Raw genomic sequence first — 72,089 nt, 5'->3', positions numbered from 1 at the left:
GCTCCCCTCCCCTGGTGCTCGCGCTTGCCTTAACCAGCATAAACAAAGTTCACACAGCTAATATAACCCTCAAAATGGATCTTTACAAAGTGTTCGTCATGCAACATGTCTAATCGCGTAAGTATGGTATTTATTTGGATGTTTACATTTGATCCTGAATGAGTTTGATAGTGCTTCATGGCTAAAGCTAACATTACACACTGTTGGAGAGATTTATAAAGAATGAAGTTGTGTTTATGAATTATACAGTCTGCAAGTGTTTAAAAAATGAAAATAACGACAGTCTTGTCTCCGTGAATACAGTAATAAACGATGGTAACTTTAACCACATTTAACAGTACATTAGCAACATGCTAACGAAACATTTAGAAAGACAATTTACAAATATCACTAAAAATATCATATCATGGATCATGTCAGTGATTATTGCTCCATCTGCCATTTTTCGCTATTGTTCTTGCTTGCTTACCTAGTCTGATGATTCAGCTGTGCACAGATACAGACGTTAATACTGGCTGCCCTTGTGTAATTCCTTGAACATGAGCTGGCATATGCAAATATTGGGGGCGTACATATTAATGATCCCGACTGTTACGTAACAGTCGGTGTTATGTTGAGATTCGCCTGTTCTTCGGAGGTCTTTTAAACAAATGAGATTTATATAAGAAGGAGGAAACAATGGAGTTTGAGACTCACTGTATGTCATTTCCATGTACTGAACTCTTGTTATTTAACTATGTCAAGATAAATTCAATTTTTAATTCTAGGGCACCTTTAAAAATCCGTTGTAGTGCATTCAGTAAGTTGTTTGCTATTCGAATCAACAATGGAGTTTAAAAAAATACGATGATGGTCCAACGACTAAGTTTCTGGGACAAATTGTCCTGGGTAATTTCGGTGGAAACGCAGCTTAAGATGGTCATTCTCAACCACTGGGTTATGACTCAAAATTGCCTTTCAGATCACTGACAGAACTGTTAGTAATTCTTGAGTGCAATCAGCTAAAGTTTATGTCACACAGCTCAAATGTCTTGTGAAAGGAAGAAATGAGGATAAACATGTTTGTGCCAACAATGTAATATAAACCTGAGTTCACCTACATTGTGGGACCAGCCAGCGGTCCCCAAATGTAAATGGATGTATAAAAACTAAATGATGTTTTTGTGAGAAAGTAAAAGTGTGCACAGTTTCCTGTGATGGTTAGGTTTAGGGGTAGGGGTAGTGTAGGGGGATAGAAAATACAGTTTGTACAGTATAAAATGCAATGTCCCCACAATTAACAAAAACCTACGTGTGTGTGTGTGTGTGTGTGTGTGTGTGTGTGTGTGTGTGTGTGTGTGTGTGTGTGTGTGTGTGTGTGTTTGTGTGTGAATTATTGGCCTCTAAAAGCACTTAGAAATTCAACATTTAGAAAAAAAAATTAGATTTAGAAAATTTTGAAATAATTTGCTTATTAATTACCATTAGAAAATGTTATACAATTTCTATAAATAAATATATAATCATTAAAAAAAAAAAATAATAAAAAAAATACTCTCAATAAACAATTTTGGTTCTGTATTGGGTCTCCACCAGGGTTATCATCATTAACTAAAGCTATTAAAAGCATTTTTGTTAATTTTTGTAAACTGAAGTTAAGTTGAAAGTTGAAACACTAAAATTGCTAACTAGATAAAAACTAAAACTGAAATGAAAACAAATTAAACCTAAATAGTAATAATTAAAATAAAATTGACTAAATAACATAATACATTTACCACAAATTAAGATAACAATTTTAAGATTAAAATTCAAACTTAAAATTCAAACTGAAAATATAAAAATAAAAGTTATTTAAATATTAATAAAACTATATATAAATAAATAAATTAAAAAAAGCACTGATCTCCACTTGAAGCAAAAACCAGCCGAGAACCACTACACTATAATGTTTAAATTTAAGAAATGCATTTAGCATTTGCCAGATTTATTAAGCGCCACTGACAAGGCAGGAAATTGCTCTTCCTGCTATGCTGACATCAGCTGTAAACACGACACTACAGAAACACAACCCTCCAAACTGGATTTTCAGCTGCCAATTCATGATTTCAAATTGTGTTTATGATTCCATGAAAATGAAGCATGCCCACATCCAAACTCACTGTCATCTCAATTTTAAACACCTATCTCACGACACAAAGTTCAGCGAACAGCAGGGCAAGACCATGAATCACAGGAGTCCTAATGAGCTTTCGTTAGGATGTCAACAGCGTGAGCTCAGGGGGGAGATCAGACTTCCAGCTCTTTGTTCTTATTTTACAGAGGTTATGCTGCTCCCTTGCTCATAGATTTAGAAAGTACTCATATATGTGTGCAGTGCTGACCAAGCAGGAATTTTTACTTCTCAGCAAAAGGTTTTTTTTTTTTTTCTTTTTTTTTTTCAGCTGTTGGAAATATTAGTTACAAATTCGACAAAAGTTCTAGCTTTTATTCTCGTGCACTGTGCACTATTGTAGTGGCATGCCTACAATATTTCAATTTGCCTAGCAGGTGACCAAGGCTTTATGGATTTCATAAAGTAAACACAATTGTGCCTTGTAAATGATATTTCATTGCCAATAGTATAATTTACAAGACCTTATTAGACTTTGTAATTGATCATTAGCATATATTTGCTTCTGTGCACATTAAAATTCAAGCACTGCTTTGAGTGCATGCTAAGGATGACAGCAGTTTTCTATTTAATTCTGTTTTATTGTATTTTCGATCAACTAAATGCAGCCTTGGTGAGCTTCTTTTAAAAACATTTAACCGAACCAATCTCAAACTGTTGAGCAGTAGTGTATTATTATATTTTTGACTGGGGAAAATTTGTCAAGTGACAATGCACAAAAGCTTCTTAATTTTTTTTTTATTATTATTCTGGGGTGAATCATGACCCAGACATTCTTCATTGATTCATTTTGCAGCCAGACGTGATTATTATCACAACTCTAGTGTTACCAAGTCCATATCATGTAATTTAAGAAAGCTGAGTTCATTCTAACACAAAAGAAACCCAAGCTTGTTGAGTTGATTTCTGGTGCTGGGAAAATCCTTTTTGCCTTTTAATCTGTTTTGCACTTGGCATCATGCTGAGTGCGAGTGTGTCTGTGTGAGAGTTTGAGAGCCTGTGGAGATTGATTATCTCAGAGGACCAGATAAATACAGTGTATTGGAGATACAAGAAAAAGGCCAGCGGTTTGGATGTACAATAGCAACACCGGAACTCTTGTGCCAATCACATGAAAACATTGTGCAATTAGACCGCATAACAAATTACAGTTTTACATTTTCTGAACAAAATGTGAGCTGTTGCTAGGATTTTCTCAGTGGTTGCTCACTAGCAAAGTCAAAGGACAGCGAGTCTCTCAAAACAATATGAATAGCTCCATCAGAAATAATAACTACCCTCTCCTTTCTCTTAGTTGTCACAAACATATTGTAATCCAGCACATTTTTTTAGTGCCTCACACTGAATATCTTGATATTTGTGAAAAAAAAAAAAAAAAAAAAAAAACGTCAACGTGACTAAAGTAAACAGAAGCTGAGAGTTTCAATAGCCTATATGACATCGCCAGCATGAATAAATAAATAATATATGAGATAAAGTAAATGTCACAAAATCACTTTGTTCCAATACAGCGGAACATTGTACTTTTACCAAGTATTGTGCGCATTCTCTAGAGTTGTAGGCTATTATCAAAATGATTTTTTTAGCTATGGGAACAGTTCGCTGTTGATGATCGATATATATTGAATACGCACATATTTGTGCCTTCATTTGAATCTGATAGATTTCTTGGCAACATATAAAGTACCAGTGTATTGTTTTTTATGTATTATTTATGTACTGCAGACATGCACATTTCAATGTATGATTCTGCAGGTGTCTTTTGGCATCTTGTCACTGAAATGCTAACATCACTGAAACCTTCTTATCTTTTAGTCATTTGGTTAGCAAGAAAAAAATATTTTAGTGTTTTTAGGTTTAGGGTCGGTTGACACAGAACATGTTTTTGCTGTTAAAAATGTGAGACACAAGTCAGTAGAACAAGGCCACTACAAAAACAGTAGAAAGTTTTTTTTTGTTTGTTTGTTTGTTTTTTTTAAGACTAATTTATTTTAACTTAAAGGATTAGTCCACTTTTAACCCTTTCGAGCGTGAGTTTAAAATATTCTAACTGTCCTCCCAGAGTGAGTTTTTTTTAAGGCGACCGTTATTTTAGAACGTTTGCCTTTAATGTTTCCATAGCGACGCGTCTTGCTTGTCACGAGCGCTGAATGCAGCCACAATAACACTGTATGACAGGTGGATCGCTATTATTTTGTTTTTCCTTGTTTATTTAAAATATTCACAAACTTGCTTACCATGTCATCAACTATCTGATATTCCGATCCTCAAATATGTGTAAGTGCGTGTGTTTTGTCGTTTAAAAGCCTTTATAAATGATCTTTATCTTGATCTATAATGCGAGATGAGCGCCGCCATCTTAGTTTGCCCCGCAGTTCACAGAGTCCTGTCAGTCGGATTTACAGCAGGTGAATTCATCCGTTTCTCCCGAAATATAAGCAAGTAAGTGGCTGGTGAACTGGAAGAATAATAGAGTAAACTTTATAGTTACTTAGGCCCATTATGTGTGTCTGATATGAATAAATGTCGGCAAATTGTATTTGAATGGATTGTTATTGTTCCTTCCACTGATGTCTGACATCAGTGTGTATTATATAAACTCTAAATATATTGTTTTAATGGTGCTTATGCGTATTTAAATGTCTGAAACCTTAAAAGAAACATTATGTGGCTGAAAACAATGCAGTGTTTGTGATATATGACAAGAGCTGCGCGCGTCCGTCTCGCAGCCAGGGCGCAAAAGCACAGTTTGAATCTGGCAGTTATGTGATGTCACTGAACGTTCGAAATCCCATATGTGGGACCGTACACCCAGGGGCACTGAAATAAAAATCCCATATGTGGGACCGTACCGCTCAAAGGGTTAAATACACATTTCCTGATAAATTTACTCACCCCCATGTCATCCAAGATGTTCATGTCTTTCTTTCGTCAGTCGAAAAGAAATGAAGGTTTTTGAGGAAAACATTCCAGGATTTTTCTCCTTACAGTGGATTTCAATGGCTACCAACAGGTTGAAGGTCAAAATGACAGTTTCAGTGAAGCTTCAAGGGCTTTAAACGATACCAGATGAGTAATAAGGGTCTTATCTAGCGAATCGATTAGTCATTTTCGAAAAAAATACAACCGTTTATGCTTTATAAACAAAATATCGCCTTGAACGTACTTTCCGCTTCCGCATTCTTCATAACGCTTACGCTGAATGTCCTACGCCTTCCCTATTCAAGTTACGGAAAAAAACGAAACTGGCGCCGCGTTCGTTCCGTAAGTAGAATAGGGAAGTCGTAGAACATTCAGCGTAAGCGTTATGAAGAATGCGGAAGCGGAAAGTACATTCAAGGTGATATTTTGTTTATAAAGCATAAACGGTTGTATTTTTTCGAAAATGACCGATCGATTCGCTAGATAAGACCATTATTACTCATCTGGTATCGTTTAAAGCCCTTGAAGCTTCACTGAAACTAATTTTGACCTACAATCTGTTGGTAGCCATTGAAATCCACTGTAAGGAGAAAAATCCTGGAATGTTTTCCTCAAAAACCTTCATTTCTTTTCAACTGACGAAAGAAAGACATGAACATCTTGAATGACACGGGGGTGAGTAAATTTGTCAGGAAAATTGTATTTAAAAGTGGACTAATCCTTTAAGCACCGCAATTTTAGAATGCCGAGTCATGCACGAGATACTGCAAAAGACATGAGACTTAAGCGCAATGGTTAAAGAAATTAATCTAGTTGAAGAACAGCTCTCTTTCAAACCAAGCAGCTTTCTGTTGGTCAACTAGGCTAATTTGTGTGTGCAATTAGAAAGCAAGCTAAATTTGCATACAAAACTCCCAGTCGTGAGGATTCTATTGATATTTTTTGATTTCTCCTGCAAAATTTCACAGAGCAATGGTAAATGTGACAGCACCCTTAGACCCTTTTATTTTCTTAAAATTGGCTTCAATTGGAAAATGTCTCAAATAAGAATAAATAGGTAACTGTGTTAACTATATCTAATAATATATAAACAATAATATAAAATAACGACAATGAAATAAAGCTTCTGCCATAATGTTTGAAATTCCTGCTATCATTTCTCTCCTTCATGTCATTCCAAAACCAAATGACTCTCTCTCTCTCTCTCTCTCTCTCTCTCTTTTTTCCTGTAGTGTTTAAAATGTGACTTTTTAAACAATATCCTGACTGTTCTTTTCCACATATTGAAAGTAAATGGGAACTGAGTCTGCGGTGCTCCAAAAAAATGACAACAAAACACTATAAAAAGAATCATAAATGTTGTCCAAGTATTCACTTTCTATAATTGGACACCTCGTGATTTGAAGTATAATTTGATACTGGTTTGTTCCAGTCCCTCATGAGGAGTAGAAACAGTGACATCTGCAGTCAAAAGTCTCAATATGAACTCAAACATTTCTCATCAAATTCTTCCAAGGCCAAATGATCAGAGCTATTATCCACCTTGAACAGATACATTTACTAGTGATTCATCCCAGTAGCTTGGCTTCTATTGAATCCTTTTATTCATCTGAATCCCTTTTTGTTTGATCCATTCAAATTGTTTGATTAAAAATATCATCACATACAGCACATTTTGGTGTTAACAAACGGCAATTACATCACTGCAAACCACTAGATTCCACCCTGAACCTCGTCCTCTCTTCCTGAGCGAGCCAGCTACTAAGCATGAATGCATCAGTCTTTGCAAATTTTGTATGCACTGCAAAATGAAGCACTTCAACAGACTTCGGACTTCCTTCCATTCTCGAGTCAAATTAAATTGATCTTCAGTAGGCTTTTTAAAAGTCATTATCCAGTGGGTGACACGCAAGACCCCCTTCTCTCTCTGTCAAGCGGTCTGTGCTGACAGAGGATGAGAAATACCTGCCCTGTGGCTGAGTGCATTATCAGTAGACTTGAAGACTTCCTTAAGCAGCACACAGCACATTCCCACCCACATTACTTATTTAAACGTCTTCCAACCTCATTATGTGTTGAATAGATCGGGGATTTGGCAACAATGAATCCAAAAGCACAGGATCAAGGTGATGTTCTATATATATATATATATATATATATATATATATATTATACACACACACATCAAACAAGTTAATTAGGTGCCAGTGCAGTAAGTCTATTGTCCTTTAGACCTCTTCTGTATTTGATTAATGCATGCCTAAACAAACTTTTGTTTCAAAGTTTAAAAAAAGGCAGAATAAAAGCATTAGCACAAGAATGCACTGCTGAGTCTCAGGATCTAATCAACGGCGTTCTTGGGATCCAAGTGCAAGAAATATTGTTGAGTGTGTGTTTTGCTCTGAATTTCTTTAATAAAGACATTTAAGTGGACCCAAATGAGCACATATAGAGCCTCCTCTGAGTAATTGTTACTATATATGAGCAGGCTTTCCATATTTTAGACCAATTCTTCTTACAAATTAAAAATGTGCATCTAATTTATACTCTGACTCAGCTTGGTTCTGTAAGGGAGGCCTATTTTGCATCATTCACTGCGTTTCGTTACCTTTGAAAGTCTAACTTCTCAGATATTATTTGATGCCAAGAATAAAATTATGTTTAGTAGCCTACTTTGTGTTTCAGCTAGCTTCTTAAAAATAATAACTTGACCGTGGTTGACTTGTAGACTTGGTCAAGCTAGTTTCTCCAATACGGATGCTAAGCTAACAGACAGAACTGTAAGTAAGCTATAGTGTCTGTTGTTGTCCCAAATGGGTTGATGGTGCAAATCAGACATCATGTCATATCCACTTTGAAATGCTTTGTTTCCTTTGTTTCCATGGCAGAATAATCCTCTGCAGCAGCGAGCTGTCATAAAACAGCAAAACTCTGTTAGACAACACACTTTCATATGCATATCAAGGGAACATGTGAGTTTTTTCTTTAAGCTACAAAATTATTGAGTAGTTGAAGTTTCTTTGTTCAGAACTCCCTATTTGCTGACGTGCCGTAATCTTTGCAAAATCACTGAAGTTTTGTTCTGTTGCGGTGAATGATGTGTGTTGTTCTGTCAATGCTTGGCATTGTAACCAGATAAAATTCATGACAACTCTCTCATCCTTAGTTTATCCCTAAGGCCCTGTAAAACAAAATATAAATAGGCCATTATAAGATAATAAGAATGACAATGATCCAGCATATGAGGAATATTTATCTATTTTTGACGCCTTCTCAGCATAGAAAACAGAGCTAGAATGCAAATGAGAATCTGATGATTAAATAAAACAACATCAACCACAGGATGTTTTTTTGTTCCCCTAAGCCACAGGTGAAATAAGGTTGAAGGCAAACAGTCATTATATGCTGCTCTGACAGTGGAACAGATGTGAAATATCTCCAGCGAACACAAAAAGAGAAATGTTGGGGGATGGCAAGCTAACAAAGCTAGGCATAGTGGGGGACTCGTCAGCAATGACAGCCTGAATAAATAATGAAAGGAGGGACATTAGCTCACACACAAGACCATAAGACAGCTGTATGTTTCAGAGCAACCAGAAAGCATGTGAACTATTTTTCATGATCTTATTATAAATCATTTGTATAATAATTTGAGCACATTAGGTTCCGCCATAAAAACAAACAAATAAATAAATAAATAAATAACACAGGTAATTGTGACTTTTTATTCTGAGGGGAAAAAAAAAGTAAAAAATAGCGAATTATGTGATTTGTTTTGTTGCTACACACACACACACACACACACACACACACACACACACACACACACACACACATGTATTTGATATGTAAGCAAGCTTTATGGATTTCATCTAATCATTGCATATCTCAGACTTCTGTAAATATGGTGGCATAGAGAATTTAATCATAGATGTTTGTGGATACACACATGAATACACATACACACGGCAGGACCAAAAAATATACAGCCACATAAGCCACAGTTAAAATGTATGAATGTCATCGCATTAAGACAACGATTCCCAAAGTTTTTTTGTCAGGCATCATACATGATTTTTTTTTTCTCTGATATTGATAAATGATCACATGATATGCAGGTAAACAAATAAAATATTTAATCTTTAAAGTTTGTATTTTTATTTTATTTATTTATTTATTGAAATGATGTATTTTAATTTTACATTTTATAATTTAGTAATTATTAGCTGATCCTGTGTTTAAAAAAAATGCAAATGTATTCATATTTAATAGTTATATTTATATAGACTTTAATTACATATTATAGTACATTTTTAAGTTTGATCATTTGGTTACACTTTATTTTAGTGTTTGTGTTACAGTGTAATTATACATTTAAGTACCAAGTAATAGTAATTAACTACATGTACTTACTATAGGGATGAGGGTTTGGTTTGTGGTTAGTTGCATGCAATTATGTATACTTTATAGTTATTACTACAGTAACTACATGTAACAAGTGGAATAATGACACTGATAATATTTCTATGTTACTGTATTAGTCAACTTTCAACTCTCCAGTCTATTACACTGGCAACTTTTTAGCTTATTCCATTATTGAACATGAGTATTAGGGAGGGCTGCTTTGTTGCTGTGTGACATGTCAATGACTTCCTACATGATTTGCTAGAGATTTGCCGGAGGACTTGCTGACTGTCTGGAATTCATCCGGCTCTCTCACCACCACCACCACTAAACGTTCCTAATAACCAGAGTTGTGATCACTGGCACCTTTCATCAATCAGCTCACCTCTTCAACCACCACATAAAAGCACACACCTCGGTTCAGTCATTTGTCTGAACAAGAACCCATTAACATGATCTCCAGTCAAATTCTTGTTCCTGTGAATGATCTCCAGTGTACTCACCTGTTATATCCCTCGTATTTCTCAAAGTGTGTTTATACACTCCAGCAATACTTACCTGTGCTCTATTATCTGCCAAACTGCTGTGCCCCATCGGTCAAACTGGCATTCCATCCATCCACAAACTGTAAGAGAGAGACTTTGATTAATATTTATGCCAGCATTCCTATCTTGCACTAATTTGCATTTACTCACCTGTTTGCTCCTGCACTTGCTGTGTGACGAAGTTTGTTTGGATTAACTCAGTATTTATATCCTGACACTGACTGGGTATTTTGTAGTGGCCTCGTTTAATTATAATAATTAATTTTAATATTTTGATGAGCATGTAAGTCTATTTTTAAGACGATTTGGAAGATAATTTCAGGGTCAGGTATCATTGTTCTGACCAGACAACCTGTAGCCTTCATTCAATCTGGACTAGCAGCAATTTCACCCTGCATTAAGAAAACCTGCATGTGGCAAGCAAGAAGAGGCTGGTGGCATAATTGATAATGAGCTCCACCTGCGCGCCACAACCGGTCTCGTATCTCGCGGAGGAGCTTGGAAGCATAAAAGGAGGACAGTGAAGGACAAGAGGACCAGGCCTGGACTTTACTTTCTTTTTTGTTTATGACTGTGCTGCAGTTGTCCGCAATTTAATATATGATTAAAGTACATTGAATGTTTGCCGGTTTCCGCCTCCTTCTTCCCTGACCTAACCTTGCTACTTTGGTGCCGAAACCCGGAAGGAAGGTGGAACGCACTGTCATAGAGTCCTTGTGGTGCCATCGAGTATGGCTGTGCAGAGTTTGCCACCATGGACGCTCGAGGCAGTGGGCTGGAGTGAGTTGCCGGGGTCGGACGAACCGTCCATGAGGGAGCGGTGGATTCATTGCCGTTTCCCGTGGGCCAGAGCCTGCTGCTGTCCGCCATGATAGGGAGGAGCAGGAAACGGGGGACTCCTGCCGACTGCCCGACTTGCTCAAGCTATCCACCGAGGGCTATCCAGGCATCACAGGCTAGTTCAACCATTTTGGGAACCAGAACAATTTTTTTCCCCCTTTCATCTCTGTCTTTCCTGATGCTTCAATCTCCTTTTCTCTTTCTCTTGCCTTGTCTGTCCTTACCCTCAGGTGCTGTGGCCAGGTCCGGAAAGGGGGGGAGTAGAGCGCAGTCACGTGGGTACCCCCCGGCCTGCAAGGGTCAATGGGGGTATGTGGCAAGCAGGACAAGGCTGAGGGGCAAGAATGGCGTGAGGCCGGTGGTTTGATTGATAATGAGCGCCACCTGCATGCCTCACTGGTCTTGTATTTCACAGAGGAGCTTGGAAGCATAAAAGGAGGAGCGATGACAGTGAAGGACGAGAGAGGACCAGGCCTGGACTTTTTAAGTCTTGTTTATGTGTGTGTGGCAGGCATCCATGAGGGGGTGCCGCTTTTACTTTCATATTGTTGTTTGTTTATTATATGATTAAAGTACGTTAATAGTTTGCCAGTTCCTGCCTCTTTCTTCCCTGATCTACCAACCTCACTACATTGGTGCCGAAACCCGGGAGGAATACGTTGTCATAGAGCCCTTGCCGCTGTGGGGAATCCGCGGTGCCATCGAGAATGGCTGTGCAGAGTTTGCTGCCGTGGAGGGACGGCTACCATCCATGAGGGAGTGGAGGAGTCATCGCCATTCGCCATGGGCAGGAGCCTGCTGCCGTCCACCATGATGGGGAGCAGGGAACGGGGGACTCCTGCCAGCTGCCCAAACCCGAAGGAGCCGTTTGAGCCGAGTGTCAAGCCATTTACTGAGGGCTATCAAGCACCGCCGCCATGCATTGCAGACTAGTTCACCCATCTGTTGGAGGACCGGATGGCAGTGCATTTTGGGAATCAGACAAATACTTTTTTTCCTCCTCCCCCTCTGTTGTCTCTGTCACTCCTGATGCTTTCTTTTCCTTTTCTCTTGCCTTGTCTGTCCTTACCCCAGGTGCTGTGGCTGTCATGACAGGTCCCCCCAGAGGTAGGGAGAAGAGCGCAGTCTCATGGTTACCCCCCGGCCTGCAAGGGGCGATGGGGGTATGTGGCAAGAAGGACGAGGGTGAGGGCCATGAGAACGGCCACATCGACCTGGCCGTACCGGTCTCGTATCTCACAGAGGAGCTTTGAAGAATAAAACGACAGTGAAGGACCAGGGGGGATGTAGCTAGCCTCTGTTTTGTTTGACAACACTTCGAACATCAACAGGAAGTTACTCCACCCAGGATCACTTAGAGCACCTTTAATATATGATAAGTACATTGAACGTTTGCTGGTTCCCACCTCCTTTTTCCCTTTTCTACTGACTTTGCTACACTGCACATAAAGGTTTTTTTTTGGGTTGAAAAACCTGTCACGCTGATTCATAATGCCACAAATCTTCCTGAAGCAGTGTTTTGAAATCGGCCATCACTATATAGTCGTTATTTTGTTTTTTGGCGCACCAAAAATATTCTCGTAGCTTTATAATATTAATTTTGAGCCACTGTACTCACATGAACTGATTTAAATATGTTTTTAGTACATTAATGGATCTTGAGAGAGGAAATGGCATTGCTGGCATCGGATTTCAACAAAAAATATCTTAATTTGTGTTCCGAAGACAAGGTCTTAACAAGGTCTTAACAAGGTCTTACGGGTGTGGAACGACATGAGGGTAAGTCATACGACTTTACCAATCATATGAACGGGGTGTTTTGGTGGTGCATGCAAACATGTGCTATAAACCACCACACACAAACTCAAAAAGGAGATATCAATCCGAAATCTCGCTCTCCGTTTGTTAAAGCAAAAAAAAAAAAAAAAAAGTTTGTTAACTGGTAGATTGATTGAACTGGTCAGAATTCCCAAGATTGAGCAATGTATTGCGCTTTCAGTGTTTTATTAAATAAATTATACGTTGCGACATTATACTTCACCTGAAAGGGTTCAGACGAGGACCGTGATGTCAGGAGCTCTGATTGGCTGAAGGCAGTGAGCAACAAAATCTGATTGGTCACAGACCAAGTTGAAGAGACATTTGAATTCCGATAAGTCTCAAGTTCAACCACTCAACATATTTTTTCGCATGTAACGTTACTTGTGCTGCTGGTGTGTTGTTTAATATAGATTTGTGTGTACGATTGTAAAATGATTCTGCCAGTGTAAACTTATTAAACATATTTACACATATTTGGAAATTGTAGGCTACACTGCATATATAAAAAAATGGGCTTTTAATGAGTTAGTCATACTGAAATAAATAAGCACAAGTAATAAAACAAATAAATAAATAAAAATAAAAAAAATTCATATGAATTCCAAGGAACTTTAAATACACTATAACTTCAGGATATTAAATAATGTATTTTTTAAATATGCTTTGTGCATTGTTACAATGATCATTTTCAGCACACAGTTAAAATATACATCAAATATATTTTTATCAAGTGCAAATAAATACCCTTTTAAAAAATGAACTGAACTTTCACTTCAAGTATATTTTTCTAACATATATTTTTAGAAAATATACTAAAGTACAATTATTTTAAAGTGTGTTAAAAGTTGTATTGTGAAAATATGATGCTAATATACTTTTTATATATTTAAAAAAAATCGTTAGTATATTTGCAATGTACTATAGAAAAAGGGAATATATTTAAAATACAATAAAGGTTTTTTTTTTTTTTTTTTTCACTAGGGTTGGCCAAAAGTTACTTTGAAATCTGACCCAAGGCTTACTTGAAGCCTATGAGAAATAATCTTTCTCAAAACCTCATATTGTCAGGCATTAATGTAAGCTATAGCCACAGTTTGAACAAGCAGCAAATGCAGTTTCGATTTGAGGCTCAAAGCCTTTAACCCCTGACATTTCATGAATTCTGTTTGCAAAACTGTCCCTGTCTTTGTCAGTAAGAGAATATCACTAGTCAATATCAGAAACCTTGTAATTACTTCTTATATATCCATCAAAACAAAAGTATCAAGCCTCATAAAAGCTCTTCTTTGTTTTGTCCCATTATTTTGATCAATTTCAAATCAGTAAGCCAGCGCACCATTCAGAAATGCATTTAGTGGGGTCATTTCAGTTACTGGCAACAATGAGGAGCATTAAAAGCAATCTGCTTTTCTTTCAATGCCTTTATATCTGTAAATGTGGCAACAAACTTTATTAAAGCACAGTGGCTTTTTCTTTCCAACACAAGACACTATTGTAGCAAAATCTCTTTCTATCATATTTTCATTTGACAGAAGTGCATTTGGAAAGACTAATTGAGAAATTTAGACAGATCATGTTATTATGTTGGTCCATCTTGAAATAATGAAGCCAAGGTGAAATGGCAGCTCTGCAATTCAGTCCTTGTGTCCATGGATTTACTGTAGTAACAGTTCATGTGTCAAGCAGGGAAAATGATTATCAGGTAGTTATACGGTAATCCCCACCATCAGACAAGGATTTAATAGTAACATTTTACTGGGGCACAGCGGTACTTAATTGTGGCTCATGCCATAGTAAAAAGGGTTTAGTGATTCTATTGTTGTGAAACCTAAGGTAATGTTAACAAAGTAAACCCAGCTTACAAGAATATGTTAACATCTAACATCTTTGCAACTACAAGTCAGCTAACTCTCATTAAAGTATTAGTAGAGTGTCTGCTTAATATCTGCTAACACTTTATTGTGATGGTCCTCCAACAGACATTATACTGACTATAAGTGACTTTGCAACTACATGTCAACTTATTCTAACCCTAACCGTACCAGCCTACCAATACTCTACTAACTCTCTAGTAGACATATAGGTGCAGCGTTACTTATTGTCTACAGAATGTGTTAAAGAGATCATCAAAATAAAGTGAAACCAATATTATGTCTGAATCTCTGAACATTCAAAACGTCTAGGTTTTCATAATGTTTTAAAGAAATTGGTCTTGGTTAATTTTGCAAACATTATGGGAATGTTCTCTGAACATTATAAAACCAGTAGTAACTTGAAAAAAAAAAAAAAAAAAATGCTCTACATGTTTTTGATTCATACATCATCATTAGTTAGGGAACTACAGTGCCCAATTGTGTTTATGATACTGTATTACAATTTGACTTATAGGAAACAAAATAACCTTAATTCATCATGAACAACACTGAATGACATCATTGAATTCATCAGAATTTATCAGTGTATGTTATAAAAATGTAATGTTTTAAAGTATTATCCCTTAAATGCATGTTTTGCCAATCGTTATTACATATTTGGGTCTTTAGCGACCCGGATCTATATCTAACATGGTTTAATTTCTAACTGTAAGTACAAAATAGTAGGTATAATAGTAGGTATAAATAGTAGGCTCTACTCATATTTTAATAACAGAATAAACAGAATAGGAGTACAAACTAACATTCAGAAATGATCCCATTCTGGTATGAAATGCATTCTTCCCAATCTAATAAATTCCCAACAGCTTGAATAAATAAAATATGCTAAAAAATGTGTCATATATTCAAAGTTAAATGGCTTGTTTATGCTCATTCATGCATGTTGATGTTAAACTAACAATGAGGAACTATCTATAGTTTTACCTGTGGTTACTGTGCAAATATAGCAATTGATAACTGTGGTTATTGTACAAAAACTAGTACATTTTTAGAAGAGAGAGTGTTGATAGTGATGGGAGTATGGTTACTGTGGTTTGGGTAAATACAGTAGTTGGTCTTATTTTACTTTACCCAAATTTGCATTTGTGGTTCCTGATGTAGGTCGGTTTCCTCACAGTCTTCACATCTTCTCATTTTCCGCACAGCCAGCCAGTATCACGCCAAGTTTTATTCATACTGATGACAGAAAGTTTCAAATCCCTATTGTGCTCTTTCATTGGCTTTGAGACAGAATTTGTAATAAGTGCTAGGTATACGTACCTTTCATCTGCTTCTGCTGTACATGCCACCTTTCCCTCTGATTTTCCAGGTCATACAAAAGCTTTGCAGTAAAGGGAATCTGAAATAAGCTATATGTGGAGCATTTGCACAAAACTGTAGATAAGAACCTCAAATAACAGTATTTTTTTATTACATTCATTTTTTTTCATTTACGATACCACCTCATTTTATTTATTTATTATTTATTTATTTTTTTCATTACTTATTTTTTTCACTCTTTATGTAAAGAGATTTGAACTGAGATTATTTTAGTGTAGCTTATATGAAACCTGGAATATGGTGGTGGTGATAATAGATACTTAAAGTTTAAAACAGTTAATCTTGAATGTTTTGTCTTTAGGAACAAAATCTTGTATTGGACATCAAATGAGTAACTGTCAAATGAGTAATTGTATTTTTCACAGAGATTTTTTTCCTTGCTGTCCGAACAGATCTGCGACCCGCCACTTGAGAACGAGAACTATGCCACATTCAGCACTAGAAATAAGATGTGTGGACCATGAGGTGTCTGAAAGGCAAAGTGTGAATTACTTTCAGACCATAACATCAACTCCAGCTGTTTAATGGAGCAGTTCAGTTTAAATGTCTTGACTTGGAGCCATATTGCATTTCTTGAGTGCTGCCACAATGATTGCACACACATGCACATCAGTATCAACACACATGAGAATCAAAGCCCTGTCTCTCAGCAGGAAGTTCTTTTTACACTTGAAACATGCGAGAAATAGTAGAAATGGCGTAGTTTAGTGCTAAGTACAGAGCAAAAGCAGGGCTTCAGAACATTTACATTCATGGATTTAGCAGATGTTTTTATCCAAGACAGCTTACAGCACATTCAAGATATACATTTTTATCAGTTCATGCATTCCCTGAGAACCAAACCCACAATCTTGGTATCACTAATGTTCAATTATTACTCAATACTATTTGAGCTACAGGAACAATCCCATTCACTTTCGCCGTAGAGATATGTTTTTAATCATATAAACCTGTAGGGTAATCTTAAATTATATTATGCTTCTGTAGAAGCAACTAATATTTACTAATTTTCAGCATCATTGCTCCAGTCATCAGTGTCACGTGATCCTTTAGAATGGTAATGTATTTCAGAGAGTTCAATTATTTTATGTATTTATTTATTCATAATTCTTTACAGGGATAAAAATGTGTTTAATAGCTAAATTCCTAATTCAGAACTACACTACCCATACTCCTGAAGAGCTGTGGGTCAAAATCATAGACCCATTTACTAGAACCCTGTTCCAGGTGTCAATATCACTAAAAGATGCCAAAGGTACAAACTTGTACCTTTTTATGTTTTTTTTTTTTTTTTTTTTTTTTTTCGTTCAGATTTTCAAATACTTTGTTGCTTCATATCAAAGTTTGTAATGTTGTGATTCATTCAGAGCTGGTTGGTTTGATTCACAGCTCTTTATTGAAGACTTTTTAGAAATCCCTATAGAGAAATAAATGGGAAAAAGACTTCCAGAACCAAGGCCGTTGGAAAAAAAACAGATGGTCGCTGTATAGTACGGCTATATTTCTAGCATTTTACAGTGTGCCCAAGCTTATCTGTCTTGCAACACTGTTGCAACTCACATGCATTAGCTCTGTTTCACTTTAATGGCTTGACACAGAGGCACAAACAGGCTGAATGAGAAAATATGGCTCTTAGTAATAGGGTCATAACTGAGCACAGCTTTCTTATTCTCTATGCTCAAATTAGGTACACTCTGATAGCAGGTTAAAAAAAGACAGGAGGAGAGCGAGAGCATCCCAGACGTCCCTCATGAAATAAAGTGTGCGTGTAATGAGGATGTTGCATATTCATCTCACAGGTTTGTCAATGTAAGCCAGCAGATAAGTTGGCGTTATCACCGTGCAGCAATAGCAACCTGTGTCAAGGTCTTTTTGAGAAGTCATTTATAACCTGCCAAACACCGCCTCCGCCTGCAGTGTTTGCAAGTGGACCAGGTCATGAAACAGGGTAGCCAGCCTGCCCGGTGTTCCCTGCTAATTTGGTTTTCACCCACAGGGGATGTGTGTGCCCCTGTAGTATTAATATTTGGACAAGTGGCATTACAACTTTATATAACAATCTCACAGACGGAGGGTATGACGCAAACTAAAGCAATGATTCGTAAACCAAGCCTTTCTCTATTAGGGCACCAATTGGTTGGTTTAATACAGCACTGACAGATTGATAAGATTATCAAGACTTAATTAAACTGGGCCTGGGGGGACAGTGCTATAGCATTAGCCAAACAAACAAAATTGACAACCCACAACTTACTGAAAGAAAACGCGACATTGAGTTCTTACCAAACCGCATTAAACAACAAAGATAAATCTATTTCATCTTCTTGCAGGCATTTAATCTAGATTTAATCAAGGGTGGATTACGGACTGGGCCAATGAGGCCCGTACCCCGGGGCCTCTGAGTGTTGGGCCTTTAAAATGAGGGAAGCTCACACTTTATTTCGATGCTCCTCTTTAGACATTCTCTTGACTATAAGTAATATTGCACCTACATATCAATTAACAGTCATTAGAGTGTTCGTAGAGTATTAGTAGTCTGTCTGCTTAATACCTGATAACAGACATTCAACTGACTATGAATAACTTTGCAACTACATGTCAACTTACTCTTCTAACCCTAACCCTAGCAGTCTACTAATGCTCAACTAATACTGACTTTTCTTAACTAATACTTACTAATAGGTTCTTTATAACTGCATATCCATTGTTGTTGTTTACACTTTTTCTGTTTTGTTGTTGTTGTTGTTGTTTGTTTGTTTTATCAGCGTTTTTTCAAGGAGATCACTCTTTAAAAAGTTTTCGGATTGATTCCACAGAAGAACCATTTTGGGTTCCTCAAAATATTTTAATAATCTGAAGATCCTTTTCTTTTTTTCTTTTTCTTTTTTTTACCATAAAAAAGCTGGTTGCTAGTTTGCTGGATCCCAGCATGGGATTCTGGTGTACTGGTGGACCAGCATAAGGCATGTTTTGCATGCTGGGACCAGCTTGGGATGCTGGTATGATCTCAGCAAAGACCACAACAACTTTCGTATGTGTTACATATCACGGTTCTTAGTGTGTATTCATAGTTAAATAAAGACCAAGACAATTTTCCAAATTAATTTTAATAAATTATTTAATAAAGAAAAATGCATGTTGCTGGTTACATGTTTACTGGTACACAGTAAAATCAGTTTTAAACAAACACTGCTCAATTTTCATTTGGGTCCCAATATATAGAGAGTAAAAGTAACACTGGTGCAATGTTGCAGTTAGTGAATTAAAGTAGATTCACTCTACAAGTGATTATTGAACAAGCAGAATCACTAAAGATAGGAGAAACAACAAGAACACACACACAAAAAAAAGAGAAGAGATAAGCAGAAACACAACAACTACAACTGACTACACACAGCCTTAGATGAAATCAACTGCAAATAAAATCAATATCACACAAGAGGATGGTTAAACAACTCTGAAAACAGCATTATCATATTCACTTATTACAAACCTTTTTGGCTTTATTTCTTTGTACAGGTTGAAGTCTGTTTGAAGTCACCAGTGATTAGTGTTCCCTTTAGTCGGGAACTTGACTTTTGAAATTGTTCCTTTGAAATCTTCAGAAATTGTTGAAAGTGCATGTTATCGCTATTGTTAAAGGTGCCCTAGAATTAAAAATTGAATTTATCTTGGCATAGTTAAATAACAAGAGTTCAATACATGGAAATGACATACAGTGAGTCTCAAACACCATTGTTTCCTCCTTCTTATATAAATCTCATTTGTTTAAAAGACCTCCGAAGAACAGGCGATTCTCAACATAACACCGTCTGTTACGTAACAGTCGGGATCATTAATATGTACGCCCCCAATATTTGCATATGCCAGCTCATGTTCAAGGCATTACACAAGGGCAGGCAGTATTAAAATCTGGATCTGTGCACAGCTGAATCATCAGACTAGGTAAGCAAGCAAGAACAATAGCGAAAAATGGCAGATGGAGCAATAATAACTGACATGATCCATGATATCATGATATTTTTAGTGATATTTGTAAATTGTCTTTCTAAATGTTTCGTTAGCATGTTGCTAATGCACTGTTAAATGTGGTTAAAGTTACCATCGTTTATTACTATATTCACGGAACTTCATTCTTTATAAATCTCTCCAACAGTGGGTATTGTTAGCTTTAGCCACGGAGCACTATCAAACTCATTCAGAATCAAATGTAAACATCCAAATAAATACCATACTGACACGATTAGACATGCTGCATGATGAACAGTTTGTAAAGATCCATTTTGAGGGTTATATTAGCTGTGTGAACTTTGTTTATGCTGGTTAAGGCAAGCGCGAGCTCCAGGGGCAGGGAGCACGAGATTTAAAGGGGCCGCGCAGCCTGAATCGGCACATATTTAATGATGCCCCAAAATAGGCAATTAGAAAAATGAATTAAAAAAAATCTATGGGGTATTTTGAGCTGAAACTTCACAGACACATTCAGGGGACACCTTAGACTTATATTACATCTTTTAAAAAGATGTTCTACGGCACTTTTAACAATATTTCATGCTCCTGACTCCAATGACATACCTTTTACTACACTTTGGAATCAGTGACTGATAGCTGGACACTTGTGAGTTCCCAAATTAGTATGAAAGTCTTTAAAAACAGCAACTTTCAGTTTTGAACTTTAATTATCAAGTTGTTATTAACTGTCCCATTAAATGAGCTCTTCTCACAACTCCTGTAAATGAACAAACTGCTAATGATTATGCTTTTATTAGGCATTTTTCTTGGTTTTTATCTCTCTAAATGTTTTTGTTTTGCAATGTACACAAGCACTTTTTAAACCAGCACTATAGGAACTATCAGTGACGTAAGTATACGTTGATTGGTCAAACGCATGTCAAACACTGACACCCGGCATTTTTAAAAAGCCATGTAAACATATTTACTTCACAAACATGGAAAACAGCAATAACAGCATATACCTGTTGTCTGCAGGGTTGTGTTTTTTTCATTGCCTCGATGACATGTAATAATAAAAGAAATCCCATAGGAGATTTTGTCTTTTAGCCCCACTTTTTGCTCTTTCAGGTGCATAAATTATGTGTTTACTTTCCATCTCTGTTATCACAAAACCCACGACACACAAAAATCACAGTGTGATCATGGCATCCTCCTTCCACCAGTTTTTAGTGTTTGTAAATGCCATACTTAACCCTCAGGGGTCTGAGGTTTTTTGGGGCCCTGGAGAAGGTTTGACATGCCCTGACATTTGTGCTTTTTTCAGTTGTTCATAAACATATTAATGGAAAAAGTGTCACTGTATTCAGCAGAAAATAGGCTACAATAATATGTGAGGAACATGTATGTACATGTTTGTATTTTTGAAGGAATAACGTTTATGCATGGTTATTGAAAAAACAAAAAACTTAAGTCACTGAAATAAAGCCAATATATATATATTAAATTTGTGTTCACAAGACTTCTGGGTATTGGAGGTTGTAGACTAGAGTTTTTGCTTCAAAATGAGGTAAAAATGAGTGCTGCCTGCTTGTTCATATAAAACAATATAGAGATTTAAATTTTCTAAAACATCTTTGGTCAAGAAACACATTATGCGTGGAGGCGTGAATCATCATGAATAATGGGTGATTCTCACCTGAGAAGACAAAAGAATTGCATAATGAGCTCTAATGACCTGCATAAATAATGAGCTCTTTCAGTCAGGTAGGCTGTGAAAAAATCATGTCTCAGCTCATCATGGTGTAAATCAAACATACAGAAAAAACTGCAATACTGTGAAATATTATTACAATTTAAAATAATGGTATTCTATTATATTCTTTAAAATGTAATGCATTTCTGTGATGCAAAGTGTCTGAACAGTTAAGTTACCTTTATGGCATTTCAAAAAAGCATGCTCATTTGGAGAAATATTGATGGATTCTCATATGTTTGTCAATTTTCTATACAGAGGAGTAATATTTATTCAATATTTATTGTCTTCACTATGAACGCTCGATACTGTGTTTTCAATTCATACTTGCAGCCGGAGGGCGCTCTGTGCACATTTAGTCCACAAATCCATATAAAGAAGAAGAAGAACCAGGAACTAACTGCATGTCTTCTAGAGCTCGCTAACCATGGCTTTAACATCCAGATAAACACGTTTCAAGACAATAAATACACGATTGAGATGATGAATGCATGTATTGACTCAGAATTTGCGTCTGAATAGCGCTGGCTCCGTGGGCGTGGCCGCATTAGTGGATAATGAGCTGAATCACAGACTTCTGACATGGCTCTCTTTTCATACAGATTACATAAACACAGAATTTTTGTTTTCGATTTGACTTACACGATATAAAACCTGACATTTCAACGTTTTTTTAGACAGAAGTCTCATTTTTCTGTGATTAGAATTCACTAAGTTACAGTTCATTTTCTGAGAACTATCAGATTGGACTTCGTTCAGAGGGAAACGAGAGATCACGCATCATGTTAGTTTTCTTTATTTTGCAAAAAGCACAACATTTTGTTTTTACTCTGAGTGTACACAAATAAAAGAAGATATTCCACAGATTAAAATGGTGTATAGCTCTTAACTGTATGTGCAACATTGATGGAGTATTTTGAGTCTCTTTCACACTGGTTAGAAAAAAAACGCGAGAGTGTTAAAGACGCCACTGTCCGCTGCTTCAGAGTTCATATTCCCGGTGTGAATGCAACCAGGAACATGGCCTGGGGGAGAAATTAGTTCTTGGGGAACTATCCTAGTGGCTAGTTCCTATAACTGAGTTCCTAGAACTATTCGGTGCTAGCCCCTTTTATTTTTAGAGAAGCTCTTAAAAGTGTTCGCAGTTAGTGCAGTCATATGTAGGCAGATGGCAAAAATAAAGAAACTAAGAAATGTTATGTATGGTATGTTAATTTCCATAATAGTAAGTTTTTTATATCTCTTTATTTTGTATATATGTGAGCATAGCATTTTGTAATTGTGGCAAGAGCAGTCACTTAGGATGGTACTCTGGGGCTTCACAGGATCACAACCGTAGTTTTAATTTGGACAAATGTGCATAAAACATATCAAGAATGTTTTGTTTTTTGTTGCTGACTTGTGTTGGGTTAGCTAGAGGTGCCATTGTGTCCTCAGGGCCACCAAACACTGCCTTTGAAAATCAAGTTACCCTATCATCAAAATCACACCTTTTTCATAATTTTTTTTTTTTTTTTTTTTTACATTTTTCCTCATTAAACCATGCAGAAAGGAAATGCTAATTATAAACCAAACCTCTTAAGGCATCATAGACAGGGAAATATTCCGAAATTGCAGTTCACATAAATATGAGCGAGCCTAGAATAAAAAGCTGAAGGACTTTGAAAACAAGCCTGAAGGAACGCATCTCAATAACTTCTTTTCTCTTTCTTTTAGGAATTTACTGTCATGTTTGCCTGCCAAAGTTGCAGGCAGAATAACAATTGCAGGAGGGCAATTACTGTCAGCAAAGGGATAGATGCTTCTCCGATAAGTTCGACTGTCACATTTAAAGTGACAGCCATTCAGCTTCTCCTGATAAGTGGCAAACGATATTGTCATCATTAAGTTTTAATGGATATGAGGTTATGCGCTTCCAGCCACATGAACAAGAATAATGCTGAGAGGGGGGAAAAAAACACGGCTGGCGCACAACACTGCCAAGTCCAAAATTGTTAAATGGACCCTGTGTGCCATATAGCCTTGGCTGAATTTCATCAAAGATGTCCCTGTACAGTTTGTGTGTAGGCATCACTTGAGTTACGGCCAGACATGCATTTTTAATACCAACGGTTTATGCGCTGTACTCTTCATCATTCTTTCATATCAAAGTACCAGAGAATGGAGAAAAACAGAGTTAGCGTGTTTTTCTGAGCGGTGCTTATAAGTTCTGAAAGAGAACAGGGCTGAAGTTAGTTCTCTGTGATGTGTGTGTATGAAAATTGCATGTTGTAGAGATCGGGCTGGCTTCTACTCATTATAGTTTATCTCAGCAGGAGCTGAGTTTGTTCCTTGCCTTGTCTAGTGACAAGTACCACAGCTCACAACATTCTCAACACCCTCCTTCAATAGATAAGATGAGCCATTTCGATGCATATACTATCTCATAATCAATGCCTCAGGCACACTTCATTTCCATGCTTTTCCATCTAGAAACCTGCCTCTCTATCATGCAGCATGGTACATGAAAAATGTCATTTACAAGGCAAATGACATAGACAGAAAAAGCAAGGCATCCATCTTGAAATTTATGACATTATAAACTTCCAATTAGATTCCAGTTGAATGATGCACATAAATGTGATTCATTTTTTTTTCATTTTTTTTTTAGATCTGAAATCATTATCCCTTATGTCATTAAATGTCTTAAGTGAACTATTTTAAAGTTTGAACAACTTTTGTGATACAAAGATCAATACAAATTGATTGGCATGGGTATGTTCAGAATAGCATAGGCTACTACTCTGCTACCCTTACTACATTTGTCAAAATGTGCAGGACAGTACATTATGTACAATAGTGTGTCCCACAATTCGATGCTCTCAACTTGACCTTCTTGTTCTAGTGTGATGAATTAACCTTAAAGGTAAGGTAGGAAATTTCAGAGAGGCTAGCAATAGCAAGCTAGCTTTGAAAGAATAAGATCCCAAACTTCCCTTCACAGCTCTCCCTAAAGCCACGCCTTCTCCAAAACACATGAACTCGCTCAGCCAAAGCAGAGTCTGGAAACCATCACTATAGAGTGTGTTAAATTACCTCATGCACATAACATTACAATAATAATGAACGTAAACAGCTTACTTGTACTCTGACTTGTATCACCTGACTGCTGCAGATTTATTTTGCCATTGAATGTGTACCATATATATGCTTAAATCCAAGTCTGAGAACGGCTTCAGCTCCAGGTAGAACATAACAGGTTGACATCTTGTAATTACGGTTATGACATGGCATGAACGCAGCATAAGCTCATTGTTTTGGTTAACCCTCTGGAGTCTGAGGCTGATTTGGGGCCTGGAGAAGTTTTGACATGCCCTGACATTTGTGCTTTTTTCAGTTGTTCATGAACATATTAATGACACAAGTGTCATTACACTGTATTCAGCACAAACTAGGCTACCATAATATGTGAGGAACATGTATGTACATGTTTGTGTTTTTGAAGGAATAACGTTTATGAATGGATATTGAAAAAAAAAAAAAAAAAAACTTAAGTCACTGAAATAAGGCCAAAAAAAGTATATTAAATCTGTGTTCACAAGACTTCTGGGTATTGGAGTTTGTAGACTAGCGTTTTTGCTTCAAAATTATGTAAAATATTATCCTGCCTACTCCTTCATATAAAACAATATATTGATTTAGTTTTTGTAAGACACTTTTTGTCAAGAAATACAGAATGCGTGGAGGCATGAATCATCATGAATAATGGGTGATTCTCACCTGAGAAGACAAAAGAATCGCATAATAATGACCTGAAATGACTTGCATATTAATGAGGCCTTTCAGTCAGGTAGGCTGTGAAAAAAACCCTCTGTAATAATGTCTCAGCTCATCATGGTGTATACAGAAAAAAAAAAAAAAAAAAAACATACAGAAAAACATACAGAAAAAACAGCAATACTGTGAAATATTATTACAATTTAAAATAATGGTATTCCATTACATACTTTAAAATATAATGTATTTCTGTGATGCAAAGTGTCTGAACAGTTATGTTACCTCTATGGCATTTCATATAGGCTTTTAGCTTAAAAGCATGCACATTTGGAGAAATATTGATGGATTCTCATATGTTTATGTCAATTTTCTATACAGAGGAGTAATATTTATTCAATATTTATTGTCATCACTGTGAGCGCTGGATACTGTGTTTTCAATTCATACTTGCAGCCGAAGGGCGCTCTGTGCATTTTTAGTCCACAAATTCATCTAAAGAAGAACAGGAACCAGGAACTAGCGGCATGTCTTCTTGAGGTCGCTAACCATGGCTTTAACATCCAGATAAACACTTTTCAAGACAATAAATACACGATTGAGATGATGCATACAAGTATTGCCTCAGAATTTGCCTCAGAATAGCGCTAGCTCCGTGGGCGTGGCCGCATTAGCGGATAATGAGCTGAATCACGGACTTCTGACATGGCTCTCTTTCATACAGATTACATAAACACAGAATGTTTGTTTTCAATTTGACTGACACGATTTAAAACCTGACATTTCAACGTTTCTTTAGACATAGGCTAAGTCTAATTTTTTGGTGTTTAGTATTCACTAAGTTACAGTTCATTTTCTGAGAACTATCAGATTGGAGGGAGGCGAGAGATCACGCATCATGTTAGTTTTCTTTATTTTACAAAAAGCACAACATTTTGTTTTCACTCTGAGTGTACACAAATAAAAGAAGACATTCTATAGTTTCAGTTTAACAAAAGTTGGCTGAAGTTCAGACATTCTATTATTGCAATCGGAACATACTTTTTTTTTTTATTATTTATTTATTTATTTTATTTAGACTACTTCTATTACTGATTGCTATCTGGATGTGAAGAGAGTTTCAACCAGTATAACAAAAAGTTTTTATGAAAAACATTGCCTACCCTACCTTTAAATAATGTCCAGCACAGTTTTAACTTCTTTGTTTTCCTATTTGATAGGATTGGTTTAAAAATGTAAGACATTTTTTTGTTATTATTATTATTATTATTGCATTATTATTATTATTATTATTATTATTATTATTATTATTAAATCACTTAAATTAATCATTTTATCTTTAAATAATGTCAATTAAATTAGTTTACTTCAAAATGTAAAAAAAAAAAATATATATATATATATATATATATATATATATATATATATATATATATATATATATATATATATATATATAATATATATATATATATCTGCTTTTAAAACTGATTTGACAACAATGAAGCATTTTAATCTTTTTAAGACACATGACTTTTATGGCTCATCTGCCATATTTATGACCATCAGCATGGCAAAGTAATAGCAATGAATACAAAAACGAGAGTACCTGACTGGAGGGAGTGCGAAGCCTTGAGTGCACCAAGGCGAGGATGGGAGAACAGGGTGACAATGTAGGAAGTGAGAACCAAGGCAGAACCGGAGGGAAGGAAGAGCCCTGTGGAGCTGAAGGTGTGGAGGGCTGAGGTGCAGACGGAGGCCCAGAAATCCACAACAAAACCAGGGTGACGAGAGACCAAGGTGGAGCCAGAGGGACAAGGAAGCCCGGTGGAGCCTTAGTGATGGCGGATCAAGGTGGAGCTGAAGGGGTGTAGAGCCATGGCAGAGCCAAAGGGCTGACAAGTCAATGTGGAGCAATGGGCCTGGAGGCCTGAGGTGAAGCCAGGGGAGCTGCGAGGCACCAGTGGGCCAGGTAAGTCCAGAGAATTTCACGGAACCAGTGGTAAGGCTCTTGACAAAGGTATAGGCAGGACTTTGGGTGTGACCGGGTCATCCATGTTGTGTTGTGGGGTTTGGGGAGGGAAATGACGGGAGCTGACTCTGTGGGGAAATTGATGAGCCAACACTCTATGGTGGACTGTCTCACCAGAACTAAATCCTCTATGAGCCTCGCAATCGGCTTCATCCTCAGGAAGGATACAGTGACCGGCTCTGGGTCTGGGGTGGACACTGTGGTTGGCTCTCTCTCCAGGGAAGGAGGGGGCTCAAGCTTGTGGTCCACAGCAGGCACTGGCTCGGACTCTAGTTCCATGGGGGTCATGGGTGTTATCTCTGGATCTGTTGTGAGAGATCTCTCAGTGTTGCCGGGACACTCCGGACTAGGACGATGTGTTCTTTCTGGAGTGGGCAGAGAGATGGCTGCTGGAGATATTGAGAGTTCTAGGGAGTGAAAGCTGATGGTGGCATCTTCCTCAGCGACTCCCACGGTGAGAGAGGATCCACACACCCACAAGTCATAATCAATAAACTCAATGAAAGGAAGGTGATCCTCCCTCAACAATCTGTTGAATAATGTCGTCCATCTCGCTCCAGAAGAGCTGCTTCAAAGTCTCATCATCCCAGCATGCCTTGTGATAGTGTTCCAGGAACTCCTCTACATACTCCTCAAGCAAGTGGCCATTCTGCGAGTAATGGTGCGTTTCAGGGTTACTTATTTTGAAGGATGGTTCTTCTGTCACATGTATGGTGGTAGACAAGAGATGCATGGTGCAGAATTTCAAACAAAAATAATTTAAAGGGGAACTATTATGCAAAATTCACTTTTATGAGGAGTTTAAACACAGATGTGTGTCCACAGTGTGTGTAAACAACCAGCCCATAATGGTAAAAATCCACCCACTCTTTTTTTATAATCCCCATAAATCATAAACATTCTCTCCAAATGCACTGTTCCAGATTTCCCCCTACTCTTACATAAGAGTAGAGAAGCCCCACACATGACTTGTGATGATTTGCCCTGTTAGCATAGATACCGCCCTGAGTGAGCCGCAGCATTTCTGTTTACTTGCTGTAGCAGCTGGAGATATACAATGCCTGCACCAAAAAACATTACAAAAGTTATGTTATTGGATGTACCAACAAACACACGAGTCTCCATAGACTCTGCATCTGAGTCACTGAGGAAACTGTGTTTGAGTTTCATTTATGAAGGAAATGTGCCGAAGAAAGTCACTAAAGTGTTCTATTTTTCATTTTATATTTTAATAACTGCTTCACAAATGAGGGTCAGCTCAATGCTGGATTTGCACAAAAGATTAACATGACGGCACATGCTAGTCGATGAGTTGAATCAACTCCACAGCAACTACATACATTCATCCACTAACCATTCATAAACATCCAGTTGCATTCTAAAAGTTGTAACGTCTTCCTGAGTCTCTCCATCAGTGTCGCCTCCGGTTTGAACAATGTAAGGCTGAACACTGTTACCGACAATCGTCATTTTGGCTGTGTGAGATTCTCCAGCTTTGTTGCTGTTGAGTATCTGAAACGCAAGCTGTTAAACCTCTGTCCTTTTCTGGAAAGGGGGCCAGGAGCAGCAGCTCATTTGCATTTAAAGGGACACAGACAAAAAATTTCCATCACACCCAAATTTGAGCTATAATACATAATCTATGGGGTGTTTTGAGCTGAAATTCACAGACACATTCTGGGGACACCAGAGACTTACATTGCATCTTATGGAAAGGGGCATAATAGGTCACCTTTAATAAACAAGGAGAGTATAACCAGAATAATAACACTAACCACACTAAATCACAACAAGAACTGACAGGATTGAACAAAACAGGGAGAACTTATACACAGAACTAAACTAGATACAAGGTGGGATTATTCCGTAACGTAGGTGGGTCATTCCGTGTCAACTCAACAAGCTAAAAATTTTTGATTTTGATCTTTTTTTTTTTTTTTTTCCTGGTGAAAGAAATACATACATGAAGAAGAAAGCCAAAAAATTAAATGCCATGAATGTATATTTAATGAGTAATTCACTGTTTTGTAGACGGGAGTCAAAATGACAAATTTCACCAGAGATTTGGAGTCAAATCTGGAGCCAAAGTTAAAAATGACTTTAGAAAGATGGCAGCATCATTATATTGTAAATAACATATATATATATATATATATATATATATATATATATATATATATATTTCTTTTTTTTTTTTTTTTTTTTTTTTTTTTTTTTAATAGATACATTTTTTACTTATAGTTAGTAGAATGTCTCAAATGGACTATCGAAATTAAGTTTAACACAAATATATACTAAATAAATAAACTCATGCTGTACTGTACTGTAAATGAGACTGGGGGAAGAAAAATAAGGTGTATACTACAAATGTTTTAATACCCGACATTTTTCTGCAGAGGATTGTGAGCTCTGGTCTTGAGTGACGTGCAGTATTAGAAAATGATCTGAAGACCCAGGGGAAAAATGCAGCTACCAGGACGTGACCGTAGATTCAGTCAGCTGATTCAAAATCATGACGATTCATTTAAGAACACACAGAGGAGAGGTTTCCAGCAGCACAGAGGGATGCAGTCATTAATGGGCGCCCTGCAAGCCCTCCAGCTATGGAAATAGTGCTGATTTTCTAGAAGGTGTCTGTTTTTATTTATTTATTTGTTTGCTTATTTATGTTTAGCAAAGCAAGAAACATTATACTGAATAATACTTCTCTTTTCAGATGGAACAATATGCCAAATATGAGAATAACATTCTAGGAAATGCAGACATTGGGTAATGAAATATTTAAAAAGCATTTGGAAGCTCATGGACACTGTGAAAATGTTGTGTCATGATCTCCCAAAGGAACAACCTGCATGCTTCCTCCCACTTCTTTTTATCTAAAGAGGAAAATCTTATACCGTTTTCTGCAAGACAGGTTGAGGATACCCACCCATTAGAGAATACATTGCTTTTGAAGTGCTGTATCGCGGACTAGACCAGACACTGGAGCGTATCAAAGAGAAGTGCACAGTTGTCAGAGTATGGGTTAAATTAAGGACTGCTGTGTCCATTTGAATGTGCTCCCCTTTTGCAGCTGTTGTCTGTGTTTATGACATGAATCTTTTTTTTTTTCTTCTTTTGTTGTTTTCTTTTCTTTTTCCCATGGGTGGTACTGGCTCAACATTTCACTGAACAATATATGGCCAAATGTCTTGTGTAATAATGTCTGTGGAGTTCTTTAGTGTCGTGTGATTCTCTTCAAGCTATTTAGATGGAAATAACTTGTATTTCTCTAAAGAAATAATAATAAAAAAAACACCCAGAACTGTCAGCACAGCGCAGGGTTATTAGAGTTTACAAAAACTAAAATGAAAACATAAACAAGTTACATGAAATATCATAAACTTTAACTGAAATAAAATAAAAATAAAAAAACTTACCTATTTTATTCAGCTAGGTGCCCAAGCAACATTTCTTATTTTCATTTAGTTTAACTTGATGCACTAAAATAACTAAAAGTAAAAATGAAATAAAAATGAGTAAAAATATATAGATATTTAAAAAAACAAAAAAAACAAAACAGTAACACTTTATTTTACAGTGTCAGCTACATATGTTACATGTAGTTACGATAGTAATAACTATAAATTATGCATAATTACATGTAACTAAACATAACCCTATAGCAAGTACATGTAGTTACTCAGTACTTAAATGTATAATTGCAGTGTAACAAAGACAACTTAAAATAAAGTGTAACCAAAAAAAAAACAATTAAAATGACAAAAACAAACAATTACATTAAAGGGTTACTTCAGGATTTAGCATTAAGCTTTGTATTAGTAGAATACCACTAGTATTTTTGAATTACCGTGCTTTCCCCCTTCATATCAGCCCGAGATGAGAGATTTATGCATTTTTATTCTGTAAAAAAGCCTCCGATGACGCAAAAATCGTCATTTTTTCACCACGCCCATACATATGCGCATTTGAGGTTACTCACGGACATAGATCAAAGATTTTATCAAAAGTGGGTGTCAGTTATATTTTTAAGCTTACAGTAATTAACTTTATTTTGTCTGCACTACATCAGTGGTTCATCTCGTAAATTTAGCGGTCCCTGCAGTCATCTCAACCAATACAGCAACAGGCTTTTGTGGTAACGTTAGCATAAATAGATAAATAGACTAACTCAGTTTTACAGAACAGTGGCTTTACTTTGATAACAGTCAACTTATATGCAACTTATATGTAATTGTCTATCTAATGTTACTTTGCTAAGTTTGCAGTTTTACTGCTACCTACAACACTACATACAGGCTACTGTGTTATCAGTCTAGTATCAGCGAGTCTTACCTCTAGGCGAATACGCTTAGTACCAGATGCCCAGGCTGTTCGTCCTCTGGGAAAGTGAATATCGATGGTATCGCGGTGTCCTTCAGAATGGTTCTCTTCATTGCAAGGATATTTGGTTCGTAGTCCTCGTGCTTGAAATGGAGACTACATATTCTGCGGTTTTTTAGGTTTTCTATAACGGTTTCATCTCCAAACTTCGGGTGTTTGATGGCCCGCAGCCACTGTTTACATCGCTCCAAATCTTTAACTTAATCGGAAAATGATGGAAACTTACTTGTCCTTTCCTGGTTTTGGGTGTACATCCAGGTACAAAGCAATTTAGCACCATTTCGCTGTAAATGTATGAACTAACTCACGATTTATAGAATTAATATGTAACAAAGCAAGCCTAGTTGTTTGAATTTTCCTGGTAATGCCGCCTGTAACCGATAGGCGTGGTTTGGGCGTGGCCTCGCAAGGGCAGCAAAACAAGTGCATTCTGGGAGTTGTTGTCTTTCATCCACATTCGTCAAAAATACATTTTCTGCCTTTTCTCAGTCTAGAAAGCTCCAAATTCAAAAATAATTTCACATTTCTACTACATAAATGACCAATTTTAAATACACATTCATCTTTCCAGGGGTGAAGTACCCCTTTAACTAAATTACTAAATAACATGAACTAAAATTAAAATGAAAACAAACATGTAAAAATTAAAAAGAAGGGGTTAAACTAATTCAAAATATAAATAAAAACTACAGTAGTACCTCAATTATACTAAACTATAACGGTAACCCCCAAAACTCCAATATGACAAAAACTTTTCTAAATGGCAACTTTTTAGAACATTAAACAATAATAACAAGCCTTCTACATGAAGATAAATAAATTCAACATTTTCTCTTCCAATTAAATCCCGTTCAAAGCATTCTGGGAACTAGATCTGACTAATATCCTTACCCCCAGTTAGGTAGATCGTACACAATAAAATTAAGTTGTCAACTTGACAAAATATTCATTTAAATATAATATTGAACAAGCAGCAAACATTCTTGTTTTGAGTGAGTGCTTCCATTTCAGCCTCAAAACTAAAAAAATCCATGACTTTCCAAACAAGGAAATAAAGACAAGAATACAGCAAGATGCGAGCAGCACATCGCAATGCGTCAAAAGCAAGAAAGCATTACAATCAGTGATTCTACTGGATGCGGTGCAGCGCAACGAGACAGTAAATGGATGCCCTGTAGTGTACATGAGGTAATCCACATGGTTGAGAAGCTTCCAACAGTAGAACTAATGGATTTGGAAAGTTCATCATAGGGAGAACATGCAAACTTCACACAGAAAGGCTTCCTGGCTCCATCAGGACTCGAACCGGGAAACGTGTTGTCACCCAATCTCATGAGCTACTGTAAAGATGTGACAGTTCATCTTACCCATGACGCCAGTGAGCTTAGCCAGCCTATCCTCAAATCACAGGCTAATAAAGTCTGAATCACTTTTAGCTCCACAGCCCCAAGCGACAGGCTTGGCAAATGTCTATTAAAATCAAATTAATGGTTTACGTGGAAGTGCTTTATCTAAAGCATTTCCATAGCAAAGCAATACTGCAACAAAAAGCTCTCTTCCAACTGATAAAACATCCAACTTTGCTTTTGAAAGATCTGCCGGTGTGTCCTGTCACCGCGGCTTTAAAGCAGCCCCCACTTTTTAATGAGAAACTGCGATTCTATCGCAGGTAATTAAAAATCGGCCAATCTGATTCATCCCAGACAATGCCATTGACTAAATTAAAAACTAAAAGGAGAACTGTGCTAATATTGTGCACAGACTGGCAGGACTAAAAGAAGTGCATAAGCTCAAATAAACAAACCCTTTGGCAAATGAAACTCAGTAAAGCACTTCATTTAAAAGGAGCTGACGATGGAGTCATGCTTGAGAAGGGAAATGTTAGCAGGTTGGTAAAAACCCACACTTAATCATTGTCCGTTCCAAATTGTTACCCAATTACCTTGTTGCAGCTGGAAGGAGTGAAATGCTCTGCCCAAACGAGCACATCAAAACACGATACCCTGTCTAATGTCTCATTTTATGGACTAATTATAGTTTTGTTTTAATAACACTCTCGTCCGGCTTCTCTCAATCTCTCTGCATCAGAGCATTTTAATAATAGAGAATAGCCTGATTAAAATGTCCCGATTTCCCCATGACATTTTCATGCATTAAGATGGCTTCGGTGTTTAATTTGAAGGGAGTGCCAGTACTGCAGTCGACTCACAGCACTGTTAAATTAAATGCTCGCGGGCGAAGCTAAAGCATTGTTCACATTTCCTGTGAGTTCAACAGGTAAATGACAAAGTGGAAGCCTTTCTTTCTCGCGCACAAACTCACACACACTTTGTTCTGCTCAATGAAAATCAAACATCAATCTTGTGAGGTCACCAGCAACCTTGTAGGATTCTGGCTTTTGATTCAGTGAAGGCTTCAGCTTAAATGCTCCTGAAGGGCGATGTTAATGGAGTAAGGGAGACTCTTTATGTTTTGTCATTTACTGTAAATGCTCTTGGCAATCTGGTCGCTCATCAGTTAAAGTAACATATTTGATATTGTACATTTAGCCTGACTTCAGCCTGCTTTGTTGCAGGGTCACTGTGCAGGGGATATGTGTTAAAGTGCATGCCATTTGGCAAAATTCATTCATTTGAGTTGAGCAAATAAGGGATTTCTGGTATGAAGACAACAAAAGTGATATAGATATGAAGTGATATATCAATGTGCAGTTGCTACCTTAGCAAATGTCCCCTTCTGATATGAAATTTGATATGTAGTTCCCCCTAAAAAAATTCATTTTAGGGTGAACTGTTTCTTTAAGGTGTCCTACCTCCTCTGAGATGAGATGATGTCTGCCTCGTGAACACGTTGATTCTTTCCAATGAACCTGCTTAATTTGTTCACAAATAACACTGAATTATTCATTCGCAAGTCAGACCAATCGATCCAATTGCAGCTGTTCTTGAGTCAACAACTCACTGATTCAAGGATCCAGTCAAAAAGGAGCCTAGAACAGGGATATTGGCTGCCTTTAAGTCCATTTCTGTCAGGACCACTATTGTCAAATATGACTGATAATTGCATAGAGTTTGTATTGGCGGTATGGTTCTGTTCTGGGCAAGAACTCCCTGCGCATCCATGCAGCCTAGCATGGATAAGAGCAGGGAGAGCAGCAATAACCCCCCTAGGGTAAACAGAACAGAACCAATATATTCAGATAAAATTGATTTCAATAATTTAACATGTACACATATTTCAAGAATTAGTTTGATTCAGGGGAATCATAAGGCCAATCCTGACTGAAGAGAGGAGGAGCTGGGGATGGAGGAGGGTAATTAGCTCCTGAGAATGCAATAGCTATAACAGTCAGTTTAAGGTAGCCTAGCTACAAGTATTATGCAGGTAAATGTCAAAATAACTCCAATATCATACACTAGAGTTGTGGGATGGGGGTAAATTAAGCGGGATCTGCTGTGCCGTCCCAATCAACTTTACGAAGATGAACGCACTTCAAAATGGCAGTGCGGATTCCCACAAGGGAAAGTGCTTAGGGAAGTTTGCTAGTGTATGTCTAAAAGTGAAGTTAAACGCAACCCTTATCTGAGCTTGAATGTGCATGCAACTGTTGCCCCAAAGCATTATTACTAATGAATTTTAGTATTGATTATTGTAAATTAAATCGTATTTAGTTTTTTGTGAACTAAATCTGCTGTAAAAGGGCGAGCTGTTTAAGTCCATTTAAATGCTTAATGGACATCTGCATTTGTGTGTCACCATATGGGTAGGTGATTTTAGATAAAATAATTAAATAATGTCCATGCATCCTCCCCACTGCTGTAGCAGTTCCAAATGATATAAACTAGTATGTCTGCATGCGGTTCCTTTTAAGAAGTTAATGCATTTTGCCCCATGTGACGTCTGTACATCAATTTTTAGTATTTGTCGCCACATGTTTGCACAAATTTTGTTTATCACCTACTTTTAAAATACTGTATATGGTATATTATTTCACTACTTTGCACAATTGAATTACCAGTAATTAACTTAAATTGATATTTTAGTATAGTAGAATTTAATGTTTTGATAGTGTATCATAAGTGTTTGTAATAAAAAATAAAACATTTGCTTATTTGCAATAAATATTAAATGTATGCGCTACTTATTAGTGCTGACTGCTGACTAGTACTGGCTACAATAAATATGGTTAATCGATCAGTACTTTTCACATTTAATCAAATACTTGTGTACATTAAAAATCAAGTAATAAATTAACCCTAAAAATGAGTATTTATACTTTTACTGTAATAATATTTTAATAGGGTATCTGTGCTTTTACTCAAGTATTTGATTTGTGTACTTGGATTATCCACATTGTGTGCATGAAATAGATGCTGACACAGTCGAAACACGCCATTGTTGCCGAAATTTTGGCGCATCTCTAAATGGGACTCTCGGAAAACAACTATAATATATGTTTCATATCTCTGCTTACCTTTCATATTCATGTTTCCTATTGTTACTAAGTTGTTTTCAAATGAGCTCTGGTATTGCCTTATCTTAAACTCTTACAAGATATTGTATTTATATTCTTATCTTGCAGGCAGATGAAGGCTTCCTCCTACAAATCATCAAGTCTTTTAAATCCATAAGGACATGTAAATCATTCAAATAGGATGCAAGCAGGTTGTTATTGATTATATTGATAGCAGTTCTACAGTATAAAATAACCCTAAGAGTAATATTTAATGACATTGCGAATACTTTGAGAATTTGATGAAGTACCTTTCCTTTAACTCTTTTGTTTGAATTTATTGAGCAGACAGCCTTTCTGCCAAAACCAACTTTTAGCTGAAATGTTACTTTAAACATTTGACAAGGCTTTTGCAGAAGACTCAAAGGGTTTGGCTCTTACATCGACATCCTGTCGGTTTGAAATCTCTGCTTTGTTTTAGTCGGCTTCTTCTTCTTTTAGAGAGGCAGAGGAACACTGAAAAAGATCTCTGATCACATCGCATGGCATTATAAGCTGCCATGAGAATAGAGAAGCAGAGGTTATGATTATTGTTAAATGGATGCAGTTAAAAGCCACTTAGTCCTTCAAGTGTGTGTGTGTGTGTGTGTGTGTGTGTGTGTGTGTGTGAGTGAGAGAGAGTGAGAGAGAGAGAGAGAGAGAAATGTAAAATGTTCATTGTATAGAAAAGAGCAGCAGGGACATTTTGCTTAACATCTTTCGCAGTGTGCCAAAAAAAGAATATGTTTGGCATGACATGAGACTCCGTAAATGATGACAGATTTTCATTTTGCACTGAACTGTCCTATTTATTCAATCAGTCCTTCTACATTCTCCATCTCAAACTTAAATTCTCCTTGTCTCTCTTCTTTTCCTTGCAGCTGTCTGTCAAAATACTCTCTCATCAACCCCATTTCCACCCACACAGCTCTCTCTCTCTCACACAAAGGCCATTATGTTAAAAGATGTGGTCCATTAGATGGCAGACAATGCAATCAGTTGATTAAAAGCTGTTTCGACCACCAGCATCAATCAGTCTCAGCATGGAGAGCCCCGGAGGCTCTTGTGTGATTTGGTAGAGTCCTATGACCCTCGCAGTGACCCATGTCATGTGACATGGACAGGTGTCTCTCTATCAGATTATTGAAGGGCTGCCTTGAACCATGCTATGAATTCCTGCATTTCACATGATCAGCACCTTGTGCTTTCTGCTGCCATCATACCTATACATAATTATGTTTGATGTTTTAATTTTAATATCTTCATAAAAAGGACAGTTAAACTTTTACCTGAAAATAAGCCAAAGATGTAAAATAGACAAATCAATTTGGCATTATGAGTGTTGCCTTGGAAAGAAATTGCTATGGCTAGTACAATGTCTGAGTAGTTACAGTTACTGTATTTCCTGATGTGAACGTAAAATAAGCCCTCCATGGAATGTATGACCACAGAAAGCTGTTTTCCCCATCTCACATGTGTTCATTTACTAATATTTGGCTAATTTGCTAATTGCTAATTTGATGGTGCTTTACCAAGTTACCAATTTTACCACACATAAATACAGTACACAGAATTCTGCAATTCTGTTTAACTAACTTTCTTTACCATACATCGTGGAAAACTGTAACATCATATTATTTGTAATTTTACTATAAAATACAGTCAAATTTGGTTTTTGGAAGTAAAATCTCTGCATTACCATATAATTTATTATAATTCACTATGAAAGGACATTGTCAATCACATATGATTTTATTTTATGTAAATAATTTTGTTTATTCTTATTTTTTTCTGATAGCGGTAATACACATTGGGGTGTTTTGTCTTACATTTTCTGTTATTTAGTTAATGTTTATTGCATTATTTTAGTGTTGTGTGTTAACCTGATGGTGATTTATGTTTGTGTGTATGATCCTGTGCATTGTCTATATATAATTATTGGCCATGTTTTATGGAAAGGCCACTTATCTTAAACTGATTCATCATGTGGCTTTCTATTGTACCACCTGTATTATTGTCATCGTGTTTATCTGGACATTTTACGGTAAAAAGCAGATTTTGAGTGTGTATATATATATATATATACAAACCCGATTCCAAAAAAGTTGGGACACGGTACAAATTGTGAATAAAAAAGGAATGCAATAATTTACAAATCTCATAAACTTATATTTTATTCACAATAGAATATAGATAACATATCAAATGTTGAAAGAGAGACATTTTGAAATGTCATGTCAAATATTGGCTCATTTTGGATTTCATGAGAGCTACACATTCCAAAAAAGTTGGGACAGGTAGCAATAAGAGGCCGGAAAAGTTAAATGTACATATAAGGAACAGCTGGAGGACCAATTTGCAACTTATTAGGTCAATTGGCAACATGATTGGGTATAAAAAGAGCCTCTCAGAGTGGCAGTGTCTCTCAGAAGTCAAGATGGGCAGAGGATCACCAATTCCCCCCAATGCTGCAACGAAAAATAGTGGAGCAATATCAGAAAGGAGTTTCTCAGAGAAAAATTGTAAAGAGTTTGAAGTTATCATCATCTACAGTGCATAATATCATCCAAAGATTCAGAGAATCTGGAACAATCTCTGTGCATAAGGGTCAAGGCTGGAAAACCATACTGGATGCCCGTGATCTTCGGGCCCTTAGACGGCACTGCATCACATACAGGAATGCTACTGTAATGGAAATCACAACATGGGCTCAGGAATACTTCCAGAAAACATTGTCGGTGAACACAATCCACCGTGCCATTCGCCGTTGCCGGCTAAAACTCTATAGGTCAAAAAAGAAGCCATATCTAAACATGATCCAGAAGCGCAGGCGTTTTCTCTGGCCAAGGCTCATTTAAAATGGACTGTGGCAAAGTGGAAAACTGTTCTGTGGTCAGACAAATCAAAATTTGAAGTTCTTTTTGGAAAACTGGGACACCATGTCATCCGGACTAAAGAGGACAAGGACAACCCAAATTGTTATCAGCGCTCCGTTCAGAAGCCTGCATCTCTGATGGTATGGGGTTGCATGAGTGCGTGTGGCATGGGCAGCTTACACATCTGGAAAGGCACCATCAATGCTGAAAGATATATCCAAGTTCTAGAACAACATATGCTCCCATCCAGACGTCGTCTCTTTCAGGGAAGACCTTGCATTTTCCAACATGACAATGCCAGACCACATACTGCATCAATTACAACATCATGGCTGCGTAGAAGAAGGATCCGGGTACTGAAATGGCCAGCCTGCAGTCCAGATCTTTCACCCATAGAAAACATTTGGCGTCGTCTGGTATTGTTTAATGCCCTATGAAACTGCACTAAAACTATAATTTTGACCTTCAACTGTTTGAGGTCAGTTGAAGTCCACTATATGGAGAAAAATCCTGGAATGTTTTCATCAAAAACCTTAATTTCTTTTTGACTGAAGAAAGAAATACATAAACATCTTGGATGACATGGGGGTGAGTAAATTATCAGGAAAATGAAGAATGTTGATAACCAAACATTTTTGGGTTGCTCTTTATTTTACAGTACATTTACAGTGTACATACACTAAAAAAAAGGAATGGTGCTTGTCACTGGGGCAGTACCCTAAGGTGCAAAGGTAAAAAGGTACTATGTACTTTTAAAGTACTGATATGTACTTTTAAGGTACAAATATGCACTTTTAAAGTAAAAATATGTGCCTTTAAGGTACTAATATGGACCATTTAGGTACAAAGATGTACTTTTCACTTTTGTACCTTAGGGTACTGCCCAAGTGACAAGCACTGTACCTTTTTTTCTGACAGTGTACCTAAGAATGTACTGGTATGGTAACTACATGGGTTAAAGTTAGGTTTAGTGGTAGGTTCAGGGTTAGAACCTAGTTATTACCCAGTTATTGTAATTATTATAATAAGCACATAGTATGTATATGCAGAACAGGACTGTAAAATAAATTGCTACCCAGTTTTGGTTACAACTGACTTCCATTATATGGAACGAACACTTTTATGTTCCACAGAAGAAATGGGTTTGGAATGACATAAGTGTGTGAGTAAACGATGACAGAATTTCCATTTTTAGGTGAACTATCCCTTTAAGTGCTCAATATATCACAACCTCAGATTTGTAATGTTTCATGTAAACATAAAGATCTACAGAAGCCAAATATCAAATCATACCACAAACCACATACCAAATCTCCCTCCACTCAGTAAGTCCCACTCAGAGTCAACTACTCAATGCCTCGAGTACACATGAATATCCAGAGAGGCTCGTGATCAGCCTGAAGTCAAGCTCAGTTCTAAAGGGATGTAGGCATGCTATGTGATGATAGATATGAATGCAGCATAAGCCACAAATCTGCATTTTCATGCCAAAGGCACACATGTTTTGTTAGATATACACTCAGTAGCTATATCAGTTGGCCTGTAGTTTATTTATCTGCATGTAAGCATGGCTGCATGCATAATATATTAAATGAACTGAGAAGCATTTATAATTTGTGTTTACTGAAGTTTCTGAAGAGTGAAGGATCACATCAGTGTGCGTCTCCCCCGCCCTCAGAGTTTACATACAAAGGAATGATTGATTTCTTTACAAGTAAATGAGACATCAGTGATTTAAATGAGGCTGGTTTTATCCTTCTCACGTTATGGAGTAATTAGCAATTACATTATATGTGTGTGGGGTAAGGTTTACTCTGTTGAGTAGAACGAATCAAATGTTAAAGGTCACCTGTAGGGGAGAAAAAAATGACAAATGAGATTTCCAAGACACCAGTAAGATGGATGGAGAGCAAATGGAGACATTTCCTTAAGCATCCTATATCTTAGAGTTATAGTAAGAGTTTAAGAAGAGATCTAAACAATGTCTCCAAAGTCTGTAATCAAATGTTGGAGATTTCCAAATGAATATTTCTCATTAAATTCGTCCAATGCTATGCCTCTATATTTGTATTTTATGTCAGGAATTGTTTATTTCTCCTTGAAACATCTTAGGAGAAACATCTGAAACAAAGATATGACACATAACTTAGCAGTCTCTTGAGCTATGAAAGAGCAACCTCTGAGCAATAAAATTTTCTTCTAGTCTTTGGCAAACTAAACAGTATTTCAAAGGAAGCATTTGTATTGGATTTATTATAAATGTGAATATATTGATATTCAAAACATGCTGTAAGCTTTTAAAGGTATTCCTTGGGGCTAAGACTGTGGCAGCTTTCTCTGTTTCCCAACACTTGTTTTGAGACATAATGAAAACATTGCTCTATTTGCTTGAGAGGTCAAATGTGTCAATTTTGGGACGGGACAACCAATAATTCAATAGAGCACTGCGTTGATGGTGTATTTTTGTAGACCAACTCATAAGTTAGCATCACCCTGTTTCCCTCGATAAAAACCCAATATGATTTTTCTCCTGGCTTTTGGAGTATTGCACAAAATAAGCTCTGAGACCAACAAAAGTTTGATTCTTACATTGTGCTTATCAGGATAATCTTCACAAATGGTTTTGAAGCCTAAATCCAATCGGCCGAAGTAAAAAGTAGGCTATAAACGAACTACACTGCAGTCGCATGACTTCAACGCCACCACTCACTTCTGAAAACTCTTTCAATCTTCATATAAAATCTACAAGTTGGAAAGTTTGGGTTAGAATAGCTTGAAAGAGCTTGATTATAGACACAACAAGGCTATGAATGTGACTAGATGAGTTTACCTGATTGGTGGTGTTTAATGTCCCAAACAACCTCTGTATTCCCATTTAGCCACTTGTTAGCAACAGCTATATTCAAGACGAGTAAAATCTTTAAAAATCATGTGTATGTATTTTATGTCTTAGGATAAAACGTGAAATACTTGTTAACCACATACCTTATTTTAGGTTTTTAAACAAAACCCATTCAAAACAACCGTTGACTAAAGGACAGTGGAACCAGAAGAGCAAAAATGCTAACTAGCTTCCGGGTTTTAGGATTCATTATTGCAGCACTTTAGTGGGGAACTGACTGAGCTATGGCAGATGGATAGCAGATGGAGTGGTGCCAAAATCATACACAGCAGCATTAAGCATTGCCTCAGAGTTTGCCAAAGAGCCCTTACAAAGTGACTTTATATTGTTATATTGTATATTGGTTGTGCAATACTATTCTACTGTATCATTTAGTATTAGTATTTAGTCTCTAGTATTTAGTATCTAGTATTTAGCTAGTTCCTTAAACTTGTTTGAACACTTTCTTGGAAGTGTGCAAGTCTTCAATAAACTCTTTGGATTCATTTCAAACACAGACTGTGAGTTTTCATTGGATTCTATTGGACTGGAGTTTAATTTGGATATACAGCTAGATCCAATGTTTAGACAGACCTCACCGCATCAATAAAGCACATGAATAGGACAGTCTGTTACTGCCGTTCAGTGTCTTCTCTCCCTATATGAAAACTCTATTGCTCAGTGTCAAAGGTTGCTCTTTCATAGCTCAAGGAGACTGGGAGTGCTCAGTTAATTTTCAAGTTTCATTCATAACTTTATCTCAGATGTTTCTTTTAAATTCTTTAGGGGAAATAGAAATACACAGATGAGACAATTACTGACCTATAGTCATCCTAAAGAGATATAAAATGAATGTGTATAGAATAGCCAAGATAATTTGGTGTTGCAAGAATGTTGAAATAACTGAGTAAATAAAAGATTAATTCAATCTGTTCATCATATAAAGCGATCAAGTATCTTCAGAAATGCTTTACTAAACCGCTCTATTCATATGGATTAGTTTCACAATCTCTTTATAAACCTTTTGAAGTGTCAGTTGCGTCAAGTTGTGTAGCTGTCTATGGAGGGACAGAAAGCTCTCAGATTTCATTAAATCTGTGTTCCGAAGATGAATGAAAGTCTTACAGGTTTGCAACGACATGAGGGTTGAATAATTAATGACAGAATTTTCGTTTTTGTGTGAACTATCCCTTTAATGCTCTATTACATTTAAAATTAACTTACCACCTAGACTAAACCTAACCTGTTAACAAAAGCAAATGCAATTAAAAATGTTTCACATCACAAGCGCAATGTTATACTAGCTGAGCTACAGAGCAAGTTTACTAAGTCAGAAAAAAGCCACACATGTAGCTGGTTATGTGATGCAAACATCGAAAAATAATTGTATTATGTATATAAAGTAATTCATGCACTATGATAAAACACAGTATTGTGCAAGGAACCATGCAAAAAATAAGTCTTTATTAATCAATAATCTCCCCCATAATCATAATTTGTGTGATTAATAAAATTAATAAAAGTTGTGTTTTAGCTACTGCCAGTGTTCATTTCAGCTGGAAACTGCAGTTTTTTGCCGTTTTCAAAGGTAGGTAGTGGCATTTTTTTCTGTGAACCTGTTGGAATAGCAATAAGAGTTGTCTGCTTTGAGTCTTAAAAAAAAAAAAAAATGCACTCACCTCAAAACCTGTCTCGCACAGCCACACTCACACATGCATATGGCTCTCAAGCGTCCCCTCATTTCACACTAACTTAGGAGAAAGAATAAGGGAAAGACAGAGAGAATGAGGGTGAGATATGGAATATGAGGAGGAGGACAGTGCCGCTCTTTTTACGGTTATGACTGTTGTCATGTTATTGGATGCAGTCCAGGTGATCTAGGCTTTTGTTGGGGACATGGAAGGGCCAGAACTTTAGTTTGCCAACACCAGTAACGATCCATCTGTAACTCTCGACGAACTGCAGCCGCTCTGCCATTATCGTATTGTTCTCTACTCATCCTAATAAACAGCACAATTCTTCCCTAGAGGGTTATTGAAATTGAAACCAGCAACTGGTGTTACTGTAAAACATAAATCAATATTGTGAGCACTGTGGTTGTTTCAATGTGTTTTATATTTGTTTAATGGTTGCATTAAACATTAAAAAAAATATTTAAATTATTACTATATTCACAATGTTGATTAATTGGTCTGTGTCTGGTCTGCCATAATTTTACTCCACCTTTCTCATCAACAGCGTAATTCTTTCCCCGAGGGTCATTTAAATGAAACCAGTTCGGAATGTCCTTGTTTAATCTCTCTTCCTCATACCAACTGGCATATTATTAGGACTGAATGACATATTAAATATTCTCAAAGTGTCTGTGATGAAATTAAGAAATTTTGTGATCACAATAATTTTAATTCTTTATTTTATTTTTAAGTTTCCTGAGGACTCGTTTCAAGATACTTCCTTGATTTGCAAGTGCATGCATGACTTAAGATTTTGTGAATTAGTTCAAACTGTCATTTTCAATGAATTTATTAAAAACTGACTCAACTCATTTGCATTACCACTCAAAAATGTTCACAGAAGTCTCTGCAAGGCATCTACAATATTAAAAATATGTAGAGAAGTCTTGATGTTTAATGTTATACTGGTGCATATAAATGAAAATGAATATATATATATATATATATATATATATATATATATATATATAATGTGCATTAAATGAAAAAATATTCCCTAATATATTTTAAGTACATTTTACTGTATTTTATTGTAACATTTAATAAGTTTAGGTAAACATGATGAATTTAACTGGCGATAATAGCTATTTATAAATACATCACTTCATACACCGATCAGGCATAATATTATGACCAATGAAAGGTAAAGTGAATGACACTGATTATCTCTTCATCACGGCACCTGTTAGTGAGTGGGATATATTAGGCAGCAAGTGAACATTTTGTCCTCAAAATTGATGTGTTAGAAGCAGGAAAAATGGGCAAGTGAAAGGATTTGAGCGAGTTTGACAAGGACCTTGTGATGGCTAGACGACTGGGTCAGAGCATCTCCAAAACTGCAGCTCTTGTGGGGTGTTCCTGGTCTGCAGTGGTCAGTATCTATCAAAAGTGGTCCAAGGGCGGCCAAGGGTCATGGGCGGCCAAGGCTCACTGATGCATGTGAGGAGCGAAGGCTGGCCCGTGTGTTCCGGTCCAACAGATGAGCTACTGTAGCTCAAATTGCTCAAGAAATCAATGCTGGTTCTGATAGAAAGGTTTCAGAATACACATTGCATCGCAGTTTGTTGTGTATGGGGCTGCATAGCCGCAGACCAGTCAGGGTGCCCGTGCTGACCCCTGTCCACTGCTGAAAGCACCAACAGTGGGCACGTGAGCATCAGAACTGGACCACAGATCAATGGAAGAAGGTAGGCTGATCTGATGAATAACGTTTTCTTCTACATCACGTGGATGGCCGGGTGTCACTTACCTGGGGAACACATGGCACCAGGATGCACTAAACGAAGAAGGCAAGCTGGTGGAGTCAGTGTGGTGCTTTGGCAATGTTCTGCTGGGAAACCTTGGGTCCTGCCATCCATGTGGATGTTACTTTGACACGTACCACCTACCTAAGCATTGTTGCAGACCATGTACACCCTTTCATGGAAACGGTAATGGTGGCTGTGGCCTCTTTCAGCAGGATAATGCGCCCTGCCACAAAGTAAAAATGGTTCAGGAATGGTTTGAGGAGCACAACAACAAGTTTGAGGTGTTGACTTGGCCTCCAAATTCCCCAGATCTCAATCCAATCGAGCATCTGTGGGATGTGCTGAACAAACAAGTCTGATCCATGGAGGCCCCACCTCACAACTTACAGGACTTAAAGGATCTGCTGCTAACATCTTGGTGCCAGATACCACAGCACACCTTCAGAGGTCTAGTGGAGTCAATGCCTCGATGGTTCAGGGCTGTTTTGGTAGCAAAAGGTGGACCAACACAATATTAGGAAGGTGGTCATAATGTTATGCCTGATTGGTGTGTGTGTATATATATGTGTGCATGTTGGGGAAAGTTACTTTTGAAAGTAATGCATTATAATATTGTGTTACTGCCTAAAAAGTAACTTATTCTGTTTATTTTACTTAGTTGCATTATTTTTGCATTATTTTTTCTCACCTGGGCTTGCTTGTTTGATTGATTTTTTCATAACAACAAAAAAGTTATTTTTTTTGGCAAATGTTAAGGCCCTTTCACACCAAAAGTGAAATGAATAAGCCTCAGGCTGAAGGAAATGCAAATTCACACCTAGAGGCCACAGCTTAAACAAACCTTTCAGCTGTGCTGCCATTCTGGATTGAAGAAGAATAGGACGCAGGAGAAGAAAGTTCAACACTCTTACTTCAGCAATAAAGATAAATTAATTAATAAAACACAAATGTGATGTTTATCTAAAGTCATTTTTGCTTATTAGCATGACTGAATTGTATAATAGAAGAGCAGCAGCAAAGCCATTGATTAATAAAGTGAGATTAAATACATAAAGTATATTTTTTTAATTTAATATATTTATGCTGAGTTCCAGGCAGGTTTTTGAGCCCGTAAGTCACAACTTTAAATCACGACTCACAACTTTGTAGCGTTCCAGGAAAGTCACGCCAAACTGCGTAAAAGTGTAAACAAACCAACACGGCAGACCGTACGGGGCTTATGCTCATTAACAATTATTTCTATCGCCAAAGGTGCTTATTCCTTGCTTATTTGAGGGAAAGAGAGGAGGAAAACGGCGCATAAGGCAAGAGAAGCTGTTATACCTTTTATTTTACGTTATTTTACCGCATCCATAGGGGCTGCCATTGTTGTTTCGCGGGCTATGTGACGTCAGAACCCGTAACTGGGAGTACATCGATCTAGTACGAGTTCACGGGTGGGAAGTCACGGGTTTGACTGCTGTTCCACTGCACTTTCACGGGTAGAAGGTTGGAAAAACACGGGTTACGGGTTGCCTGGAACACGGCATTAATTATTGCAGGTTTGTGCAATGTTCTTAGATTGCATTTCACTGTTTTTATTCATTCTGAGGAATACTGTTTTTGTGCAAGTGAGATGGGTAAATCCTCACATGTAGTCTAGAATTACAATAACCATCATGTTCACACACAATGCATCTGCACTTATGATTTCTCTCAACATGGGAACAGGAGAGTTGTCAGTCAATACATGGGAAAACAAAGTAACTTGCATATTTGAAAAAGTAACAGATATTTTGATGTAATTTTGTTGTAAATTTAAAAGTACCATACTTTAAAAAAACTTTGAAAAAAAGTAATCTGATTGCGTAACTCAAGTTACTTGTAATGTGTTTCCCCCACACTATATATATATAGTACACACACACACACACACACAAAGAGAGAGAGAGAGAGAGAGAGAGAGAGAGAGAGGCACATTGTACCCTTTGCATTGTGTGTATCCCTACATATCAATAAAGATGGGTGAAACAGACCCTGCTCTGCCAACTGAATGCTATAATTGTATTACACAGTTTGATTGGGAACTATTGTGTAAATGAACAAACAACAGGCAACTGCAGAGCCCTCGCAGTGCTTCACTTTGACATAAGTGCCATCTGCTGGACGCAAGAGACCAATATTCCACTTCTGCCGTCTGTTAGCCGGTACAATAAGATGCGGACTGCGTCAGACAACAGCTCCCAGGCCAGCACAAGGGCGATTAAGCTGTTGCTGTAAATGCTTTAGTGATGCAGCTCAGCATAGAGCCACATCTTGATGGGTGTCATGCTGACGTACACATCTATACAGAAACAAATTCAAAGCACTCATTCTTTCTTAGATGAGCTTAAACATATGACACGCTCATCCAGGCAGCATTCACTGCAGACCACAGCAGTCAATCTACGTGTAATCTTGTGTGATTTGAATCCTTCACATTTGTGAGTGCCAAGAAGCAGGTCGGTTCATGATGCTGGCTGTGTTAGTGGAGCGGCGGCATCCGTAACTGTAGCATCCTAAACTCAGGAGTGAGTTTGCAGTGCCCCTGACCTCTTTTCAGGTGCCTACATAGTGTCTTCCACCTCACCATTGAGGACTTGGCCCAGAATACGGAATTAGAAAGCAGCTCAGACATCTTTTTTAGTGTCTTCTTTCATCAAAAGACTAATTTTCACCAACTGAGACCTCAAAACGTCGGCCTGGCCCACAATTTATGGCGAAATAGAAAATAAGTCCAAAGTGGTGTACACACGCTGTTTAGAGATATAAGTATCTGTCAGACCCCACAACATAAATAAGCATCTTGAATAAATTTGCACTATTTAAAAAATCTATTAAAGTAGACCTTTTAGAGTAAAAACTGGAAGCTGCGGTTATCAGAAGTTTAAAAAAAATACAGTGACGGTGGCATTTTGCCAAATATAGCATATATTTTGCACAGAAAATGTGCAAAAACATTTTTTAAGTTACGTTTAATGATCATTTTATTTATACATTTTTTATTTTTTGTTTTAAATTAATACAATAGATTTCTATTTCAAATAAATACTGTTAATTTTACTTTCTATTCATCAAAGAATCATAAAAATCAATGTATCGGTTTTCACAAAAATAGTCATTAAAAAAGTAATAAAAAATATTACTAATTTCAATATTGATATTAATAAGAACCATTATTTATAACTGAGCACCAATCAAAAGTGAAAGTAATCGAGCATCAAAACATCATATCAGAATGATTTCTGAAGGATCATGTGACACTGAAGACTGGAGTAATGCTGGAAATTCAGCTTTGATCACAGGAATAAATTACAGTTTAAAATATAGTAACATAGAGAACAGTTATTTTAAATTGTAATAATATTATACTGTTTTAGTGTATTTTTGATCAAATAAATTCAGCCTTATTCAGCATAAGATAAGATTTCAACACTGAAACATCTTAATTATTCCAAACTTTTGACTGGTAGTGTATATTACTATTAATATAATGCATTTTTTCAGTTTAATCATAATTATTCATTTTTCAATCTGCTTTATTTAATTAGAGAATTTTACAGTATCTGCTACTTATTAAATGACCAGTTCGAAGGTATTTTATGGGATTATTAAGCTATGAACGTCCTTGTCAGTGTTGAGCAATTAGCAAGAGGCAAATAGCTATCGACGTCCGTGTCATTTCCCACACAGCCACCTTGCTAAAACGACAGTCACCTTGCTAATGTGTCAGAACAGTCTGCATGCAGGCGAGACGCACTCAGTCTCTTTCCTGTCCTCATGTTCCATGACCTGCCAGTAAACACAATGACAATCTGGTACAGCAGGATTTAAACCGTGATGGGCATCTCTCCCACTCAAGATGATGAAAGCGCTGTGCTGCGACCGCTCAAACAGAAAGACAAGGCCCGAGCTGTCTCGCGCACACACCGAGCGAGATTCAACCCATCATTTCTCTTCCTGACTCTCCTTCAAGATGGAGTCTGACTCCAGCTGTGATCCCAACTCACTGCTTCTTCTCTTTTTTCCCCCTCCGTTTCAGTCTCTCTCTTTTGACGCGCACACAGATTCCCTTTACTGTCTCAAACTCACCCACGGTGCTCGCTGGATCGGGTCCAGATTGGAGAGGGAAGGGCGGGGTTGGGTCAGGATTGAGGTCCTCTCCCAGCTGAGACAGAGTAAGAACAAACCGTGCCTCCTTTACCATGTGCTGCTACTTCTGCCTCTCTTATCTTACACATGTATACACGCACGCAGACACACACACACACACACACACACGTACACACACACACACGTACACACACACACACACACACCTGCTATCAAGCTTTAACCAGTAGTGCAGGTTCTGGGAGGCAGTGTATCTTACTGAACACATTTCCGCACTCTCAGTGCTGAATTTTTGATGTGGTTGTATGGAGTTAACATTGTGCCATAATTAAACGAACAAATCCAGCATTTTGCAAACAAACACAATCTGCTTTGCAAAGGAAAACTCGACTCGCACACAAACAGAAAGTGATGTGCAAATACAAAGGTCAGTTTGAGCCAAAACGCAGAGGAGTAACAAATATATGTTTTGTGTTTTACAAATATAAATAAATGAAGCTACTTCATTTTTCACAAATAAATACAAACCATCCTACAAATGGCATCAACAATACTAAGTTAAAACATTCCTATTTTGTTAACATGTTTTTATTACTATTATTATTAGATTTTAATTACTTTGATTACACTTTATTTGTAACACTTTATTTTACAGTTTCCTTGTTACGTTACATGTACTTACCATAGTAATAACAGAAAATTATTATACCTTGCAACTAACTCTCAACCAAATCCTACACTGTAAAAAATATTCTGTAGTTTTTACAAAATAATTTTGGCAGCTGTGGTTGCCAGAATAATTTTGTAAAAAATCTGTAAACACATTTACAGAACAAACTGTAAATTTTACAGTATAAAACTGTAATTTACAAACAAGAAAATTTGAATGTAAACCAGTAAATTCAACAATGCACACTACTACTAAAAATCTGTTTTGTACCTTTAGCATATACTGACAACCACCATAATAATGCAGGTGGTAAAAGAGATAGCCACATGAAGAATCAGAGTTCAAAGAAGGTGCAAAGAGTCACGCAAACACAACACTTAAGTAATGCAATAAACATTCATTAAACAGCAGAAAATAAAACCCTAATGTACATAATAGATAACAAAAACTATTAAGAAACATGATTATTTAAACAAAATACTTTCAAATATGGAGGGAATTGTGGGAATATCAGTTTACAGTTTTTAACTTTATACATTGATTGTTATTTTTTACATCTAAAAATTTTAAAATTTACAGCATTTTACTGTGAAAATTACAATTAAATTTTTTTCTGTTGCATTTTTACAATATTTTACCGTTAAAATTACATTCATTTTTTACAGTGTACCCTAACCTAATAGTAAGTACATGTTGTTAATTAATATTACTCAGTACTTAAATATATAATTACACTGTAAAAATGACACCTTGAAATAAAGTGTAACTCTTTATTTTAAAGTGTCCTTTTTACAGTATAATTATACATTTAGGTACTGAGTAATATGAACCCTTAAATGCAGGAATGTTTTGCAAATCATTATTACATATTTGGGTCTTTAGCAACCTGAATCTATATCTATCACGGATGGCTCTCTAAATGATGCAAGGTATAAAACTCTCCTGATATTTTAATAACAATTACAAAATAAAATAAATCATAGGGTTATGGTTACTATAGGCTTAGGGTTAAGATTAGGTTTGAGTTCAGGGTATGCAAAATGTATAGCTAATACTACATATAACATGTAACAAGGACCCTGCAAAATAAAGTGTTACCATTACTTTTTACTTTCCTTTTTTTTGCCCCAATGTTTTTTTACTATACATAACTACACAACCAGCCAGTAACAACACAACAACACTGATTTTGGTCTGACAAGCCTTAGGATACACACACATCAAATGTATTTTTTAGAATTTTAGAATGTTATTATTTTATGCCATTAAAACTGTTCTTAGTTGTTTCAAGTTTAAAATATAATGAAAATATACACTTGTGGTTAAGTGAATAAGTCTTAAAATTTTTTAGATCCATTTAAACTGACAAATGAGACTAATTTGTGAGTGTTTTGCAATTAGAGACAGAGAATCTAAGCAATGATTTTGGTTCTTTAACGATTCCATCGAGCCATTTATTTATTTGGAAGATGACTCACTCTCGGCAGCAGAAGAGCAGTGTAAGAAACGTTGATTCTGGTATTTTCTTAAAATTCTAAGTTCTGAATACATTACAATCAACAGTTTTCATCTTACGCAATCTAAGTAAACGGAACCTTCCATATAATGTGTTCGTGATGTGTAATCTAAAATTTATTTTGATCTACCAAACTGTTCAAAACAATAAAGCAGTGGAAATCCTTTGATTGGCCCAACAATTTCACATCCCAATCACGTCACCAAGCTTTAAAAAAATACATTTGCATGTATTAATATGCTTAGCAAATTCTTGTCCTTCTTGGGAATTCAAATGAGGTCACATCCAACCAAACTGCTCCTAAAACAAAGCTTGCTGTGAGCTCTCGCTCACATTTCTCCCCAGAGATGTAAAAAAGTGGTTTGAAACTGGAGTGGAAACATCAAGACAGCCCCCACGTGGGGTTCCAAGTCAGGAGAAGTCAGTGAGCTCTTGGCTAGGATGAGAGTTTTTCTTCTTCTTCTTCCATGGAATCATCCTTGTGAATGGGTATGGAGGACGCAGGCGGTGGATTTAGGGCGTTGTGAACTCAGAGAAGTGTGATTTCCTCTTCCTGGCTGCAGAGGTAGCAGAGGAGAGAGGTAGGTAATCCTGGCTCAGGATGGAAGTGTTGGACCGGGATGAAAGAAGAGACCTCAGCGGAGAAGAGAGAAGGAATTAGGCTTTACCACAGGGGGGGCTCCTGGATCATGACTGCTGGAGAAGCAATGTGAGGAAGTGTTTGTCGGGGAGCCGGTGATATGAGAAGACTTTGTTGAGAAGAAGCTGACATAATCTTACTTGGATGTTCGTAAGAGTTTCAGAATAAACCTCATGCTGATTGTCAATACTTTCTGAATCTTCTCGCTGTCTTCGTATTCACACATAAAAGCAGTGTTGAATGCAATATTTATTGTAGATGAATTTATTATTCATTGTAGACCGTCAAAATCTTCATATGTCACCATTTTCTAGCCAGAAAGCTTGGGAAGAAAGATATCTAAAAAATAAATAATTAGTGCCATTTACCCTGCATATTGAATAAAGACAACCTAAAAATATCTGATGCTTATGAAACATTCTGAAAAATTAAAACCCTTTGTTAGAGCAACTACTTGTTGTGTCCGAGGGTCTTTATCACTGACGTCTGCCCACACTGAATTTCTGAAATTCAATTGGTAGGGGGTCATTGAGTTGAAAACATCATAAAAACATCTGTGCAGCAAGGAGCTTCTTCAATAATGAGTCAGTGTATTCCGTCTTCTCATTTTACATTTCTTTGATTAAAGCATTTGTCTTAGACAAGTCTGGTACATTTAATGAGTGCTGTATAATTTGCCGGCAAAGAAAACTTTCATGGCATTACAAGGATGGCACAGCACCTGCTAAAGAAGATGTCCAGCTGTGTGACGAGATTTACCAAATAAATCTGATCACACAATGAGTAAAACCTCCATACTGAATTAACTTTACAGTTAAAGAGCTTGTGTCTTGTCATATACTTCATATTCTCAAAGGACATGAGTATCACATCGAAGATGGCAGCACACTTAAAATACAACTATGTGATACATACATACAAAATGATTTTGACTAAAACTAAGCAAAAATTAACTTCAAAAATAACACACATCGCCTTTAAAGTATTTACATGGATTATATATATATATATATATATATACATATATATATGCAACAGTTCTTTCTGGTTCTCAAATCTGATTGGCGTCCGATATTTTAGTGATAACAGCACTCCTACCTTTTTATTGTTTGTATCACTCTGCTTGAAGCGACTGTCATGGCAGCCACGCAAATCCACCGCATTTTTTTACAAATACTACACTTGTAAACTGTAGTTTTAAGATTTTTTTTTTTATGCAAGAATGTAGTTGTTTGAAATATGTGACATTTAATCATAGAGCCTATTTTAAAGTTTGTTTAGATGCTTTTCAGAGAGGTGAGCTCCAGGCCGTCAGCTGCCATTCAGTGCTCGTGTACCCGCCGAGAACAGCTTCATCTCGGCCAGTGCTTCTTATAGTGGTTAAACATGAGATATAATTCATTTTGGGTACATAAAACAGGCAATCTTTGGTCTTATTAATCTATTACTTGTTCTAGAGCAAATGAAATTGTGCTATGTTAAATTGAATAATTTAATATTAAGGCAATATTTAACTTACATCCTGTAGAGCACTGCTTTTGTACGTTTGACTGAATTATACAATTGTGTTTATTTCCTCTTGTCATTTATAATGGCTATTGTTGTTAATTTAAATATTGTTGTTCAATAAATATTATTTTATATAAATATGTTGTATTTGGTATTGAGAAAGGGTCAGTTAGAGTGAAAGTTACATTAATAAGCCATTAGATGGCGGCAAAATTTTACGGGTGAATGAGACTCATTCAATGAATCAGTCGCAAGAGACTTTTAATTTGAAAGGTACTTTTGCAAAAAACCACCAGATTATGCTACATCACTTCTCAGACATTGCACGACCCAACACTGTTTCCTGCATCAGTCAGTTAGTGGATGTCTGAGAAGTGACGTAGCGTAATCTGGTGATTGTCCGCTTCTTCTGATGCAGTGCGTTGGCCTTATGCCAGGTTCCGTATGCCTTAGTGAACGCATTGCAGAGCTTCCATGTTTACATCTGAACGCCAACTCGTTATTGGCCGGCTCCTGCGTCAGCTCATGTGTACACAGCCTCGGCCAATACTGAGCCAGCGTTCTGACGTAAACACACAGGCTCTGCAATGCCTTCACTACACCAACTGTGTAACAGACTAACAGAAAAATTGTTGAATAAGGCCCTGTCCACACGGAGACGCGTTTCAGTGAAACCGCACAAATTTTTTATCGGATAGGCGTTTCGTCCACACGGATCCGGCGTTTTCGAAAGGTGAAACTGGTATTTTTTGAAACCGGGTCCCAGAGTGGAAAAATTTGAAAACAACTTGAAACGATGATGTCATCACCCTACGTGTCGACCCCAAGTCAGACACGCTAACACCACAAAACAGCACCAACAACAGCAATAGCTGACTCTACATGCTTGCATTCATGCTGCAGAAGCTACTGAACCAAAATAAAGTGTTATTTCTAAGCTTTGCTAAAGTTTGTATTCAGCGCGCAAGGTTTATGCGCATGCTCCAAGTCTTCTTCGCTGCTTTAAGTGCATTTCTGCGGCAGAATTACAGCGCCACGTAATGGTCTGGCATGTATACTACATCGTTTTGAGTCGTTTCAGTGGTTTCGTGTGGACGCAGATATTTTTTGAGACGAGGAAAAAAAAATATCGGTTTAGGGTAAGCTCCGGCTTCGTGTGGACGTAGCCTAAAGTCGTTATTTTTGTTTCGTTTTTGAGCACAAAAAGTATTCTTGTCACTTCATAACATTAAGGTTGTAGTCATGTTGGCTGTTTTAACAATGTCTTTCTGGACCTTGATAGTGGTGGTTATATTACTGTCTATGGACAAGTCATATATCTCTCAGATTTCATCAAAAATATCTTAATTTGTGTTCTGAAGATGAACAAAGGTCTTACAGGTGTGGAACGACATGAGGGTGAGTAATTGACAGAACTTTAATTTAACCCTTTAACTAAGCATTCTTTTGAGTCAGAAGAGAAAAGAATAGGTGTAAGTTACCCTGAGATGATACTGAATCAAAGGTGTCCGGGTAGAGGACACTCCTGGTTGTATTTTACCGGATATATTGCTGGCAATTGCTGCTATTAACTTGTGTCAGCGATCTCATATTGAACCATGAAGGACAGCATTACCTTTTCTCCCCTCATGGAAGGTTTGTTTCATTACTTGTAGGCTATGTGTTCAATGTTTTCTTGCCCTAAGGGGTTTTCTATGTAATTGGGTGTATATTGAACTCTCTCCCCTTGAGTTTTGCACTCTAAACTTTTACATTACTGAAGTCCATCACAACTTTTGAGACCTTGTGCTTAGTTTGAGATTAAAACTGATTAAATTAGAATCAGAATAAATTAAAATAGCATTATGCAAACATTAAATCAAAGCCACTTTTTTTTCTCTTTTCTTATTTCTTTTTTTTTTTTTTTTTAAATCCTGATCGGCAGCGCACACTGTTCAGCATTCAGCACTAAGAACAACCAAGGCACAACACCCACCATGTGTGCGGTCTGCTAACAGAAGCACAGCCCATTGCTCTGGGCTATAAACCCCTCCAGTTATAAGGGTACCTTCAGCCCTCCAGACCTCCGACTGGGTGCAAGCATCAGGTGTATAATGAGGCAATAGCCAGAGGGGCTGGAGAAACGTGATGAGAAGAACATTTTCAGGCTTGATGTGGACCGATGGGTCTCCAAGCAAAACGGCTACAGCTGGGTGGAGCTTAAACATGACATACAAGAGAACAGTTAGTGCTAAAAAAGAGTCCCGGTTTGACTGCTCTGCTTCCTGTAGTTTGCTCAGTAGTTGCATCACCACCATTCATTTATGATGAAAGGACAACCACCAAAATCTGAAGTGTGGAGGCAGAGAAATGTGGAGAATAGAACTTTTACAAGCTTAAATATATATTTGTCCTTAAAGACCCCATGAAATTGCTTTATAAGCATAGTTGACTATCCTTTGTTGACATATTTTGTACTGACCAAAGCAAGTTTATCTTTTTTTTTTTTTTTTTTTTTTTTTTCAAATAGCCAAGTAAAATTCATTTCTAAATGAAATCTGTCATTTAAAAATATATATATATTTTTTAAGGGACATGAAGGTAAAAATTCCAGGGTGATACAACTGTCCTGATATTTGATTGAAAATATTATAAAGAAAAATGATAAAGTTATTGGGGAAAAAACATTATGTCTTAATCTTATTCCTTATAAAAACAAAAACATAAAGCAGGAAATTATATCATACTGAAGACCCCTACAGACCTTCACAATTGTGTGTCAAGGTAAATAATAATTGGTAACTCTTTATCTTACATGTCCTTGTTACATGTACTTAGAGTAATAACAGACTGCATATTACTCATAATTGCATGCAACTAACCCTAAACCAAACCCCAATCATATCCCTATAATAAGTACATGTTGTTAATTAATATTACTTAGTACTTAATTCACCCCAGAAGTTTTATTGACAGGCGATCTGACCAATCATGATGTTGAATCCGTTATTTTGTCTGACAAACAAACCAGACAGGACAGTTAATAAATTAATGTTGGAGGACTTGAACTTAAAAAATGGTGTGTATTGATATCTTTCTGTGATTCTGGGGTTCTTGATTATGATTTCACTTTTTTAACTTTAGTTAGTGTGTAAGGTTGCTGTTTGATTACTGGATTTGCACAAAAGATTAACATGACGGCACATGCTAGTCGATGAGTTTAATCAACTCCACAGGAACTACATACATTTATCCACTAACCATTCAGAAACATTCTTTTGAATTGCATTCTAAAAATTTAAATTTCTTCCTGAGTCTCTCCATCAGAGTCTGACTCCAGTTTGAACAATGTAAGGCTGAACACCGTTACTGATAATCGTCATTTTGGCTGCATGGGCTGTTATTGTTGAGCAACTGAAGCGTGAGCTGTAAAAACTCTGCCCTCTTTTGGAAAGGGGGCCAGGAGCAGAAGCTCTTTTACATTTAAAGGGATACACAAAAAAAGGCATGTTTTTGATCACACCCAAATAGAGGCAAATTTCTTTCTTTCTTTCTTTCTTTCTTTCTTTCTTTCTTTCTTTCTTTCTTTCTTTCTTTCGCACTTTCACACAACTACCGGTTGATCCACAGTGCTGTACAATACAGCTAAAATAAAATGAATAAGAGACAACAAAACATCGAAACATAGCATAACAATACAATTTACATGGCTACATAAAAGCTAGAGTACCTCAGGGATGACGTGTTTTTGTAGGCCAACCCGGAAGTTAGCAGCGCACGGGTTCCCTCGGTCAAAAGCCTATGCATTTTTCCCATGGACTTTTGGAAAATCACAAAAAATAAGCTCTGTGTTTAAAGGTGCCCTATAACTTTTTAAAATATATAATATAAATCTAAGGTGTCCCCTGAATGTGTCTGTGAAGTTTCAGCTCAGATTTTTTTTAATTGATTTTTTTAACTGCCTATTTTGGGGCATCATTAACTATGCACCGATACATAGGTTGCGGCCCCTTTAAATCTCGTGCTCCCCCTCCCCCGGAGCTCACGCTTGCCTTGAACAGCATAAACACAGTTTACACAGCTAATATAACCCTCAAAATGGATCTTTACAAGATGTTCGTCATGCATGCTGCTTGCATACATCGGATCATGTAAGTATAGTATTTATTTGGATGTATTACATTTGATTCTGAATGAGTTTGAGGCTATGCTGCGTGGCTAAAGCTAACATTACACACTGTTGGAGAGATTTATAAAGAATGAAGTTGTGTTTATGCATTATACAGACTGCAAGTGTTTAAAAATGAAAATAGCGACGGCTCTCTTGTCTCCGTGAATACAGTAATAAAAGATGGTAACTTTAACCACATTTAACAGTACATTAGCAACATGCTAACGAAACATTTAGAAAGACAATTCACAAATATCATTAAAAATATCATGTTATCATGGATCATGTCAATTATTATTGCTCCATCTGCCATTTTTCACTATTGTTCTTGCTTGCTTACCTAGTCTGATGATTCAGCTGTGCACATCCAGACGTTCTGCCCTTGTCTAATGGCTTGATCATGGGCTGGCATATGCAAATATTGGGGGCGTACACCCTGACTGTTACGAAACAGACAGTGTTATGTTGAGATTCGCCTGTTCTTTGGAGGTCTTTTAAACAAATTAGATTTATATAAGAAGGAGGAATGGAGTTTGAAACTCAGTGTATGTCTTTTCCATGTACTGAACTCTTGTTATTCAACTATGCCAATATAAATTCAATATTTAATTCTAGGGCACATTTAACAAAGGGTTATGACACATACACGTTTTGTCTATTAAGATAATCTTTACAAGTTAACACAATATTTATACATTTTTAAGCCTAAATAAAGTGGTCAGATATAAAAAGCTAACAGTAGGCTATAAACAGACTACAGAACACCATGGTCGCAGATCAACGTCACCACCACCAAGCTTCCTCAAACTTTATTTAAAAACATGCTCGCTGAATTTGATCTGAGCTGTGTATGAATACTTATCCACTTTTTCATGAGAAATGCTGCCAAATGTCCTGTTTGTCAGAACACTGAGGTACTCTATTGACAGAAGATGATTTTTTAGCCGGCATTTAAATACAGGCAAAGAGGGCGCAGCTCTAATAGAAGCTGGTAAATTGTTCCATAGACTAGGACCAGCAACAGCGAAGGCTCGATCACCTCTGCAATGGAAACTAGATCTAGGAACAGAGAGGAGACCAAGATTACTGGATCTTAGGGACCTATTTGGTTTATAAGTAGAGATTGCCTCGGAGAGATATGATAGGGCTTGATTGTGCAGAGATTTAAAAACAAAAATTACAATTTTAAAAATAATTCTAGATTTGACTGGTAACCAGTTTAGTGAAATAAGAATGGGCGAGATGTGGTTGAACCGTCGTCTGCCTGTAATCAATCTTGCAGCAGCATTTTGGACCATCTGTAAACACACTATAGAAGACTGCCTTATACCAGAGTATAGTGAATTACAGCAATCCAAACGAGATAGAACAAACAAGTGAATAATCTGTTCAGAGAGTAAAGATTTGATTTTTGATAAGCGCAGTAAGTGGAAGAAACTTGATTTGACCACTGCACTAATTTGTTTCTCAAAACCCAGGTTGCAATCAAAAAATGCACCAAGATTTTTAGCACAGGGTGTAAAGTAGGAAGAGGAATGACCAAAATGAAGGGCACAGTCTTCATATGACTTTAAACCAAACAAAATGATTTCGTTTTTGTTCTCGTTTAACACTAAAAGATTCTGCTTTAACCATATTTGTAATTCGTTTAGCCAATTCAACAGAAGTCCTAAGAAATCTTTACTTTTATACTGCAAGGGAAAATACAACTGAGAATCATCCGCACAAAGGTGGAATGACATTCCGTGGCAGCATGAATATAGAAAATAAAACTGGAGCAAGAATTGAACCCTGTGGCACCCCACAAGCAAGTGGGTGTGAGGATGAACTATGTTGGCCAATAGAAACACTAAAGCTTCTTTTAGTTAAAAAAGATTGAAACCAATTCAATACCTTTTCATTGAAACCAATTCAATAAAGGGTCAAGTGCATTGCAAGGATAGTTTGGGTTGTAAAATGTGGTGCTGCTGCCAAAAACTACACTCTAAAAAAAACATGTTTGGGTTTAAACATTCCTATTAATTTCTTTGGAATGCCAGAGGAAGACATTATACGTATATTACATGTAACAAGTTGCGCCTGTGTCGACCCGCACCTATTGAGCATTAGCTCTGCTTATTTGCGACCCAACGCTATGTGCACTGCTCTTGGTAGATTGTGTTAGTCATTATGTAAATGATTTGACTGCGTCTGTGTTCTTTAATTAGCACGTCAGCAGTAGATCACGTGCAAAACTTGCCACTCCCATCAGTGCATTTGTGGAATTGCGCTCTCACGCTAATTTGCCCCATTTAGTAAATCTAGCTCTATGTTTCTAACATTTATTAAACCAGACACTCATTGAACCTCGTTTAAAAACAATCTTGTTTTAATTCCACAGTGTATCCATGTATAATGTGTCCTATCAAATCACACATGGCCTTTGATGTGACGTACACATTTAACCATCTTTGAGATGTGCACAAGCGTTGGCTAGCCCTTGTGGAACTGAGCAGCTTGTGAGAATCATCCCAGTGCCAGGTTGGGTTAGGTAATAACTGTGAAGTGAGGCATGGCTGGCAGTGCCAGGCTGGCAGGCAAACCTCCCACTCCAGCCCCTTCTTTTTGTGCCAGTTGTTTTGGGAATTGCCAAAGGGTTGTCGCACTGGACCGTAGTGAATGCTTGAAGACTAATTGGTTGGAAGGTGCTATATTTAGTCCTTTATAGGGGGAAATATGACTAGACAAAAAAGAAAGAGTTAGTAAGTGTGTTTCTTATCAGGCTGTAATAAATGTATAGCCTCAGAAGTTATGCATAGATTAAAGTGTCATATTAAGCTTTCTTTGCGGAAATGGTGGATTCTTCAGTGTTTTAAGAAAAGGATAGAACCTGCTTTTTTCTACTCCCTTGCCCTTTTTCGACCATAATGAGGATAAAGTGTTACTATGGCAACTGAAGTACTCAGGTACAATTTATCTTTGTGAGGCCCAGTTCTAGTAAGCACAATGAAGCTTCTCATACATGGAAAAGAGGAAAATCAGAAGCTTGACAGAAAAAAAAAACATCCTACATCTGTGAGGCTTATGTGGATAAAAATTCAATTAATTTGCTGCTAATCACAAACATACAAGCATCAGCTTTTTTATACGCACAACAGGAGAAACCATGCTGTACGCTAGGTTTTTGTTAATGAGCTAAGACTGCTCATTTTGGATCCATCAGTTATCTGTCTTCACTCCACAGCTGCACATCAGAAACTGATCATGCATTGATAAGTCTTATTTCTCCAGATGTCTCATGTAAATCACAAAAATGACTGCATGTTCAGGCAAAGAACTCCCAAAATATTTATGAAATGTTATTTTTTAACAAACATTTTACAATATTTTGTCTCATCTGTGCATAATATTTTAAAGGTAGGGTAGGCACTTTGTTCTTCTACGGAAGAGGATTAGGGCCAAGCAATAATAAAAAATAAAACCATCTCGAGATTAAAGTTGTTAAATTACGAGAAAAAACTCGTTAAATTTCGAGAAAAAAGTCGAAATAAAATGTTGAGAATAAACTAGTTAAATTACGAGAAAAAACTCGTTAAATTACGAGAAAAAAGTCAAGATAAAATGTTGAGAATAAACTCGTTAAATTAAGAGAAAAAACTTGTTAAATTTTGAGAAAAAAGTCAAGATAAAATGTTGAGAATAAACTCGTTAAATTACGAGAAAAAAGTCGTTAAGTTATGAGAGCAAACTCGTTAAATTTCGAGAAAAAAGTCGAGATAAAACGTTGAGAATAAAGTCATTAAATTACGAGAATAAAGTCATTAAATTACGAGAATAAACTCATTAAATTACGAGAATAAAGTCATTAAATTACGAGAACAAACTCGTTAAATTTCGAGAAAAAAGTCGAGATAAACTGTTGAGAATAAAGTCATTAAATTACGAGAATAAAGTCAGTAAATTACGAGAATAAACTCATTAAGTTACGAGAATAAAGTCATTAAATTATTAATTAAATTATTCTCAACATTTTATCTCGACTTTTTTCTCGAAATTTAACGACATTTTTCTCATAATTTAACGACTTTTTTCTCGTAATTTAATGACTTTATTCTCAACATTTTATCTAGACTTTTTTCTCGAAATTTAACGAGTTTTTTCTCGTATTTTAATGAGTTTATTCTCAACATTTTATCTTGACTTTTTTCTCAAAATTTAACGAGTTTTTTCTCGAAATTTAACAACTTTAATCTCAAGATGTTTTTTTTTTTTTTTATTATTATTGCTTGGCCCTAATCCTCTTCCGTAGTTCTTCACATCCTGATAGCAATCAATAATAGAAAAATGTCCTACCTGCCTATCTACATATGTATTTCCATACCTCCGTGCAGAGATCACACGTCATCAGCGCGTTCCGTAAGGCTATGCAGAGTTGTAGACAGACTGTCACTGAGCACCACAAACAAACAGCAGCTGCCTTTTACAGTTCCTTCTGAATGAAAACAATGAGCTTATGCTGCTTTCATGCCATGCTGTAATTACAAGATGGCAACCCATGACATTCTACCCAGAGCTGTTCACATCCTCAGACTTGGATTTATGCGTTTCTATGTCAACACTATCAACGGCGAAATTAATCTGCAGCAGTCAGGTGGTACACGTAAAGCCCTAAGTATACCTCCCTTTTTACATGTACGTGAGGATCAATGTAGTGTGCATGGCGCGAAGTTCATCATCAGAAGAGTACGCGCGTATGTATGCAAACCGCCAAATTTTTGTAACAGCGACTTTGTACATGCCTTTATACTTTGTACGCGGAGGTTGCACATGCGCATTTATTTTATTTATTTTTTGCAGTAATTAGTTTATCCACAAGGTGGCAACCATGCCCTGGGGGCATCAATTCACAAGGTAGTTGAAGTAAAACTGCATAAACAGAACAGAACGCATTGCAGCTATAGCAACAATGGAGGCATACATAGATGGTTAGAAAGTACCTTCATTTGTACAACTCTACCATGAAAGAATATAAAGATACTTACATGGGTTGTAACTCATGGCGAGAGATTGCTCAAAACTGTGCTTGCATCAAATGCCTGTGTATGCATACGAGTCAAATGAAGTATACTTTGCAAGGCTGTGCGTTCGACTGTAAAAAAAAAACAAAGTATACTTTGGGCTTTAGAGCCCTGTAAGTTGTTTACGTTCATTAATATTGTAATGTTAAGTGCTTTGAGACATGAGGTAATTTAACGCCATGCGTCTCTTGTCTCGTGGCACTTTGCAGACTCTCTGTGCATTCCAAATAGGATATATCGCCCTCCGAAGGGCACTTCGGAGTGAAAACAATCATGGCCGCCATATTGAAGGGTCGTTCCAAACCGAAGTGCTCAAAACTGGCCACTTCAAAGGGCCCTTTGGAATGAAGGATTTTGAAGGGTACAACTGATGGACACTTCGGGCCCCCATGATCCTTTGCACAGGGACGTTGTTTGACATCACACAATGGGTACAGGGGGCTTGGAGTTCGATTTTACCTATAAATGTATGTATAGTATTTTTCTATACTACTGTAATATTTATACGAGTTAGATTTTGGTACATTATTATGGTCAAAATGATATTGTACTTCAACAAAAATACTTAACAGCTACCTTTATCAGTCCATTCAAATGTTTCAAATACATAGACACAATATACATTATATTTAATGTAAATAAATAAATAAACTAACTTTAAACAAAATGCGTGTTTTCTGGGGGGTTAACCAGCGTACAAAATGTGCGACAAAGGCACTTCCTTGATTGTTTCATTAAGATGACGCAGAAGTGCATTCCAAAAGAAGAGGTTTTTTTTTTTTTTTTTTTTTTTTGACCCCTACACCCTTCATCCCTTCGAAGCTCTCACTCCGGAGGGTAAACCCTTTGAAGGGATTAGGGCATAGGGATGAGCCTTTCCGAATGGAACACAGAATCTTCTGTGCATGTTCATGTGTTTTGGGAGGGTGGGATCTCATGCTTTCAAAGCTAGCTTGCTATTGCTAGCCTCTCTGAAATAGCCTACCCTACCTTTAAGTTATTTTCATATTGTTTAATCAAAATGCCTCCCCTTTTGGCTAAAATCACAAATCAAGGCGGTCTACACTAACATAAAATGAGAAGAAAAACAAAGGCAACGCTTTATTTTAAGGTGACGTGACACATTACTACATGTACTACAAGATCTGTTAGCATCCAAAAGATTTGTGTTTTGCCTGCAGAATGTCATATTTCTCTTGGAAATTTAAAAAAAAATAATCTGTTGCTTTTCTGGTTGGTGACTTGTAAACGGAGCAGCTGAATAATGAATAATGTTTGATATGGTGCGACTGAAACCTTCTCAGGTCAGGCTGTCAGAATATGTTACTGTAATTTGACTTAAGCTCTGAGCCCAAGGGAAAGAGGTTTGTTACCTTTGCAGAGTATTGCAGGAAACTCTTTTGATGGCTAGAGGACACAAGAGAGCAATGAAGAAGGAATGAGTGAAGTTATATCCAGAGTGTGTGGTTCAGTCAGCTGGTAACCTTTGAGTTACCTCTGGCCTCATGGTTCTGCAAGCTTGTCTGGTACAGTGTACTTTTCAGGACATCCTCAGACCTCAGTGATAGTCATCAGATGCTCCAAACTGCCACAGATAATAAAACACAGGAAAAACATAAACACTAAAGTGACCTCAGACGAAATGGCCTCAGACTAAATAACCACAACCCAATGATTCAGACCAAACAGCATCAAATGAAACAGCCTTAACTAAAGTCTTGTCTCAAATGCCACCCTATGCCCATTCATTCCTCCTACGAGTCCATGCTGAAATAAGCTGTTTTGTTGACTTCATGCATATGCAAACAGCAGCCATCTCGAGGGGCCGTTTCTAGCCATTTTGGTTCCCTATAGCAAACTGCATGTTTTGTAACACTTTAAAATTGAAATTTCCAGTGAGTACTTGTTCAGCATGTTCAAACAGAAGATTGTGAATGTGTCAACATTTTATAACATTGGTTGCTGTATGTATTGTGTATTGTATTCTCCAGTGTGATATGAGAGATATGAAAGATATGTTGGCCTCAAATATGGCTTTAATAATAACGACAGTGATATAACTGACCTAGGAATGACACGGAACAATAAGAATCAACGGACCAATAAGAATCAAGAAGCTGTGTAATAAGCCTTTATTATAATCTGCCCCTGTAATCATAATTTGTGTAAAACGATTGTACAGCCACTAGTGTTCAATTCAGATGGAAACTGCAGTGAAGTTTTTGGAGTTCTATAGAGGCACTTTCCACTGAGCCTGTGTTGGGCAGGGTTGTCTGAGTGCCATGGTCCTGCAGAGTTTAGCTCCAACCCTTATTAAACACACGTGAACCAAGTAAACAAGATCTTCAGGACTTCTGCTGGAAACTCTCTTGCAGAGGTAAACCCTGCAAGACATTGGCCCTCCAGAGCAGGATTGGAACCCCTAGGATTGGGCCTTTGAAGAACCTGATGAAACAGTCTTTGAAATATGAGATGGCATTAATAACTTACATTTTACTCAAAATGGTGTCTTTTACAGAGATTTGGAAGCAGAAGCTTTTTTAGAGGCTATGCAACTCCACTTTGCTCTGAGGCCGCCTTGTATAACTGTACAAAACTTTTCTATTTCTGCATGTTTTTTTTTTCTGGAGACCTGAAGGATTTTTGTCAAGGCATAATGCTGTTTTGTCTGACGGCTGTGGCCTGACGCTGTGGTTTGAGGATGTCCTGAAATATATTATAGATTTGTTCAGCTCAAATAGATTTGCTCAGCTCAACATGCTGGACCGAGAGTTTAAACCCACGCTAAACCTTGTCCTTCTGTCTCCATCAGCAGTCTTTTTCATGTAGTATGCAGTGTTTCCTGATGCTTTCATGTTTTACAGTCAAAATTAAATATGCTGTTATGTGCACATTTTTGTGCTGCTGGTGTTCAACATTATGACTATGATTATACAGCATTATAGACAATTTGGAACCTCCTACTGTACATAATCTTGGAATTGCACTCAAGGTTCAACATCCATCTTGAAAAAAGTGTGATTTGATGTCCTGATAAATATTGAAATATCCCTATATATATATATATATATATATATATATATATATATATATATATATATATATATATATATATATATATATATATATATACACGTGTATATATATGAATGTTAAAATTACGTTAGGTTCCTGTGATGGGTAGGTTAAGGGTTAAGCTCCTGTTTAGTGTAGGGAAGGGCCATACTATAGTATGTTTTAAGATTTTGTCAAACATTTTTATATATGATATTTAAGATGTTGTCTTTGTGGGGTCTGACAAAAGGACCCCACAATGTCGCAAATTCCTCATCTTACTATCTTAGTGTGGTCATTTGGACCCACAAATTAGTATAAACAAGGATGTGTGTGTGTGTGTGTGTGTGCGTGCATGGATGCGCGTGTGTGTGTTGTTAGAAAAATATGAAACCTGCAATTTTGACAGCGTCACAATGAACAAACAGCCTATTTCTGAGTAGGGTTCATGTTAATATAATTTGATATGTAATTTCAGTGCATTTTGTGTTCGTGGATTTTGCTTGCGCCATAATTGAAATAGGAAAATTATTTTTTTTGTTGAGTCATGCCACCATATTTTTTTTGTTTACATTAGACCATGACATATGATTCACTTTGAGTATCTCCGCCTCCAATTTTGTCTGGAACATGGCATTAGCTTTGTAGTTGTAGAAATCAGACCACAAAGGTAGTGGCTCTAAAATAAGCAATCAATTTAGTGGTAGAGATCTCAAAGCCCAGATTTAATTATGGTTTATTTTGAGAGCTGTGCTAATTAGAGCTTGAAAATGGAGCCACAGAAGTGGCTGCAAATATGAAATGCTCTGTTGTTCTTGGAGTTGGAGTGAAATTCAAAAAGATATGCATAAAACTTGCATTCCCATCTTTCCTGGTCTTTTCAAATACATGCTGTGAGCAGTTCATGACTGATTATGCCGTGTGGGTTAGCTAAGGCTACGTGCTGAATATGCATCACCAGGTCTCTTTTCTTCAGGAGTTCGACACCTTCGGAGCTTCAAGCGCATGACAACCAGTTGGAGGGTTTCGCAGCAGCCGTTTTGCAGCAAAAATGCTTCCCACACATTAGTTTAATTTGTTTACTAGCTATTTCACACATGGGGGCACTTAACGCTATGCTAGCATTTAGCACAGTGCATGTGTTTGAAAGAAAAGAGAAAGAGAGAGAGGAACAGAAAGGTCCAAAAACAACTTAATTGAGAGAAGCTGAATCTCAGTTCACATTGATATACTAAGTGTGTACTGGTAAGTGCATCCTGCCAAGTACCCTGGCAACCACCCACAACCGTGGAGCACTGTGGAGGCGACTTTTGCTCAGGTAAGCACCCAAATTTACTTTTCCTGTTCTGGGATGCACTAATTTAGGTTTGCATATATGTGAATTGGTACTCAATCAGTCAGTTACAGTATTTTACACAAATACTTAACCTGTGTTTGATTGAGCTGCTCACATTAGCCTGTGGCTATATTGATCTAATGCTAATAAATGCTAAATGCTAAGCACTTTGTGCCCTGCCTCAACAGGTGAGCATTAAAGGGTTAGTTCACCCAAAAAAGAAATTAATGTCATTTATTACTCACCCTCATGCCGTTCCACACCCGTAAAACCTTTGTTAATCTTTGGAACACAAATTAAGATATTTTTGTTGAAATCTGATGGTTCATTGTGGCCTGCATAGGGAGCAATGACATTTCCTCTCTCAAGATCCATTTATGTACTAAAAACATATTTAAATCAGTTCATGTGAGTACAGTGGTTCAATATTAATATTATAAAGTGACGAGAATATTTTTGGTGTGCCAAAAAAACAAAATAAAGTGATGGCCAATTTCAAAACACTGCTTCATGAAGCTTCGGAGCGTTATGAATATTTTGTGTTGAATCAGCGGTTCGGAGCGCTAAAGTCACGTGATTTCAGCAGTTTGGCGGTTTGACACGCGATCCGAATCATGAATCGACACAAAAGATTCATAACGCTCCGACGCTTAAAGGTCCTATGACATGCAACATTTTGGATGCTTTTATATAGGCCTAAGTGGTCCCTAGTACTGTATCTTAAGTCTCTTTCCCGAAATTCAGCCTTGGTGCAGAATTTCAGCCACTACAAGCCAGTCCCACAATGAGCTTTCCTCAGGATGTGCCGTTTCTGGGTCTGTAGCTTTAAATGCTAATTAGAAGGAGAGAGGCGGGGCAAGGTGGAGGGTGGGTGTGGCCTTAACCAGCTTGCGGCCACTGTACCATGCGCTAATGTTGACAGTGGATGTATCCAATGACTCGTAGACACGCTGTCGTTCAAGCTTTCAGTTTGACCCAGAATCTGATCTGGATGAAGAAGTTGCAACTCAGCGGCTACAGCAGGACATCTCCGAATGGTTAGTTTAAAACATTGTGTCTGGATACGGTACTTTAGTTACTTTACTGTTACAGTTATTATCATGTAGCTAATGCTAGCCTACATTGTTGGCTTTTCATGTTGCTCTGATTTGCTTTCGTATATATATATATATATATATATATATATATATATATATATATATATATATATAATTATCAGCTATAGACACTAACCAGCGCAACTAAATTAGTCTTCTAGCTGCCATTATTACAAATACCTTTTTGGATAGGTGCCGTTGTGGAAAATGTGCTACCATGCCAACATCATTTATCTGTTTACATATTTTATATTTCATAAATCTTAAAAGTTTTTACAATCTTTTTACAATTACATTAAGCTCTGCAATCTGAAAATGTGGATATCGCGTGCGCCAACAGCAGAACGGTTATTCAAACAACAAAGAAATGTACGTTACAACACTCGCGTTACAATGTGTGTATTCACACACATACTTGATGCTGTCTACCTTTACATTAGCGACGGTAACTGGGATGTATTGGCCCACGTTGAGGAAACATACAAAACTATGGGAAGTTGTATCGGCGCATTACCAGAGAAAATAAAATTAGCCCACTGTTTCTTCATAGGCTCGGATGAAGGAACTAAAAAAAAATACTAAGGTGTTTATTTGTATATCCAGACACTGAGCAACTACCATGATTCGCTCGTTTGCAAGCCATGATGTCTCTCGAGGAAAAAAAATATATATATATATTGTGCTCGAATCTCACTGCAGTAGCTCATTTTCTCATGGGCGGGCAAAGCAGAGAAAGGGGTGGTAACCTTTCCCCTTATGACCACATATGGGGAAGATTCCAGATTGGGTCGTCTGAGCTTTCATTTTCTCAAACGCGAAGCAAAACACCCAGTGCTCGGTTTACACCCATCGCCTTTTCTAGCCACTGGGGGACCATATGCAGGCTAGGGGAACTCATATTAATGTTAAAAAAAACCCATAAAGTGACATTTTCATGCCATTGGGACCTTTAATGAAGTGTTCTGAAGATTAACAAAGGTTTTACGGGTGTGGAACGGCATGAGGGTGAGTAATAAATTACATTATTTTCATTTTTGGGTGATCTAACCCTTTAAATATGATAGAATTGAGAGTTCCAGTCCTGGAATACAACAGCTATTCTAAAAGCCCATGATATAAATACACAAGGTCATGTTATGTCAGAGACTATCCTGTAGGTGCAAATGCCAAACAACACAGATGATGCCTACGCAGGGGACTTTAAAGGGAGAACGATCATGTTGCGGGGTCATTCCAAACGGAAGATCTCAAAAATAACTGCTTAAAGTGCAATTCGAAAAGTTTTCTGTGGGATCAACAGATGGACACTTCACTTCCAAGATTCTTTGTGCTGCAACAAAACAGACCAATCGTTATAAATCTGCACGTGTGTAACATAAACCAGCTGCACCTGCAAACAAGCTTTTGTTCTGAAATGAAACTGTGAAAACCTTTGATGTTTCATAGAAGTCTATTATTATTTTTTTAACTTTTAAAACCTCTTAAACCTCTGCTTTTCAGATGTAAAATTTCATTTGATCTGTTACTCTAATTAAGAAGAGTAAAAAAAGTACACACTGCAATGATGTTTCATTTATTCAGAAATTGGTACACAGCTGAACTACTGACTTACAATTTTCAATTTTATTAGCTGAACTCATATATTGTACTGAATGTAAAATATTACAACAACTATTTAGTAAACTAAAAAAAAAAAAAAAAGTCTAACAGTATCAAAGCATTTATTATCAGTTTGCATTCAAAAAGTGAATATTAATGAGACAAAATCATATGTAAAGACTGATGTTCATTAATGATATATAACTGAAATGATAACAAAGACTCTTTGGAACTCTTAAGGGTTCCGACAATCATCCATGAGTGTTTACGTTGAGAAGGTCCGGCTACTGTGATAACATTTTTCAGATTGGTTGCAAATGTACTTTAGCCGTGACTATATTCAAATATTGCAATATATGCTTTATTTATTCATTTTAGAGGCTGCAGTTAATTTTTTGTAGAGCATTTTTTTAATGTGTCGATGCTGAGCAAGTTTGCTTGGAGACAATACGAAGGGGATATTACTTACTGTATTCTAATTATTTTTCAGAAATCCATACCTTTGAGCTCGTGGCTTAGCAGTCCCTGGGGTGTTTTCCGAAAGTTTGAGCAGATGCTAAATGATCATTTCTCCAGCAGCGACTCAAAATGAGTGAGGTTGGCTCAGTAATCCCTTTTATTGAACACCGCTGGTTTTCAGACTGAGTTCTGTCTTTTATCGAACTGGTAAAAAGGGAATATATACGGAGTTAAACTAAAAAGAAATCTTGACAGCTCACCCAAACTTACTGAATGTTCAATAAAGAACTATTAATTATTTACAAAATAAAATTGCTGAAGGCCGGACACAGAATGATGTTTCGCACCGTACCGCCTCGGTACTTTCAGTGCAGATTGAAAGATAACCTGCCACCATTATCCATCATCACAGTCAATCTGGTGGGATTTTAGTTGCTTCATTACTGTGCAATATCATTGTTTGTATCCAGAGGTATGAATTTTGTATGATGAGCCCTGCTCTGCCACAGCAACACGCACTGAATATTCAAACTCCTGGAGCCCTTGAGAAATCATGGATGCTTTCTTTTCTTTTTCCCCCCCTCAAATTTGTCTTTATGCCATGTATGTTTAAATCTTCATGTCATGCATTTTTAAATCTGTTTCATCTTTTCTATTAATATGAGGCAACCTAGGTGGGTTATTTTTCCGTGTGTAAGGAGATTCTCTCAAGTCACAAACAATTCACTTTACGTTCCGGCATAATGTATTTGTCCTCTTGTTAATTCGTACTTGGTCTTTAAATGTAGATGAATGCTTTGTTTTAAACAACTTTTACTTATTTCTGCATGCCAGTGATTTGAGAACATGACATTTGGACTATGTCACAATTTTTGTTCTCCATGGTTTCGATTTATTTCCAGATGTTTGATTCATATTCTCTATGCATTAGAGGTGGGTGAAATAACCAACATCTTATTTCATGATATGATACGTTTTATTTCTATATATCATAATATATTTATTTTTGTTATTTTATTTTATATTAAAAATAAGAACAAAACAAATAAAATAAACTTAAGTTTTCAGGTACAGTAGGTTCATTTAACATGCAGTCACAAATACTACAGAAATTGAATAAGCAAATGTATGCAAATAAAACACTGCATAGTCTTCACTTTTTGAATTAAATCTAAATTGATGGCAAATTGTTGGCTAGAATATTAAATGCAGCACATTTAATGCTGATAGTCACATCTTTGGCTTGTGAGAGTGACAGGACAGACTGCCTTGTAGAGAGTTTATGAAGTGCCGCTACCACCTAATAATTATTCCTGGAACTCTAAACA

Source organism: Megalobrama amblycephala, linkage group LG17 (genome assembly GCF_018812025.1).
Source record: "Megalobrama amblycephala isolate DHTTF-2021 linkage group LG17, ASM1881202v1, whole genome shotgun sequence".
Lineage (NCBI taxonomy): Eukaryota > Metazoa > Chordata > Actinopteri > Cypriniformes > Xenocyprididae > Megalobrama > Megalobrama amblycephala.
Note: the sequence above shows the minus strand (reverse complement) of the source record.